Source organism: Beta vulgaris, chromosome 5, assembly GCF_026745355.1.
Source record: "Beta vulgaris subsp. vulgaris cultivar EL10 chromosome 5, EL10.2, whole genome shotgun sequence".
In the NCBI taxonomy this organism is placed as follows: domain Eukaryota; kingdom Viridiplantae; phylum Streptophyta; class Magnoliopsida; order Caryophyllales; family Amaranthaceae; genus Beta; species Beta vulgaris.
In genome coordinates, this window is record NC_079206.1 from 46,636,165 (window position 1) to 46,708,253 (window position 72,089).

Genomic DNA, 72,089 nt, shown 5'->3' on the forward strand with positions numbered 1-72,089 from the left:
CAACGAGCCACCAACATATACCAAGTTTAAGTTGGGCCAAATTAAAAGTTGGGCCATATTTATAAACCCAACAAAACACATTACATTTCTTTCTTTATCCTTGGTTCTCTCAAAGTATGAGTGAAGTTCATAACAAATGAAGTTCAGTAGTTCTGTTTTCTGCTTAATAATGTATTGATTTACATTTCTGACATATGCCATGCATGGAACGTAATAACTTCATCATGTACTCGAATATATAACTTTAAAGCTACTAACTGATTTAATATTGGTATTAGCAGAACCTGTTTATTATTGCTACGCAATACACTACTATTATGAAGTATAGCTGAAAAAAATAACTAAGATATGATATCATGTATAGATCTTGGTAGTAATAAGAAATGGTGATTCTCTTATGTGTATGTAAACCAGTTTATTTTTCTTTTGTTAGTTGCTTAAGATCATACTTCTTGACGAATACCTTTTTTTGGTAATAACTTCAGTCATATCTTTTAGAGTAGGTTCCCTCACCTTATTTTTACTTGTTGTTAGAAAAAATTAAAAAAAAAGTCTAATAAAATTAAGAAAAAGTTAAGAAAAGTTCTTCAAAATAAGAAATGTTCTATAAAAAAAAAAAATAAGAAAAGTTCAGAACGAACAAGAAAAGTTTCAAAAAATTTAGAAATATTCAAAATATATAAGATAAGATAAGCTAATGAAAAATAGGGAGAAGATAGCACACCCTTAATACTTCAATCATATTTATTTGCAACACCAATACATAGTCTCTCTTTTAATTAAAAGAAATCTCACTTTCTTTCTACTTTGATTTAAAAATATCACTAACTCATATCACATCCATGCAATAACGATAGATAAGCTTACAACAACTTATCACGTACCGGCTACAGCTATATTGCATTAGTATCTTTCAACTAATTTGAAATAGAGGGAGCAATACGTCAAATTATTAGCTACACATATAAGAAGATGGAATAAGTTATTTATTCAAGAGATATTCAGATTAATACTCCCTCTGTTCCTATTTATTCTTCTTACTTTGACTTTTTTCTCTCTCAGAAAGATTCCATAAAAAAGAATACATAGGAATGAAGAAAGAAATACTCAATAGTTATAATTAATTGTTGAGCTAAGGACAACACAAATTGATTCTTATTTTTTTTTTTGTTTGGGTAATATCCTCAAAACACTTTTCAACCTCGGAAAAATTCAGACTCTAGTTTGTGAAATCCAACACCCCTTTAAGTTTGCATCTTACCATGAAATTGGATTTTAAAAAAATAAATTGAAAGGCAAATTGAATTTCTAATGTAACCATGCATCTTTTCAAATCTTCCATGGCTATTAGTTAAAATTATAACTAGAAGCAGTACTAAATTGGAATTTCGTTACCCAAATAAAAAGCACCACCTAATAGAGGAGGCGTAGCCCTTTTTATCTTTTCTTTTTTTGTACGACGAGCTAGCACTTTTATAATTAAAGTTCTGACATTAATTTAGCCTCCATGCATGAGTCATGTTAGTCCCTCGTTTTCTGTTCATAACAAAATTTTTGTTTAATCGTTTCTGAGTTAAACTGATCACTTATGAGTATGATGATGACAAAATCCAAGGGAATCAGTAATCTTTATCTCATCCCATAAACATCACTAAGAAAAGAGTACTTCATTATAAAATTTATAGGGATTGGGACCCCAAAAAAGCTTAACACTAACAAAGTAGTACATAGCTCCAATGGTTGAACTTGAACCCTATGATATATAAATGATTTTTAACATTGACCTGCCATCGATAACCTCAAATGGGGCATATTATGGGAAGAGAATGAGATCGTTATGCCAATGTAAAAGCCTCACGTGCCCTCCCAAAGTCCTCCCATGACCTCCTCCATCATCTTTTCCCAGCTCATTTGTAGCAAGTAGTAACCTCTTTCTCTAAAAGTTGCTTTTGTTAGGAGTGCATTAAGGGAGTATCTTGCAGACAAATGCATCCTAACAACTTATTCCTGGGTCCCTATCGTGTTTTCCAGAAATTTACTCTATAACCGTTGTATATTTTACATAGGATGGTTAAATAAAGTCGTAAAAAGTTACATCAACATGTGACATATTTCATATATATATAATTTTTTAGTAGTTAAAAATTGAAATTGGTTTAAATAGTGATTTTTTTTTTTTATCTATTCTAATGAAGTCTAAGGTGAAATTCTTACCCCAGGTAATATTTTTACATTAACAATGAAGAAGTACAAACTTTAATCTTGATCAATATAAGTATGATCTCTTAAAACTATTAAATATATACTATGTTAAACAATCTCAACAAACAACACCATAATAATATGCATCATGTTTCAATTGTTGCGTTCATAAGTAAAAATTTTAATAAATAATAATAAGATAAGACTAGTGATTGATTAGTAGTTTTACTTTGTTATAGTTTTACGGCAAATAAAACCCTTTTACAACCTTAAACCAATATAAATATAAATGGAGCTACAAATATTCACTATGTATTTTTTGCTCTTCCTACTTTTATTGTACGTGTTTGCCAATGTACTACTTTAACCTAAATTATTTTTCATTATGTATTAGTCATTATTATGACGATTGAATATTAATAAAGTACTCATTGAGAAGTACCAAACAAGAATTTAGAAGATTCTCTCTAATCGTGAATAGTGTCAAGATTCCGGGTAGGAAGTACGAAAAAATCCAAAGGGATAAAAAAAAACTAAGAGATAAAGTAATTAATTTTCCTCTCAAAAGGTTTTTTATATAAAATCAAGCATTAAATCATAAAGTATTATAAATAAACTTAATGTAAATTATTCAATGATTTGATAATTTTTGTTTTCAACGATAGTTTTAAACACCACGTTCTTATATTGACAAGAAGTAGTATTATCATTACTTTGTTTTATTTTATAGTTATTGACAAATATGTAAAATTATTGACGCAATGTTCCCTCCATACCTAAACAATATTTTTGTGTGTTTTAATTTCTCGGTTTAAAGTTGGATTTTGGTCTTTTTTTGTCAACGAGTTATTTTCAGGTCGAATACATATTTCGCTTTTAATTATAGAAAATATGGTCAAATTAGTTATTGGTTAAGATCGGATTAATTTTCAATTAGAGATCCGTCAATGATCTAGCAATTGTTTTTTCTATAAAGCTGCATTACCGGTCACAATAAGTTCGAGTCATTTTTAATTTTTGGTCAAAACAATTCTTAAGCAATCTGTATAATATAGCCCTCAAAGGGAACTTTTTATGTCTTTAACAAATCACACCCCCAAAACAAAACCCTAGAACAAACGTCAGCACTCCCCAGGCTTGCTGATGGCCATAAGGTCGCCAACGAGCTTGCAGATGGTCCTTCTGTCTTTTTTTTTCTTCCATCGTGTCCCTTACTTCCCCCCTCTCCCTCCCTGTCGTTGAGTCACATCTTCCCCTCCCTCGCCGTCGCGTCTCCCCCCTCCCCTACAGCCATTTTGTTTATTCTCTCCCACCCCGTCGTCGTTTTCCCTTCCCTTTCCCGGTTCATCGCCGCCCGTCGATATCCTTCGGGAGGTTCCCCGTCTTTCCCCCCTCCTCGTTGCTTCCTTTATATGGTTTTGCGCGTTGGTTAGTCTCCCGGCCCCCTCCATATCGTTGTATGTTCGTGTCGATTTCCATGGTCCCCGTTCCTATCCTCGCGTCGGGTAGGCAAATCCCCTGTTTAGTATTGTGGTTGTTTTGGGCTCCCCCTCCCCCCTAGTTGTTAGGATCTCCAACTAGTTACGTCAGCTATTTTTATTACAATGCGTGTTAAATTTCCGAATAATAGAAGTGCATTGTTTTCGAGTTGTTAAAGATATTATGCATGGTTGGCAGTTGGGTCAAGATTGGTGGTTCAAGGTTCTAACAGTAGAATATGTCAATTTTTGGTAATATGTGCTGAGGGATAAAGTGACTCAAGAAGTTCGTGAGCATGGACGAGGCCATGATATTTTTTCATAGTTGGGATGTATGTTTTTCGGTTTTGCAAACCGCTGGTGTGTTTGAGAGCTCAACTTGTTTGGCTCTTTTTTTTTAGCTTGGCATTGATATTAATGGTCCTTGCCTTGACAACTTCAAATCTGAAGGCGGCATGCCAGTTGTATCTGGGGTTTTCTGCACATCCACTAATATGCGTTTCTCCTACCTCATGGAGAAAGCTGAAATACTCTTGAGAGAGAGTAATGAGTCACAGCAGAATGTGACTCTTAAAAGGATCATCAGCCCAGAATCTCAAGCGATAGCAGATTGTTTTGGGATTGCTCATGCGGCAAGATGCAACGCTCGTTGTTGGTTGTTTGTTGTCCAGATCATGAACATCATTCGCTTCTTGTACCACTTCCATCAGTCATCCGAGGTTTGAATTCACCATCACAAGCACTGACGAGTGACGCCTCCATTCCTAAGCGACTCTTTATCAGTTTTACCTATTTTAATTTTAGATGGAATGTACAAGCTCATAAAGCTCATTTAGGTTGGCTTGGGTTTAATTTAGATTTGATTGTATTAGCATTAGGCTGTATTTGCGCTTTTAATTAATGCATGATTTCTCGTCGTAAAAAAAAAAGTTTCAAATTAAAGCTAGTATCAATTAAGAAAGGTAGAAAAGAATGATGTTTAAGTGACCAAATCTCATGTGCTATAAGGTATTTTCAACTTTGTATCCTGCCTTTTTCATTCATAGAAATGAGAGGAATTACATTTTGTTTGGCCACTCTACATATGATTGGATGAAAATAGAAACAAAGTCATCTTACCAAATGGTGTCTTCTCTCATGTGTAAAGATTGTCAGACTAGCTAATGTGATAAAAAAGACAATAGCAGAAAAGAAGAAACATCGCGATACTGTGATCATGTTTTCCAAACTCTCAAGGTATTTAATGATCAGTCAATACACACTCAAAAAGAAATTTCAGATTAAAAAAGAAGAAAGGTGAAAAAGTTTTTTCGTCTTTGCTGTACATAACACTTTGGAGGTGGACATCATCCAAAAAGAACTATTCCATCATCAACATATCTGCCAAAGACAACTTTAAATGGTACTAAAATTTCTTTCATTAATTAATTTACATTAACAATTATCCAACAATTTCAGTCACAAAAATTTTAAAGTTAAAGAAAAGAAAATCAACGATTCAAAGTCGAAGTTTCTTAAATGGGACCCACTGATGGACGGCCCAAAAGCTTTGATGAAAATGAATAGTTTGATATGGTAGTCATTTTTACATCCCACGTGCTAAGCTGACCCAGAAAGAGGAGGAGATGGCTTTCTGTGTTGAAGGGGCCGGGAGAGTCTTGGCCCACCATAAAGCGAATCAATCCTCTAAAAGGCCCATATACTCCCTACTCACGTGCGAGTTTAATTCTTAGTTATTACACCACTCTTATTAGAATGTGTTTTATTTGCCATTACAAAATAAAATGAATCGTTTTTCAATTGCAAAGAAAAAACACTACTATGTTGTTTAAGTAGTACTTCTATCATTTATAAAGGGCAATACATTATGCAACTAATTGTTGGATTTAGGGTGATGTCTCAACTCTCAAGTAATTTAATAAAACAAAAAGAGTGTTTTGGTTTGGGTTATATTTCAAACTCAAGCATAATTCATAGCTTGATAGTTGTATAATCTCTTATAAACTGAAAGGGCAAGGGTTCAAGTCGTCACGACCATTTTGCAAATATTTTACTTTAATTTATAAGTAATTAATAAAAGACTAATTATGAAATGTCATACTTATGACATAACGTCATGAATCTTTATGATAAAGGCCAACATGGCAACATGTGGAGCAATAAACTTGCCCCACACATTTTGTGTGTGTATATATGTATCTATATATCGATGTGGCAAAATCATTTAGTAGTTGGATTTGAAACTTGTTTACATAAGACGTGATGTAGCTTGATGGTAGATGATGATATTTTAAGTAGATAGTAGTCACAGAGACTTAAGGGTGAAAGTTATTCGGATAAAGACCGAAATTCAATTCAATCCCATCCAAATTAGTTATTCGAGTCGGATACGAATTGTGTTTGGATTTGATACTGATTGAGATTTTTTGAAAAAATGGATTTTCGAATCGGATTGGATTGGGAGTGATTGAGTCCGAAAATCCAGTATAAGCGAATAGTAATGTGCTTTGTGTTATTTATCTGGATTGGGCTTAAGTAATTAAATTATTTGTTTTTTTAAAAAAATCCCAACTCGTAGCCCAGTTACCGTTCAACCCTTCCCCTAAAACTCATATATTATTATGTTGTCGAACTAAATTTGTTGTGTTGTTGTAATGAAGTATGGCATATAGGTTTGTTATTAGTTTATTAATGGATTATGGGGTTTGTAATCAATTTTGAATTTGTAAATCATAAATCTACTAGGCTATTGTTGGCATAATTTATTTCATCGAAAAAACAGAGTTTTAAAAAATTGGATTTTCGGATCGGATCCAATTTATAGTTCGAAAATTCGTATTGGATTAGATCATATCAAAACTCTAATTGGTCTAGATTCGAATTGGATCATATTGGGTTTGGCCCTAATACAAACCGTACACCAAACTTTCACCCATAGAGAGAGTAAAATCATCATGCATACTTTCTATGGGTAATTTATAATAGAAATATCTAGGCTTGCAATTTCAAAGCTTATATTGTGCCATATAAGCTAATTATAGAATGAGACATGTGGTCGGGTGCGATTATCACACACATTTTAAAGATAACTAGTATTTAGGCCCGCGCGATGCCCCGGATTTTCTCTTTGCTACAATTTATTAGTAGTTAAATAAGTATTCTCATACTAATTTAAAAAAGTCATCTTATTCATTATATGTATTTCAAACGTTTTCCATTCATATGTCATCATTAATTTTGATAACAAAATCAATAATGGTATGGTGGAGTAATGGTTGGATTTCTTACTTTCATACTTAAGGTTATGGGTTCAAATCTTTACGTAAACAATTCTTCTTCTTTTTTAACTATATGAGAAAGACGTGGATATAATGTTATTGGATGAGGGAGGGTGACACGTGGCACATATATGTTCTTAGGAACGCCTTTTAATATATTAGTATAGATTAGTATTTTTTTTTTGCCCGGACGATGTCTCGGGTCGGTTAACATAAACAAATATGTTATTATTTTTATATTTCATAATTTTTTTTGCTAATTTTCGTATTTTTTGTTCATAAAGAAATTGAAAAATTCACGTCACCACGTGATAAGTAAAAAAAAAAAATTGAATGGTTTCAGTTTGAAAACAATATCTTAAAAGGAATTGTGGTAAGAGAATATGACATCAATATAATATTCTCTTGTAAGTTATGTAATAAGAGTGTTAGAGATATATATACTTTTTCAAGTCTTTTTAGTTAATTATAATTATTACATGACTTCAACATATTTTATTTGAAACATTAGACAACAAAGTCATAGTGTACTGATGGTTGAGCTCTTACTTTTCCTTTCAAAGGTCATGTGTTGGATACCTTGCACTTAAACATTTTTTTTAAATTGAGGAGTATACATAAACATAAAACATTTGCATTAGAAATTTGAGTAGAGTGTCACATGGCACATATGTTTTTTTTTGCACGCCTTTTAATATATTTGTATAGATTTTCTAGTGATATCCTTAAACACATGTAATCTTGTTAAAGTAAGAGAAATGATATAGGTACTATAAGAGTAGAGAGATGGTAGTAGTATTTATGAAACTAAGAGATTAAGGTGAACTAATAGGGTCTAGATTTACTAAAAAGAGTATGAATGTAGTGATAAAGAATCTATAAACAAAAAGGAATATAATAGAATTATTAAGGAGCAAAGGGAGTACTAAACAAGTACTTCCTCCATTTCATCTTAATTACTACATTTTGATATTTTACACTATTCAAAAATTTCACTTTGACCATCATCTGTGATTTATACGCGAATGAAAATATAGTCATGTGGGATCTTGTTAGATTCATCATAACATGTATTTTATTAATATGTACTTTTTATATTTTTTTACAAATCCAAAACTAAAGATATATGTCCTCAAAATTTTGCATTGGAATGCGCGAAAAGTTTAAGTGTGTAGATTAAAATGAAACGGAGGGAGACAAAGTATATATTAACACTATCACTCTAAGTTTGTATACTTCATTTTTAATTAGTAACGTAAAGAAAGTTAAAATGATACTCTCTTCTCGATAACATAATAAGTGAAATGACCTAACTCTTTCAAAAACATAAAGTTCAGTGAATCACAGTGAAGTTATATTCGCTAGTGGAAAAAAAAGCAAGGACTGCGGTCAAAGCAGTTCCAAGGGCTGCATTTTTGCCCCGCAACTCTTATCGTAGAAGCCATTCGGCAAAACCGAAAGGCTATGATTTTTTACCACAACCCTTCACTACAAAGGGTTGCGGTTTAGGCCCAAAATCGCAATCCTTCCAATATAAAAGGGCTGCGGTTTTTGCTAAAGCCCGCAGCTCTTGTCACCCATTTATTTATTTTTATTTTTTTTGCATTTTATAGTTCTAAATGTATCCAAAAATAGTTACTAAGTATATATATATTATTATTTGAGCATTAACACTAGCACATATTCTAGAAAAAAAAAAACAACATCCACTACAAGTAGGGATGGCAATGGGGCGGGTCCACCTGGACCCATACCTAGACTCGTTTATCTTTCACAGACCTAGACCCGCCCCAGTTTCGTTGGGTTTAGATATTTCAGACCCAGACCCAGACCCAGATTCGCTGGGTCTAGCGGGTCCATGGGTCCTTACTGGGTCATAAATGTGTCCTTCTTAGTTTTAAGTTTTCATCACATTTTTGAATATATGTAATTAAAAATTTGTGCACTAATATATATAGGTTCTTCTATCCATGGTTAAAGCTTTCTCTAAACAAATTGTTAAGAATTAACTCATAAAATATTAAAATGTTACAATTTACAAAGTTACATGTCTTAGTGGAGTTATAACACTAACGAGTTCACAAAATCACAACTCATAAAACTTTAGAGTTTTGGTAAAAATAAATTTTTAATATGTAAATGGGTCCGCGGGGCAGGTCTGGGTCTAGCATGTGTGGACCCGGACCTAGACCCGACCCATGCTCTTCGGGACCCAGACCCGACCCGGACCCATTAGGTCTCAAATTTCTAGACCCAGACCCTTATAAATAGGTCGGGTCCTAGCGGGCCTGGGTCGGGTCCAGGACCCATTGCCATCCCTAACTACAACTAAACGAAATCATAAAGAACAGTATTACAGATTTGGATGAAAAAAATACTACATCAACGAAATCGTAAATTCATGAATTAACAAGAAACCAAAACATCAAATTAATCCCACAAATTAAAATGACAAAATATAAAATATGAAACAAAAACCCAGTCTTAGATCTGGATAAATTATCACAAATAAATTTGAAACAAAATCGGACCGAAAATTCTGGATAAATTATCACAAACAAAATATAAAATACGAAACTAAAGCCCAACAACTAAACCTAAAATATCACAAGTACAAAAAAAAAAAAATTAAAAATGACAAAAACTGACGAACCCCTAGATCTTGATGCGCAGTTGGTGTGGGCGATGAATGAGGGAGGAGAGATGAGAGGAGTATTGGTGTGCTCGTTGGTGGTGCGCTTGTTGCTGGTGTGAAGACAATGAGAGCAGACGACGAGAGGGGTTTTGGTGGGTTGGGGGACGAGAGGTTGGCGTGCGCGACCAGAAGACTGAGAGGAGTGACGAGAGAAGGAGACGAAGAAAAAGGCTTGTTGGTGGTGTGAAGACGACGAGAGGATTACTCGTCGGTTGGTGTGTGCGATGAGTGAGAGAAGATAGAATGAGAGAGAGGAAAGAGAATGAGAATTTGGGTTGAGAATGAGTATGAGAGAGAGGAGAGGAAATCCCTTTTATTTTGTGCGTGCTTCTTTTATTAATTATAAGCCCAGCCCACCAGATTATAAAAATAAAACAAGAAGGGTCGCGAGTAATCCTTCACTTAATAGGTTGCGATCAGTCCAAAAACAGCAGCCCTTCGTATACAAAGGGCTGTTGTTTGTAGACTGACCGCATCTCTTCACTATTAAGGGCTTTGTTTTTTGAAAAATGTAGCCTTTGCACCACAACCCTTGCGTTTTTTTCCACTCGTGATTACAGGTAATGTATTAATTACAATACAAAGGTGACCAAAACATAATAAAGATAAGTTTCGTCGTAGAAGGGATGATCAAGTGATAAAGTGAGAGAGATTGGTACTAGTAATTATTACCCTCATGTAGGATTATCCATCAATAATTTCCTCATCCCTTTTGCATCCTTTTTACTTCAGAACCTCCATTTACCTTCATTCTCTTTTTTCTCCCGGCAATGCATTTGATACCAGATATATAATACAAACAAGAGATGCTTAGAATAACCAGGAAGCAAGAGTTGGCCCAAACAACCTTTGGGCCTCAGATAAGGGACTAAAGTTGGAATATGAGGGAATTCAAGGAAGAGGATCCCCCTACCCGCTATTAACAAACTATCAACTTAATCATTTAGCTATGGACAAATGCTTTCTTTCGGAAACAAACACTTTAGTATGTAATATGAAACCCCTGTTATATACAAATAGGGCTATATTAGGTGCACCATCGTTGACTCTATCGGAAGTATTGGGGCCTATTTTGGGTTGGAGCACCTCTTTAGAGGTTGAATTAATCATGGCTTGCCCTAACTGAATTTTCTGTAATGTTAGTAGTAATGATTATTCTTATATGTGGTTTTGTGTATAGTGCTCCAAAGGTTGAAAACAAGCCTAATGTATGGGAGGAAATCGAGGAATGCCTAATTCCCCATATTGCTTATTAGAGATTTCAATCAAGTCGAATTCTCCCACCAAAAACTGGGGTGGATCTCCAATAATGAGAGGAGTTGTATGCTTCAAGTCGTGGAGGCATACTAATGGTATGTTCCAAATCCCAGCAAAAGGACCATGGTTCACATGGTCAAATAATTGAAGGGATTCGACAATCAAATGTGATTCCCTTGATTCCTATAGAAGACGAAGTGTGGCACAAATGCTTCCTCGATGCCACGGTCCAACGCCCCCCTATGCTTCTTTCAGACCATTTCCCTTTTCTAATTATTGATACGTCTCCCCCTCAAAACAAAAGAAAAGGTCCCTACAGGCTAGTGTCATGGCCATGAGTTTTGCCAAAATGGAGAAAATTATAAGACAAAAATGGAAATGTAGGGGCAAGGGTCTACAATGTTATTTATTCAAAGACGCCTTAAAACTATAATTTTGGCATGTAGAGAATGGTGCCTAATATATATAAAAGAAAAGGATCTAAACCGGCAAAATTCTCTAAAGGAAATTGGTGAGGTACAAAAGGAGGCGACAGATCTGGACCAAATGGGACTTTCTCGGTGACAAGAACACTAGCTTCTTCTTCAAACGTGTCAAGGAAAAGAAAAGACACAACCTATTAATACTATACAAAGAGAAAATGGATCGTGGCTGACAAACATAAAGGAGATTGAAGCTTAATTCTTTAAATCTTTTATGTCCATTATCATCACGTAGCAACAGATTGAGCCATTGAACATCTCACCGCAAATGGTTCTAGATACTCCCAAGCCTAACAGAAGAAGATGGTCATATGGTATACCCAAGAGTAAAGAGAGAAGAAGTTAAGAAGGCTGTCTTCAATATTGAGTCAAACAAATACCATGCACCGAGTGGACTTAGTCCTATTTTTTTTAAAGAGCACTGAGACATAGTATGCAAAGACATCTACATAACAACACTGGTTTTTTTTTTGAAGATGAAACCCTCATCATGAAGAGATGAGCCAAACTTACATTGCTCTTATCCCAAAATTTGACCACCCAGTTAACCTGCGTAATATAAACCCATAAGCCTGTGCAATACCACATACAAAATCATTCCAAATTGATGGTGAACAGGCTCAAATTATCCTCCCATCTCTCATTCGTGAACACCGTTAATGCTTTTGTCGAATGAAGGCCGATATCAGATAGCATCTTGTAGGCAGGATTTTATTTAGCCTACATGGTCTGAGTGCGTATTTGACAAACAATTGTTAAGATTTTATTAAAAACGTTTTGAAGTCGCCAACAAGTCTTTAGAGGAAGACATATAAACCTAATTGGATATTTGGAAAACCATAGGGGCATCTTAAGGACTTATTAAATGTAGATTTCCCCATCATAACTTCATTTGGTCATGAACCAAAAAGTGAGTTCAAGAGTGGAGGTATGGACACGGTCAGGATCCATGTTCACCCATTGCTGGTCTCTACTAAATACCAATCAATATCAAAGTTTATGCAAAAGAATATCCAGAAAATATTTTCAAGCACCTTTACAATATTAGTCTAAGTTGGTCGATTAAACACATCAAAAAGACTATTTTTAAGTGATACATTATTCGGCAATCAGAATTACATGGTTCCTAACAGGTGGTCCAAATTATCTGATTAATATTAGAACAATTCCATAGGTCTTAATTAGCAATAATACATGCGGGTGATGAAAACATAAGCAGAACAATAATAATACACACACACACACAATAATTCCTTTACTAGAAATCTACATCATAAAATTAATAAATAAATAAATAAGATTTTTTTTTTCAAGGACCCTTAAGAACATAACGGTGTGGCTTGTGTCTGAGGGAATAACAACCTTCGGAAGGAGCAAGAAGCCTTTCAACAAAAACTTGTGCAGATCAATCGAAATATGCGTGTGTGTGTGTGTTTGAAAATATGTGTTTTTGTGTTTGAAAGTACGAGATTGTGAGAGTATGAGAATTGCAGGTATTCGGGCGCAAAGAGTACATGAAAGTGTCTTACATCCAAAAATCATAGCCTCTTTATACAAAATATATAAAAAATAAGATAAAAAAAGCCAGCTGCGCGTCATATCTTTGAAAACATTTACTTATATATTTGAAAATAAACTTTATAAGATAAAATATGATTTCAATTTTAAAATAACTTTGAAACATTTTTTTATTTCGGGAAATATTTATACATAAAGTAATTAATTATCATGAATAATTAATTGGGCTTTTTCAAAGGATTGTGATCAAAATATTTTTACGGGCTCAAAATACAATTAATTATTAGGAATAATTAATTGACCTTTACAATAGGACTTGGATCATTATACAAAATATCAATAAGTTTTTATACATTAAAATAGTTTTGGGCACAACTCTTCACTCCTCTTCCCTTGGATCACACTAATTAAGACTATGGTAAGTTTCATTATTGGGCCCTTAAATGGGGAAACTGACGAGGCCTAAGTCGTATCAGCTTTCGCGCAAATTAAATCAATGCTGTCCTACACAAACGTAGTATAAGGTAGCAAGGTTCGATCCACAGAGAAGTAAGGTTTGGTATGGTTAAACGTGTGCTATGGTAACAGGGGGGTTTCAAACAAAAGTGTATCAAAGAAAAACTAAACAAACGGTGAACAAATAATAGACTGTACTTGGCAATCAATCTTAACAACCAATTCAAACTTTGATCATAGAACAACTCAATACCTATAGTTACTTGGATGCCCCATTGCGAATCAAAAGATTCAATCTCCCTTAACTTAGTGGTAAGATTAAGCAAGGCGCTCTAATCCAATCCTTAATGGTTCAATAACCTAGCCCAAGCGTTCTGGATTCAACTAAACAATTAGATAACAACTAAGGAGATGTCAATAGGATAAACTAGCATTCACACAAGCGGTCAAACACAAGTTTATATGATGATTCCTCTTATGCACAACTATCCAAAAGCATGTGATAATTGGGCACAAAACTGCAAACTCTAGATAATCTCAAAGCAGACAATTGTCTAGATAGCAATGATTGTAAAAAGCCACAAGTTAAATGATCAGATTAACTCAAAGCACAAAATAATCTAGCATGAAAACTATGAAGAATCATCAAACATTCAAGCAAACAGAAGGTAAAGGTTAAACTCACAAAGTGGATGAAAAGGTTGCTCCAGTTGATAAACCAAGTTGGGAGATTAGTTCTTCATAATCTAACTAAAAGATTGCAATTTTTTTTGAATTGTTCTTCCCTAAAAAAAGATAAAAACGATGCCCTAAAACAAAAGACGAATAGTTCCTCAAATCAGAAAAAACAGGGGAAAACGAAAAGTCGATTCACGTAACAGGGGGTCCGCGATCGCGGAGGGTAGCACAACACCCGCGGAGGAGGTCCGCGCCCGCGCCCGCGATGAAGTCGCGGAGAAGCTCTCGGCATTTTTTTGATTTGCTCGTCGCGTCCGCGGCGAAATCTCTCGCGACCGCGATAATCACCCGTACGGCTTCTCATCAAAAAGGTTATAATTGAATTGATCTTACCAAAATGTTCAACAAGCACGAATCTCACTTGCTTCACGATCATAACTCTTCAAAAAAGCTTCATCGACTTGCTAAATCCTCAACATGAACTTTCTCCAACACAAATGAGCTCAAATGATTCAAAAGAGCAAATTACAACGTATTTGAGAAAAAGATCAATATCATTACAAAACTTGTGTCAAATCCCATTAGTAAGTAGCGAAAAAGTGTCAAGAATGCCATATAAACATAACATATCAAATTCCCCCATGCTTAGACGTTTACTCGTCCTCGAGTAATATCCTAATCCCATTCTAGCTCCAAGGTCTATCAAGAAAAGCATGGTAAAATTCACAGAGTATCCAAACCTAACACCACTAGCCCAATTAAAAGCAAATGACTGATGAATCGCAACTAGCTAAAGTTTGGGCAGAAGTGATCTCAACGCACCAAAACTCTAACCATCTTATCACTCGACAATCCACAATGGGTCAACTTGGTGCCGAAATGCTCTCAACATAGCCAAGCTAACTGCACAAAAGACCAAAGAGCAAAGGGAGCTAACATGTCCTAAATACCCCCAAGCTCAACTCACACACTACTCCCTTAAAATAAAGCCTTGGTTCAGAATAACACCATCAAACCAAGAGCTTACCTCTTTAGAAAGACCAACGCCCCTTATAACTCCAAGGTAAAGAAAGAGGATTTCTAACCTACCTCCAAACTATAACACCAACCTCCTTATATCACCAAATGAGTGACCTACCCAAAATGACGCTTCCACTCCCTTCTTATGACACCACTTCGGGAGAACAAATGCATCAAAGATCCACTCATTTTGCCTAGGCGCCTTTTCAGGTTTTCACCTAGCCACTCATTTTTTTCTTTTCTTTCTCTTTTTTTTTCTTTTTTTTCTTTTTCTGTTTTTTTTGTTCTTTTTTCTTTTGGATGAAATGAAAAACAAATTACATACTGCACAATATTTACAACATGGATGCAGCATCAATAAATCTCCCCCATGCTTAAAGGACACATTGTCCCCAAAGTGTAAGAAAATCTAAAGAACAAGCAAGAGGGAGAAGCAAACCTCTAGGCATCACCACGAAGTGCCGTACCGCTACCGGAGGCACCGGAGCTGGATGCACCATCAGGAAATTCGCCATTTGGAACATAGCTACCACCATATTGCTGCTAAAAGAAAGCATCCAAATGTCTCATGTAACCTATAGTAGCATTACATTGGAGTACAAGAGCACTCAATTGCTCCTCGATAGATGAAAGTCGACTTCCTTCTCCATGCTCCAACTCCATATCAAAATCCGCATCATCTTCATCATCCTCATCTATCTCATCCAAGATACCACCTCCAACCTCGGGCCTAATAAAGAAATCAGCTACATTCGGGCCAAAAGGAAAATTCTCCCCAGGAAGGAAGATGAAACCATCACCACAACTTAGATGGAAAGGAGGACCACCAGAGCTCTTCAACATGTTCATCTTTAACAAGGTTCGGGCATTAAACAATAGAAATTTATCGGACACCGGATCACAAGCATTAGTAGGAGCATAACCCAAACGTGTAATCAATTGTGTAATCATACCTCCCATGTTAAGGTGGCCACCCAACTTGGTGCGCACATCAATGCAAGACTTAAGCCATAGGTCAGCCCAATCTGGAATACCCAGAATACCCAGAAGCGAGGCACGAAGATAACTCATCTCTACTTGGTTCAACTTTCCCGTCTCACCCTTGCAAAAGATAGTCATGCCAAGAAAGTACGCAGCCATGCGTAGGGCAGGGTGACGGATACTACAGATCTTCTGACCGCCACTGCTAAGAGGTAACCCAGCAATGCGATACCAAAAGGTATCAGCAACCTCAGATGGAACACCCATGGGTACCAAACGGTTGTCGTTTGCTGGAGCCACCCAACCAAAAGCCTCACGAACTTGGCACAAAGAAATATCACGAACCCGATCATGCATCCGAAAACGAATGCGGGTGTCTCCCCTATGTTTCACCAAGGTGAGAGTGGATAGAAATTCATAAACACACCTCTTATAAGTGCGAGGTGCATAATCAAGCATATCCAACAGTCCGGCTCTACCCAACATCTCCCGAAATCCATCTAACAATCCCAACTGAGCCAAGAAGTTAGTATCAAAAAACTTAGTACACTGGACAACTCGTTTTGAGTTACTAAGATTTCTCCAAGTAACCTTTTGCTCCCGGTTTAGTCCATTCAAACCCATGGTGTCAACTATCACTTCACTAGCAACAGGTTCCTCGTGAGCCTCAGGCTCATTGGAACTTTGGGCACGACCACACTTCCTCACCATTGTTATAACAATCACACTCTCACAAGGGCAAACTCAAGTAATTCAAACGCAACTCCACCATCAACTCTCAAAGTAAACTCCCAAAAATTCACCCCAAACTCACAAATTCAATCCTCAACAATGTCTTCACAACCACAAAGAAGTCCCAAACACAACAATCCACCACAATTTCAATAATCAATCAACCACAACGAAAAACTAAGGCAACTTCAAAAAAAAAAAAAAAGAGTGAAGAATTGCAGTTTTACCTTATGGCCTATGGGAGAATCAAAAGAGTGGTTGACCCATTACCCAAGTGAGAACAACACCCCAAGAATGCTCCGTGCTCCTTTAATTGCCCAAGAACTCCAAGAATTGAAAACCCCCAAATTTTAGGGATTTCAATGGATTTTGTAAAAAAAATGAAAAGTGGAGATATTTGATGATGAATGAGTGGGTAAGTGATTTAGGAGAGTGAGAAAAAAAAAAGATTTAATGAGTGAAAGAGAGGAATTTGAGTGAAAGAATTGAAGGGAGATGAAATGGGAATGAGTGTTTGTGTGTATAGAGAGAGAAGGGGCCGAAAAGAATGGGAGCAAGAAGGAAGAGCAAAGGGCGAAAAAACAATACCCGGGGAAAATGCGCGGGTCCGCGCCCGCGGAAGGGCTCCACGATCGCGGGTGGGGTGCATAAATGCTCTCGGCTATTTTTTGTTGCTTTTTGTGCCGCGTCCGCGGGTCCTGGTATCGCGCCCGCGGAAGGCTGGCACTGTCGTGGGTCTCCCGCGGAGTTGCTCTCGGCAAAAATTCCAATATTTTGAATTTCAAAAGGGGTGGTGATGAAATTCACTCCTTCCCACTCTCTTCTTAGTGCCCAAATGTATACCTACAAAAGAAAAAAAAAAACAAACACCAAAAACACACAAAAACAAAACATAACAAATTATCTAAAAACAAAATATACACAAATCACGGGTTGCCTTCCGAGAAGCGCTTAGTGTAAAGTCGAAAGCTCGACATCATGCAATCACAAAGTTCCTAGTCATAGCGAGGAGCATAGAGTTCCACTAACTCTACATCCTCCACTTTCTCAAACTCAAAATAAGGCTTAAGCCTTTGGCCATTCACTTTGAAAACACTATACGTACTCAAACTAAGGATATCAACTGCACCATGAGGGTATACTTTCACAACTACAAAAGGACCATCCTAACGGGATCGAAGCTTACCCGGAAAAATCTCAAGCGGGATTGGTAGAGAAGTACCTTGTCACCCACCTTAAACTCTTTCCGCATAATAATTTTATGATGCCAAACTTTTGTCTTCTCCTTGTAGATGGATGCATTCTCATATGACTCCCAGCTAGAGGTGGGCACGGGCCGTGCCGGGACGGCCCACGTGCCAAGCCCGCGTGCCTCGTGCCACAACGTGCCGTGCCAAATCGGGCCAAGAAATGCTCGTGTCGTGCCGGGCTCGTGCCAAGTTGTAAAATCTAAGGCCCATGCACGACCCGGCCCACGTGCCGTGCCGGGCCGGCTCGTGCCGTGCCATCATATCTTATACAAATTTTAAATATTATGAAATTTTAACCAAAATAGGCGTGCCAACTTGTTGGCCGGCCCGTTGTGCTCGTGCCGGGTTCGTGCCAAACTTTTAGAATGTTGTTCATGCATGGCCCACGACCCACCACTCGTGCCGGCGTGCCGTGCTCATAGCAGGCTCGTGCTGGGCCGGGCTCAAATCGTGTCGTGCCGTGTCGGCCCTCGTGCCGGACCGGCCCATGCCCAGCTCTACTCCCAGCGGATTTCCTCCAACTCTTGCAACTGAAGCTTCCTATGGTCTCCGGCCCCATCAAAGCGCATATTCAGCTGCTTAATTACCCAATAAACTCTATGCTCTAAATCCACACGGGCAACTGACAAGCCTTACCGAAAACCAACCGATATGGAGACATGCCAATAGGGGTCTTGTAGGCAGTCCGATAAGCCCACAATGCGTCATCAAGACGGTAACTCCAATCCTTGCGGCTGGGGTTAACGATCTTTTCCAAAATAGCCTTAACTTCCCTATTAGACACCTCCGCTTGACCATTTGTTTGAGGATGGTAGGGTGTGGAAAACTTGTGAGTAACTCCATAGTTCCTCATCAAAGCCTCAATGGTCCGGTTGCAAAAATGAGTTCCTTGATCACTAATCATAGGACGGGGCACACCAAACTGGGAGAAAATTTGAGACTTCACAAAACCTGCCACAACTTTGGCATCGTTAGTCTTGGTGGCCTTCGCTTCCACCCACTTGAAAACGTAGTCCACCGCAAGGAGAATGTAAAGATTACCTCCCGAGTTGGGAAATGGGCCCATGAAATCAATGCCCCATACATCGAAGATTTCACAATAAAAAAGAGAATTTTGGGGCATTTCATTCCGTTGGGAGATATTCCCAACTCTTTGGCACTTGTCACAAACCTTACAAAAAGCATAGGCATCACGAAAAAGACTTGGCCAAAAGAATCCACAATCAAGTACCTTTCGTGTCGTTCTCTTGGCTCCAAAATGCCCCACATGCATGAGAATGACAAAATTCAAGAATAGAAGCTACCTCACTTTCCGAAATGCATCTCCGGACAATTTGATCGGCACAATGTCTCCAAACGTATGGATCATCCCAAACATAGTATGTTGCATCACTCCGTAGCTTATCCTTTTTCACCTTACTAAATCTGGGAGGAAAGTCATGAGACACAAGAAAATTTTACAATGTTAGCAAACCAAGGGCGGAGATCACGGATATAAAACAAGGTCTCATCCGGAAACTCTCCCAGAATAGCCTCTTGAGAGTGGGGTTTGTCCTCCTCGTGGACAAGACGACTCAAATGATCAGCCACAAAATTTTCAACTCCTTTCTTGTCTTTAATCTCCACCTCAAACTCACTAAGAAGCAAAACCCACCGAATGAGGTGGGGTTTGGCTTCCTTCTTGGCCATCAAGTATCTAATAGCTGCATGGTTAGTGTACACAATGACCTTGGTCCCAAGCAAGTAGGACCTAAGCTTTTCAATCGCAAAAACAACAGCTAACATTTCTTTCTCAGTGGTGGTATAGTTTCTTTGAGCCCCATTCAATGTCATAGATGCATAATGTATTACATGAGACGCTCTACCACTCTTTTGACCCAAAACAGCCCCCACGGCATAATCACTTGCATCGCACATGATCTCAAAGGGGAGAGACCAAATGGGGGCTTTAATGACGGGGGCCAAAGTAAGCTTCTCTTTCAAAGAGTCAAAGACATTCTTACAAGCATCATCAAATACAAAATTAACATCCTTTTGCAACAACTTGCACAAGGGAGAGGACACCTTGGAAAAATCTTTTATAAACCTCCGGTAAAAACCGGCATGACCAAGAAAGGACCTGACTTCACGGACACTAGTGGGGTAGGAAAGGGATTGAATCACATCTATCTTTGCTTTATCCACCTCTATCCCTCTAGATGAAACAACATGACACAACACTATGCCTTTCTCAACCATGAAATGACATTTTTCAGAATTTAGCACAAGATGAGACTCAATACAACGCTTCAAAACAAGGGACAAATGGTACAAGCATTGATCAAAAGAGTCACCGTAAACGGTGAAATCATCCATGAAAACCTCAAGAAACTTCCACACAAAGTCGGAGAAAATGCTTACCATACACCTTTGAAAGGTGGCGGGGGCATTACAAAGTCCAAAAGGCATGCGCTGATACACAAAGGGGCCAAAGAGACATGTAAATGTTGTCTTTTCCTGGTCCCCTGAAGCAATGGGCACTTGAAAATAGCCTGAGTAGCCATCAAGGAAACAATAGATATCCCTCCCTGCAAGTCTCTCAAGCATTTGGTCAATAAAAGGGAGGGGGAAATGATCTTTTCTAGTAACCAAGTTCAAACGGCGATAATCAATACATACCCTCCACCCGGTTTGAGTTTGGGTGGGCACCATCTCGCCATTTGCATTAGGAACCACTGCGACACCACCTTTCTTTGGGACCACTTGCGTGGGACTAACCCATTTACTATCGGAGATGGGGTAAATGATACCCATTTAGCACAACTTGATTACCTCCTTCTTTACCACCTCCATCATGGGTGGGTTCAAACGCCTTTGAGGCTGCCTCACCGGTTTAGCTTCATCTTCCAACAAGATCCTATGCATGCATGTGGATGGACTAATGCCACGGATGTCCGCAATAGACCACCCAATCGCCATCAAATGCTCCTTGAGCACCTCCACCAATTTGCTCTCTTGCTCCAAGGTCAACTTGTTGGAAATGATACCTGGTAAAGTCTCTTTCTCACCTAGGAAGACATACTTCAAATGCTCCGGAGAGTCTTCAGCTCAACTTCGGGGGCCTGCACAACAGAAGGAACCGGTCTTGTGCTAGGCATGGTAAGCGGCATGGGCTTATAGTTTGAGGGATTCAAAGGGAGTTTGGAAAGCTCATTCAATTCAGCAACAACTTCAAGCATATTATTTGGTAAACAAAACTCCAAAGAATCATCAATCAAACTAAAGTCCAAAACATTTTGCAAATCATCGTCACGTAAGACATCAAACACGCCTTGAACACATGGCTCAATCACATCAATGGAACAGAGAGAGTGATCCTCAATGCTAGGGTATCTCATGGCATCATACATATTAAACTCAATGATTTGACCATCAAACTGCATGGTCAAAGAACCGGTGTCACAATCAATCTTAGTCTTAGCCGTTTTCAAGAACGGCCTCCCTAAAAGAATAGGGGCTAAATGCTTATCATGCTCCATATCAATCACGTAAAAATCAGTGGGGAAAGTCAACTTATCAACTACCACAAGAACATCTTCCACTACACCTCTAGGAATGGAAGTTGATCTATCCGCAAGTTGGATAACAAAATTGGTAGGAAGCAAATCACCAAGTTTCAAGGACTCATACAAAGAATAAGGAAGCACATTGATGGAGGCTCCTAAATCTAACATGGCCTTATCAATCTTAGTGTCACCAAGAGTTATAGGAATAGTGAACATGCCCGGATCATCACATTTCTTTGTCATTCTCTTTTGGAAAAACAGCAGACACATGTTCACTAACCTTAACCGTTTATTTCCCCTTAAAACTACTTTTCCTCTTGATTGAACACATCTCCTTTAACCACTTAGAATATAAAGGCACAGTCTTAATCAATTGCAACAAAGGAATATTCACATTACATTGGCTAAATGTTTCATAAATATCCTTAGAAAAATCAAGCTTACGATTGCCCTTAAGTGCATCGGGGAAAGGGGGTGTCGGTTTGTAATCCGGGAAAGATTTTACCTCTTGGTGAGAGCTAAGACTCACCACTTTTTTAGCCTCATTGGATGGACTAAGAACCTCCACCTCCTCATCCTCTATTCTTGTCTTCTCTTCCACAACCTTGCCCTTACCGGGCGCATGATCAACAAGCTCCTTGCCACTCCCAATGTCACGACACTCACATACTTCTTGGGGTTCACCCCAGTTTGAGATGGCAACTTTCCCGAATTTTGGGCCTCAAGCCAATTCATGACACTAGACATTTGGCCCATTTGTGTCTCCAAGTTGTAAATGATTGACATGGTCTCTTGCTGAAATTGCACCAAATTGGACTGCATGCCAGTCACATTTTTAGTCAAGGATTTGATCATATCTTCGGTGGACATTGAGTTAGAGCTAGAGGATTGCCCTTGAGGTTGATATGGTTGCTTGAACGGAGGAGGGCGATTCCCTTGTAGGAAATTTTGATTCCCTTGAAAGTTCTGATTCCCTTGCTTGTAACTGAAAGCCGGATGATCTTTCCAACCGGGATTGTATGAATTGGAAAAAGGATCATACTTTCTCTGTCTTTGATAGCCCACAACATTCACCTCTTGAGTGTCTTCTTGCAAGGTTGGGCAAGCATTAGTAGGATGACCGGTATTGGAGCAAATTCCACAAGCTTTCACTTGTTGAGGATTGTTGCTCATCATGAACTGCCGGAACATATTCTTAAGGTTGGACATCTCCGAATTCAAAGATGATTCAAAACTTGCAGCTTTAACACCCCGAGTGGCATTCCTCTTAGAATAAGTGTGGGAACTCTCAGCAAACTCATTTATGAGCTCCATGGCTTGGAGTGGGGTCTTGTTATCAATGTTTCCACCACAAGCAGCATTCACCATCCTTCTCACATACGGAAGAAGCCCACCAACTAAGTATAACATAAGATCCTTCTCGGAAAAACCTTGGTAGGGACAACAAGCAACGAGCCTCTTAAACCTCTCTAAGTAGTCATAAAGGATCTCATCATATCCTTGCGCAATGTTGCTAATGGCCCTCTTAAGCTCATTCAACTTGCTTGAAGGAAAGAACTTCTCCAAGAAAGCTTGCTTCATCCCCCTCCATGTGTTGATACTATTGAGGCTCAAATGATAGAACCAATCATTAGCCTTATCCTTCAATGAGAAAGGAAAGGCTCGCAGTTTGATTTGGTCCTCCGTAACACCCTTTGGCTGCATACTAGTACAAACAACATGGAATTCCGCAAGATGTTTGATTGGATCCTCCCCATTTAAACCATGGAAGCTTGGCAGTATATGAACAAGATCCGACTTTAACTCAAAAGTAACATTCTCCCCAAACTCCGGGTATTGGATGGCCAATGGTGCCTGGTCCAGATTAGGAGCGGAAAGCTCCTTCAATGTCGGATCAACTCTTGGCGGCATCTCTTCTTCCTCAAGACCAATGCGATAAGGCAACTGACAGAAGTGATCCCGAATTTCCTTCTTCAACCAATAGAGTGTCCTTTCGATCTCTGAATCAAAAAACAAAGCTCCTCCATTAGTAGAAGGGGTGTGAACCATATGGAAGGTTCACACACCAAATCAAAAACAAACACACAAATAAACAACCCAAACACGCTGCCCTCCCCGGCAACGGCGCCAAATTTGGCGAGGCCTAAGTCATATCAGCTTTCGCGCAAATTAAATCAATGCTATTCTACACAAACGTAATATAAGGTAGCAAGGTTCAATCCACAGAGAAGTAGGGTTTGGTATGGTTAAACGTGTGCTATGGTAACAGTGGGGGGGGGGGTTCAAACAAAAGTGTATCAAAGAAAAACTAAAAAAATGGTGAACAAATAATAGACAAGTACTTGGCAATCAATCTTAACAACCAATTCAAACTTTGATCATAGAACAACTCAACACCTATAGTTACTTGGATGCCCCATTGCGAATCAAAAGATTCAATCTCCCCTAACTTAGTGGTAAGATTAAGCAAGCGCTATAATCCAATCCTTAATGGTTCAATAACCTAGCCCAAGTGTTCTAGATTCAACTAAACAATTAGATAACAACTAAGGAGATGTCAATAGGATAAACTAGCATTCACACAAGCGGTCAAACGCAAGTTTATATGATGATTCCTCTTATGCACTACTATCCAAAAACATATGATAATTGGGCACAAAACTACAAACTCTAGATAAATCTCAAAGCAGACAATTATCTAGATAGCAATGACTGTGAAAAGCCACAAGTTAATTTGAAGAATCATCAAACATTCAAGCAAACAAAAGGTAAAGGTTAAACTCACAGAGTGGATGAAAAGGTTTCTCCAATTGATAAACCAAGTTGGGAGATTAGTTCTTCATAATCCAACTAAAAGATTACAATTTTTTTTTCGGTTTTTTCACCAGGTACCCCTGTACTTTAAAAAAATTCATGGGGTACCCCTAATTTTAAATTAATGCACTAGGTACCCCTGACATTTTAATAAAAAGCAATAAATACCCTTACTCAGTGACGGCGTTAAGTTGCCGTTATGGGTTATTACAGTAATGCCCTCATTAAGGCGCTAATCAGGCCATTCCTTCGAAAAAAACCCTCCAACTTCCATTCTTCTTCCCTCTTCCTCTGTTCTTCTTCCTTCAACTTGGTTGGCAAAAAAATTCCAAAAAAATCTGGGAGTGAATTATTCTGGGAAGAAATCAAAATCTGTGCACTTGGAAGTTGACGCGAAAAAGGTAATTGTCCTTGGGTAAGCTAAGGAAGTGCGTTCGCAAATTTTTAGGGTCATCTTTTCAAAATTCCACAAAGGTAAGATTTTGTAACTCTTTTTTTGAAGTTATTGCATTATTTAGTTGTTAAATCTGACTGGGTGTGTTTTTTATGTTCATCCACGCTATATTTCATAGTTTCCTGTTTAGGGTTCTTTGATATCACAAGTTTTTCAGTTTTTAGTATTTTTCCTGTTTTAGCAATTTTTTTGCATGAATTCTGTATAATGTTGAATGGGACTGTTTATTTCTTCATGTATGCTGAAATTCTGTAGTTTTCTGGTTAGGGTTCTCTGCATTCTCAAATTCTTTTTTATTTTGTTTGTTTGATTTCATTCTAGATGGAAGAGATGTGGTTGTTGTGTGATTATAAGGGTAAGCAGTTTGATGTGAGGGTGGAAGATGTTGACTTAACTAGTATTTTGGATTTGTTCAATGAGATACATGATGAGTCTGTCAAGCAAGGTGTGTGGTTGCCTGAAAATTTTAGAGTCTATTACAAGCATCCTAGGACCAAAAAACTAGTGGAGTTGTATGATGATCCACATCTTTCAAATATGTGGGGTGGGTTTGTAGGATTGGATACTGTTGAGGTATTCATAGAGGATACACAGCAACCTCCTAGGTTTGTGATGAAATTGGTGAAGGACTTGAGGGAAGAAAAGAGAAAAGCTGAGGCTGAGAAACTTAGAAAGATTGCTGAAGATCGAAAAGGAAAGAGAGAGGGAGGAAGAAAGAAAAAGACAGGAAGAAGAAGAGGCTTTGAGGGAGTTGGAGGATCAATTGCCCCCTGTGGCAATTGAAATACCAGTTTACAATCCTGATGATATGAGTGTGATGGAGTATTTTAGGGTTTTTTCACAAGAAGTGGTGATGGGAGAGTCACAACCTGAAGCACAGTCACAATCATACTCCCCTGCCCCCCTCCACCACAAACACACTCCCCTGCCCCCCTCCATCCCAAACACACTCCCCTGTCCACCCTTTCCAACCACCCCCATCTGCTCCACAACCCTCTCCTCCCCCATCACCTCCCCAAGGTTTCCCTCCTCCATCCCCACCACCTGAAACACAACCACACACACCATCACCTCCCCAAGCTTCCCCTCCTCCATCCCCACCACCTGAAACACAACCATACACACACTGACCTCCCCAAGCTTCTCCTTCTCCATCCCAACCACCTGAAACACAAACACACACACACTCACCTCCCCAAGCTTCTCCTCCTCCATCCCAACCACCTGAAACACAAACACACTCAGCTCCCCAATCTTCCAAACCTGCTGCTTCAAAGAAAGTAGGTGCTGTAAAGAAAAAGGGAGCAAAGAAGGGGTTTAAAACTGCTAAAACCACTGCCAAGAGGGTTGGTACATATGTACCAAAGACTAGGAGATCAGAGAGAGGGGTTAGAAAGCCTAGAAATCCTCCCCAACAACCTGAGCATCAACTTGAGCATAGGGAACCTGAACTAGCAGAAGAATCTGAAGATGATGATGATGATGATGAAGATGATGATTATGTTGGGGAAGAAGGGAGTTCAGAGGATGAGGGTTATGATTTACAAGTAGAGGATGAAGTTGAGGGTGAAGAACTGGATGTATTGCTAGAGAAAGAATTTGAGGATTACTTGGATGGTGGGTCAGTTTTTGATAAGTTGTACACAAATGGTACATTTGTGGGAGAGATGCTTTTTGGGCAGGTGAAGCTTGATCAGTGGATGATATTTTCAAACAAAGATCACTTCCTTGGAGTGTTCAAGGACTACTGTATTCAAGAGGGGTTTGCAGTGAGGGTTGAGAAGGCTGACAACCTTAGGTTCACTGCTAGGTGTATAATAGAGGACTGTGAGTGGAGAATTCATGCATCCAAACTGATGGATGGCATTAGTTGGGCCACAAAGTCTGTAATAGGTGAGCATAAGTTGTGTGGGAGAATGGAGGAGAACCCAATGGTTACCAGTGTTTCGTTAACAAGACGTTTGGGTGATGTAATTAGTGCAAACCCTGATGTACCTGTGCACTCATTACAGAAAATGTGTTTGGAAAGGTTTAGGATAAATGTCAAGGAAAGGTTGTTATATAAGGTGAAGTGCATGACAAAGGAGCAGATGTATGGGGGCTTTTCTGAATCCTATGGGCTGCTACCAGCATATGCTGAGATGATAAAGAGGACTAACACTGGTAGCTATGCTTTGGTGACTTGGACAACCAACTCTTCAAACAACACACCAAAGTTCAAGGCTTGTTTCTTCTCATTTGCTACTCAGTTCAAGGGGTTTCTAAGACGGTGCAGACCTATTATTGCAGTTGATGGGACACATTTAAGTGGGTTCTATAAAGGAATCTTGTTGACTGTTGTGGGTATTGATGGAAATAATGAAATATTTCAAATTGCTTATGGGATAGTGGACATAGAGAGCAAAGATAGCTGGACCTATTCTTTCAGAAACTTGAAGTTGGTTTTCCAGTCACAAGGTGTTAACAAGGATGACTGGACATTCATAAGTGACAGGATGAGGGTAACATTTATTTCTTTCCATAATTAAATATCTAACTTATCTTTCCTTACATCCTTTTTTCTTCCAAACTAACTGCTAATTTGTTTTCTGTTCCATGTAGGGTGTTGAGGGAGCACTGTTGGAGGTGTTCCCTAAAGCTACTAGGAGAATATGCTGCTAACACCTATATTCCGATTGCAAGAATGCTGGATTCACTGGCCTCGCCTTCCACAAATCTTTTTAGATTGCTGCTAATGCCTACAACCTTTATGTATACAACAAAGCCATGGAGAAGATAACAAAGGTTGATCCTAAAGCTACAGAATATCTGGACAAGGCAGAGGAGCAGTGGTCTAGGCATGTATTTGACCCTGTTGTGTGTTGTGATCACAAGACAACAAATTTTGTTGAGTCTTTCAATGCATGCATAAAACCTTTCAGAGATCTCCCTGTTCTCACTTTGTTGGAAGGTAAGGAAATTGTGTTTGTTATTAGTTCTACTTGTGCTTGTTATTAGTTGCTTATTTGGATGTTCTAAATTTACAGAAATTAGGGGTTGGTGCATGAAAAAAATGGGGGCAAGATTTGACAGAGCTGTTGACATGGAACCCACTGACCTCACTGAGTATGCCACTAAATTGTTGGAGGTCAGGGCTGATGAAAGCAGATTTTTCCATGTTGTGGAAGCTGGTGGAGGGGAGTTTGAGGTGCTGGATGATCATGTGCACTTCCCTATTAGGCTAGAAACTAGGACATGTGGTTGTGGCAAATGGCAGGGCACTGGTATACCCTGCAAACATGGTTTGAGGGTTATTTTTGACCAGAGGCTTAACTCACATGACTATGTCTCTGAATACTACAAGGGGGCTGCATATAAAGAGACCTATGCAAGCCACATACACCCCATGCCTAACTCCTCTCAATGGCCTGAGTTTGAACTCCCTGTAATTCACCCTCCCCCATTCAAAAGATGTGCTGGAAGGCCTGCTAAACAGAGGAGGAGAGGTCCAAATGAGAAGAAAAAAGGGAAGAGGAGCAGCACTATTAAGTGTGGCAAGTGCAAAGAAGTAGGCCACAATTCAAGGACATGCAAGGGAGGGGCTACACAGAAGCAAAGAAAGGAATCTGGTGCATCAACATCCCAACCACAACAATCTGAAGGGAGGAAAAGAAAGGCTGCTGCTAGTCCATCAACTTCCAAGGTGGAACAAAAAAACAAAGAAAGGAAGGCTACAGTTTGAGTAATTAGGGGGTAATCTTTATTTTGGCAACTTTTTTTTTTGGGGTACAAATTAGGATAAACAATATTTTTTGTATGAAATATGGTAAAGTGCAAACAATATACTCATCTTTTTTGTAAAGTTACCTATAAGGTTATTTATTGGGATCGTTTTTGTAAAGCTACTAATATTATTGCATATTGAATTTTATTTGTTACAAGTTTGGTGCTACATTACAATTCTTCCTTCATTTGTTCATTACAAAAATAAGTAACACAAACATAAATACGCCTATTTTTATTGCTCCTTGCATCATTTTTTGTTGTTGTTTGATTCTCTTCTTGAGTAGCTTCATTTCCTTCTTCAAGTTCACATTACTTGCTTCGTCTTCCTCTTCTTGTCTCACATTGGAGTTATGGCCAATAATACCAACACACCACCTAAAAGTGTTGCAATCATCGCACTTGTAGTACAATCTTTGTGATTCGTTGAGGAATCGAGCTCCGGATTGCGAATTTTTTCCTACATTTGCAAGTTCTATTAGGAACTCTAATGTATGAGGATTCTAAGTAACTAGAAGTGTGAGATTGTGAGCTCTGAGTATTATTGGAGTTGGATTGAAAAACTATAATTTGTATGAGGAGGGAGCAAAACACCTGGAGTAGGACTGCTTTTATAGCAATCCCAAGTAGTGCAACGGTCAGAAAAAGTAATTTACTTTAAAAAAACTAGCTGTTATCAAATTTTGAACATATTAATAAAACCTCAGGGGTATTTCGTGCATTAAAAGATTAGGGTTAACGGTCCTCTGACGCCGTTCATCATTAATGGCATTTTGTACATTTTTTGCAATCATCAGGGGTACCTAGTGCATTAGTTTAAAGTTAGGGGTACCCCGTGAATTTCGTTAAACTACAGGGGTACCTGGTGAAAAAACCCTTTTTTTTTTGAATTGTTCTTCCCTAAAAAAAGATAAAAACGATACCCTAAAACAAAAGACGAATAGTTCCTTAAATCTGGAAAAGCAGGGGAAAACAAAAGACGATTCGCGTAACAGGGGCTCCGCGATCGTGGAGGGTAGCACAACGCCCGCGGTGAAGTCGCAGGGAAGCTCTCGGTATTTTTTTTATTTGCTCGTCGCGTCCGCGGCGAAATCTTTCGCGACCGCGATAATCACCCGTACAACTTCTCATCAAAAAGGTTACAACTGACTTGATCTTACCAAAATGTTCAACAAGCACAAATTTCACTTCCTTGCTTCACGATCATAACTCTTCAAAAAGCTTTGTCGACTTGCTAAATCCTCAACTTGAACTTTCTCCAACACAAATGAGCTTAAATGATTCAAAAGAGCAAATTACAACATAGTTGAGAAAAAGATCAATATCATTACAAAACTTGTGTCAAATCCCATTAGTATGTAGTGAAAAAGTGTCAAGAATGCCATATAAACATGGCATATCAGACAATTATGTGTGTGCATATTTTAGTCGGCCAGGAGTTGGTCAACCGGGTAAACAAACAGAAGAAGGGGAAAAACTTTACAGTTGTTATAAAGGTTGATTTTAACAAAGCTTATGATCAGGCCAGATAGGACTTTGTAGAACTTGTTTTTAGAGCTATGAAGTTCCCTGAAAGATGGATTGCATGAATGAGCCAAAGCATATCCAGTGTTTCGTAGGTCATCCTTATAAATGGTGTCCTTGCATTTGTTAAGCCAATCTTTTGAGTTGGAAAAATCAAGCCTCAAGTTCAATGTGTGCAACACGCCATGTGAGTAGTTATCTGATGAATTGGGACAAATTAGAATGAAGAGAGGTCAACTGATGGTTGAGGGCATAAGACAAGGAAGCAGTTACATTTTATGAAGAGGAGTTATTACACGTTCATGGGTAGTAATATCGACGTTATCCTCCATGTTAATTTATATAATACACGTACAAGGCAAAGTATAAGATTAATTCATCCTATGATTATTCACAATAACATACGCCACAATTTATACATTCATCCATTACACTCTTTGTTTAGTTAAAGTTCTCATTTAAAACTTTAATTGTTAGTATTATGCTAAAAATTAGTTAAATAACTAGGGGCCCACCTTGGGGCCTCTAGCCAAAACCTTTTTCAGAGAGTTTGAGTGTTAAAACGGTCAAGAGCCTTGAAGATGTCAAGGGACCATTCTTTTTCAATGCAAGACATCGACCACCGTATCACCCATGCGGTAGATGTCATGAATAAAAAATTAACAATACTACAAGGAAAGAATGATGCATTACGTTCACAAGTTAGAAAACGCAACTCGACATGGGCACCATGTCAACACCCACGATGACGCATAGAAGATATCTCAATGGGCTACAGTTGAGCCTTTCCTTGGAATTGGGGCACGGGAATATTGTTTATGAGACTCGACTTTAAAGAACATCAATGCCATTCACCATGTCATGGATCCCAGCAAGTCAAATGTTTTCTTCACAGCTCTCGATGCTAACAACCTTTCAAACTTAAAGGGAAGCGTCTATTATAGACACATAATCGTGTCTCCCTATTTAAGGATCCGATGATGAAACATACCGTGGTCTTAATTGGATCGACCTAAGGATAGAGCATTCTGAAAAGCCATACAAAACCATTTCGAAAAGTGGTTAAGTCCTATTTTAAAGCCCAACTAATGCTTCATAATAATTAATTGTAATTTGTAATAAAAAAACCCAACTTTGCCATTTTGTGCTGTAACACAAAAACTGCAACAATTTTATTTCTTACTATTTAGGTAAGTTTGTTAGTATGAAATTGCAAAAATGCCCCCATTTATGAAGATCTAAACATCATTAACAACTATACTTAAAAACATTAACATTAATTATTTCATTCTAATTTAACATTATCAACCTTCCTTCACCGCTGACCTCACCAACCACCACATGCCAAGCTGCAACTAACTGCCAACAACCACCCACCGCCTTCCTCACCACCAACCGTCGATCTCACCGCCAACCACCAAATCGACTACCACAAGCACCAAATTAATCGCCACAATCACCAAATCGATCGCCGCAAGCACCAAATTGATCGCCACAAGCACCTACTTTAACTACCACAATCATACCACCAAATCGAACGCGATTTCGTGGTTTAACTTTCGAATTATCTAGGTTTGAATTCGTTCAATTTTGAGTTTCGTAGATTTTATGAATTTGATTTTGTTTGAATTTTCTTGGTTTGATTTCAATCGATCTGGGTTTGTTTTCAATCGATCTGGGTTTGATTTCGTTCGAATTTTCTGGGTTTGATTTGGAGGTCAGTTTGGCGTTCGACTGCGGGCACTCGTAGGAGTCGAAGGTAGTGGGGAAAGGTTCTCTGGTTCGCGCCGACAAAACCACCACAGGTGGTGGGGAAAGTTAACTGGGTGGCGATTTGGAGGTCGATTTGGGTACAAATAAGGTGGTGGTGATGAAGGTGGTGTTGCGGTGGTTGTGGTGGTAGTGGTGGTTGCGGTGGTTGTGGTGATTGGTAAAGGTGGTCCGGTGGTGGCCGTGGTGGTTGGTATGGTCGTTAGTTTTGACCCTTTTTCTCTCTCCTCACAAGCCTAATTATACCACTAATACTCTAATCATATCACTAATACTCTAACCAAACCTCTAATACTCCATTAAGAAAAACTCCCTAGCAGTCCGTGTCGAGAGAAAATGTTGCATTAATATTGTAAGCCCAATTGATTATTTAATAATTATTAATTGTTTATTTTCATAAATAAATATTTTCAAAAGATATTTTTATAGTTAAAATCAGATTTTATCTCATAAAATCAGATTTTCGGAGTTAAAGGATAAAATAAAATCTTTTAAAACGCAATTTTAGAAAAGCTGGCAATGGCAAGCCAGGATTGCGTCAGGTGGAGCTTTATCAACCTGTGCTATGTGCACTAATCTGCACCTGACACGTGGATTTCTGACTCACACAGAGTCATACGTCAAGCGCACCTCTTATCTTTTATAAAATGCGTACCACGTGTATGCTTTTTACTAGGCATGCCGCATTATGCACTTGACACGTTAGCGTGTGACAGGCGCAGCTAGCGCGTGAGGCGCAGTGTCGTTTTCCCTATAGTCCTGATTTTCGTACTGATTGAAGGACAGTTTTGTCACATTAACACACTTCGAAGTTGACGAATATATTTCGAACCTCTCTACGAACTACCAAACCTCCCTACAAAAACTCATACTTTCAAACACAAGTACATTCAATCTAGACATACATATACATTTAGATTTTCAGGCTTCACAATTGATCTTCCCGAAGGTTATGAATCTCGCAGACCTAAGCCACGGTATAATCGTGAGGGTCCTTAAATAAATAAATTATTTTTATATTGAAGTTACTAACTATTTTTTCTTCTTGATGTAGATCTTTAATGTAAAAGCGTTCTACTATATATTCCAACCCTTTATTTCCTTTTTTTATTTTGATGTATTATTATATATTTTCCTGATTATTCTATGCATATTATATGATTGTCCTTATTTAATGATTTTTATCACCAACATCTTGTTTTTGTTAATCAAAGACTTACAGACATGTTCTAACGTTAATCTGATTAATTTGGACAACCTGCTAGGTTCCCTGTAAATTGATTGCATAAGAACTTGCCACTTAAAAAACAAGTCTTTTTATGTGTTTCCTAAAACAATCTAGACTAATTATTTTTAGGGTGCTTAAAGGTTATTCTTTTGCATAATTATTTACATGAATCTGTATTTAGTAGAGGCCAGCAATGGGAAACATGGTTCCTAATTGTGTTGTACCCTCACCCCCGAACTCAATTTTACGTGAATTTTGACCATCTATGGAGTCCATACGGGGAAATCTACATTGGATAAGTCCTTAATTAATTTGTCTCTACGATTTTCCATATTCAATTAGATTTATAATTCTTCCTTTAAATACTTGTTGGCGACTTCAAAACATTTTCAATACAAACCTTTTACAGTGGGATAGGCAAGTCTAATACACGCTCTTCCTACGTACGCGAATATAATAACACACCTACAATTTGGCGACTCCACTGGGTAGGATTTTTAAAAACGTAATTTTTTAAATGAGTGGGTGAAACTAGAAAAATACGATTTTTTTCTTTTTTATGCATTATATTGACATTATAGTTTGCATATGCATGGCTATTGTTTTAGCCACTATAAGGACAATATTCCTTGCCTCATTAGCACATGTTCTATATGTGTGAGGTCACTCCGGGGGGTTTGCACTTTGTCCTTCCAAAAATCTTCATGAGCGATAGTGTTAGATTTTAGTCATAACCGAACCTACCCAACCATGGCATTGTTCTCTTGTTCCTGACTTTAGAACTGGAGTGCGTTTTACACGTGGCCACCTCTTTAAGAAGGCGTACAAATGTGTGATCAATCTCTTAGTCATGGACCCTTTCAGATTGAACCTAAACCTAAACAATAGTTTCAAACATAGAACTGGACTTTAGGTTGGAATGTTTGCATCCATGTTATATGACATTTACTTGTGATTGCAACTCTTGCTTGTTATTATCTTGTTAAACTTTCATTATTATGCATCGTTCCTAAAAAATCGCGTCTAAACAAAATCTTGAAAAAACTTCGCCTAAATTCCCGAAAAACATGTCGGGGGAGTAGTGCGCCAAGCGCATTAAGTTGCATCTTGAGCACCATCCCGCGCTAAATGCACGATTGTGCACCATGCGTAGCTATGCTGCGCGGCATGCAGTCTGTGCATCACATGCTTTTCTTTGATCTATTCGTCATGGTGGTCGATCCTATGTTGGGCCCTATGTTCGGTTTGTCTGCATTGACATTAAAAAAAACTTGGTAAACCTTTTTTTTTCATGCAAGGTCGAGTCTGTCCTAAAAGATGCATCTAAAGTGGTCATTTTAGATTTAGAGTTATCATGCATGTCGACCTCTTCCCACTTTCTCCTTGATGTTCAACTAATCTTCCCTATCAATCCAACCTTACCATATTCAATCAATTTCAAAAACATAAATTTTTGAAAATCAATCTTACACCCTCTTCTATTCTACTATTTTTCAAAAGCATTTACTAAACATCACTATACAAGTCATTGTAAAAAAAAAAAAAAGAATTTCAAAACTAATTCACGATCTTTTCTTAACAAAAGATAAAACAAGAGCTTACTTTCAAAAACGAATTTGGAAATTCTAAGCCAATTATAAACACTGTAATTCGAACCAATCCAGCCAATCCAATTTAGTTGCATCCATTTTAGGCCCATATGCATTAGAGTGCATTTTGCATTCATATTAGGTCCATCTACATCCGAGTCCATGCATTCATATTAGGCCCGCTAGCATTAGAGTCCATCTTAGACCCATATAAGTCTAACCAATGTCAAAATCTTCGCCCATTTGCATCTTTATGTCAACCCTAGTCTATGTCAAGCCCAGTCCAAGTCTAATACAAGTATATTTCAATTCATTTCCAATGTCAAGCCCATGTGGCTTTTCAAGTCTAATTTTGAACCACTATAATTCTAAGTCCAAAATTAGGTCCATATAAGGCCCAACTCATTTCCTAAGCATCCCTTAAGACCGTAACGACACCTTTTGGCTTAGCGAAGCTAGTCACTTTTAAGACCATAACGATACCCATTGACCTAGCGAATCTAGTCACCCTTAAGACCATAACGACACCCGTTCACTTAGCGAAGCTAGTCACTTTTAAGACCATAACGACACCCATTGACCTAGAAAAGGTAGTCACCGTTAAGATCACAACGACACCCTTTAACCTAGCGAAGCTAGTCATCCTTAAGACAATAACGACACCCATTGACCTAGCGAAGCTAGCCACCCTTAAGACCATCACGACACCCTTAGACTTAGTAAAGTTAGTCACCCTTAAGACCATAATGACACCCTTTGAATTAGCGAAGCTAGTCATCCTTAAGACCATAAGGCACCCATTGACTTAGTGAAGCTAGTCACGCATAAGACCATAATGATACCCAATGACTTAGCGAAGCTAGTCACCCATCAGACCATAACAACACCCTTTGACTTAGCGAAGTTGGTCCCCCTTAAGACCATAACGACACCCTTTGACTTAGTTAAGATGGTCACCCTTAAGACCATTATGGCACCCGTTGACTTAGCGAATCTAGTCATCCTTAAGAACATAACGTCACCCTTTGACTTAGCAAAGCTAGTCATCCTTAAGCCCATAACTACACCCTTTGACCTAGCAAATCTAGTCATCCTTAAGACCATAACGACACCCTTTAGACCTAGCGAAACTAGTCACCCCTAAGACCATAAAGGCACCCTTTGAGTTTAGCAAAGCTCCTCCCACCTTACATCTAATGGTAGTCCAATTCTAGCGAAGCTAGTTTACCTTAAGTCCATAATGGCCCAAAACCTTCGATTCTAGTGAAGCTAGTCCATCACGAAGCTAATCATCCATAAGTCCATAAAGGCAATCCACTACGTCTAGTAAAACTAGCATAAAAGCCAAATCGTTTAGTCTAGTCTGCTTGCATAGTCCACTCTAGTCCAGTCCATGTCTGCATTTGCATATAGTTAGGCCTGCATCTCCATCATAGTCAAGCCCATGCTAGTCCAATAACCATATTCATTTCTAATCCTCTCTTTCATCTCTCATTTCCCATTCCCATTTCCACTTTCACCCTCATTTATCACTTCCACTTTCATTTCTCCATCCCTCATTTCCATTTATTATTTCGAAAATTATTTCTTAAAATTTACGAGGTCCATTCGATTCTATTCAGGACAGTTCCTGAGATTATAACTTGGGAATGCCTGACAAAGAGGATACAAGATCGACCTACTCCCAAACTCATCAAGCGCATACTAACCTTTTCAAAAGAATCCTCCGACTCTTCTGAATCGTCATCTGAAATGGGGGACACTAATGAACAACTTAGTGCCATTACGACCAAACTTACACTGATGAACTCTCGTCTTTAGGAGCAAGATAAAGAAACTACGACATTGAGAGAGAAACTAACTAAAGAAGAAGGGTACGATGACACTCCACCACCACCAGCACCTCCTGTCAAGATCGAGATGGATTTGAGGTTCAAAAGTCGAGCAATTAATCCAGTCAATTACTACACTTGAGGCTTAGGCTCATGGCCATGACATCATTGATCCTGAACTGCGGGACAAGCTCCATAAAAAGATAACATTGGGTGACTGAATAAGACCAAGCTGAATGACTGGGAGTCACTAGAGAAGAGTTTCACAAGCAATATATAATATTCAACTTCCTATTGGCTTGCGTGAGTTGGAGTAGTTAACTAAAGAAAAGTCCAACGAAAACTTCATCACCTTCCTTAACAAATCTAGGGAAAAGCTGCAAAAATGACTAATAATCCATCTCAAGAGGATCAGGTCAGACGGGTAATCCGTAACGTCTAGCCTAAGTATAGGGATCATATTAAAATCTAACCCATAGAGTCTTTCACAAAGCTCTATATGGTAGGCTTGCTGATTAAGGAAGAGGTACAAGCCAAAAAGAATAAGGGTTCTAACAACAACAACTCTTTCAAGAAGAACAATAAGAACCCTTCTAAATCTAACATCAATGCCCTAACTACTGAAAAGAGAGGTTATCAAAGACCTTAAAGGACATGCACTCCATTGGACATGACTATAGAAGAAGCCTTTGCTAGGCTTCATGCAAAAAGAGCACTTTAGCCTCTTGGCCCTACTCCAGACCCTGCTCTCAAGAAAAGATCTAGTAAATGAATCCTAATGCCTACTGCAAGTACATTCAACGAAAGGGGCATATGACATCACACTGCTAAACTTTGAAGTATGCTCTAGAGGATATGGTTGAAGACGATATATTGCTGATTCCGCCCGTAGCAAAAGTCACCAATAGCGGCAACCCCTTGGGCAGTGTCTAAATAACGCCAGGGCATGGTCATTGAACACTAGTTTTCTAGATTGAGTCGGAGAGTCCCTCCCAAAGCCCCTTCAATTCCTTTCATGCTGAGTCTATGTCATTTAGATTTTTTATTTCTAATAAACCTTGTTTTTATTTATTTTAAAATAATAAGATAATTTTATTTTCATTGGCCTTCCATTATTTTATTTATGCTTCTACTCTTAATAATGAAACTTAAATCACCTAATGAACTTGACTAATAATAACAAAAAAAGAGATCTGAAAAAAAGAGAGAAAAAAAGAGGACATACTTTGGATCATGAGTTATTCCCGTCTTACCCTCCATTATCCCTAAACCATCATATCCAAGCAAAGCTCCACAAATAACCTTCAAACCTTGCAGTATCCATAATGAATAACTTGTGTGCAAGCCTTACTACATCAAAAAAAGTCAATGCCAGGCAAAAACAAAAAAGGGGAAAAAAAGTCAAAGTGAAAAATGAAGAAGATCAAAATCAAAAGCAAAATGCACTAAAGTGCAAAAAGAAAGAGCCAAAGGCAAAAAGAACTAAAATTTCAAGCTACATGGTTTTGCAGACAAGTTCTACACCTCATTCAAATCCTTTAACCCCATCAAACCTTTACCACATAATCCAAATCCATGATCCTCTATTCGCCAAATCACTTAAACCTTCATTTAAATCTCAAGCCTTAAACCTTTCAACATTTCATAAACCCTAAATCCTTTTTCACGGTATGTCCAAGCCTGCTAAGTCGAAAACATGAAAGGGCGGCCTAGGCAAAAGTTAGGGCACAAAAAATATATAATAAAAAAAATGAGATCTAGAACTACGAATGGTATGATTCTGCAAGGATATGTAGGAATCCTCGTCTCGAGGATGGACCGCTTCAATAAAATCAAATTAATCATGGTCTAATGATTTTGACTTTCTATAATTTAGGAGCATATTCGTTCTAGATCACGCCATAGATTCAAGTCTGAACCTAGCCTCGTTAAAACCTTTTCCGACCTACATTTATTTGAACCTTTTTATTTTTTAATCTAAGCTCTCTTTCTCCCTAAAGGACTCTCAAACAATTCATAATTTCTGGCGATATTTGAATTTGCTTGTGTCACCTACATTACAATATCAAATCAAGTTCATGACAAATTCAGGACAAGCTCACCCAAAGTGGTGGCTGCCAATGTGTAGTGGTTCCTCCAATTCAAATCAAACTCCCAAAGAAATGTAATCCGCGGACCTCGTTTTCAGACCCGATTATTTATTAAAAACGATTTTCGAAAATCATTCTATCTATTTATGAACATCATATCATTCTACACATCTTCTAGCCTTCTTGCATTGTAGGCTTGCAAAACCCTGACCTTGTATTACATACGTTCCGGTCTTGCATAACCTTGACCTTACATGACATGTCAGTACTTAGCTTTGCATAACCTTAATCCTTGCATAACGTCTCATGCATCCTTAGAGAGTTTAAGTTTGCATTCTTGCATTATTATGTGCTTATCTGAGTTGTTTGCACATATCTGCTAACATCTTCTTCTGTAGGTAATTAGATTGCTTTATTTATTGTCATGCATGCTAACTTTATTTTGTATAGACCGGCATATAAAGAACAGTTCTAAACTATAGAGCGTTTAGAATCATTCTCCGCGACGACACTGTATACTTTGACTTTCAGATTCCTGAACCTCGATCAAAGTGGGGGCTTCTGTAGACACATAATCGTGTCTCCCGATTGAAGGATCCAATGATGAAACATACCGTGGTCTTAATTGGTCCGATCCAAGGTCAGAGCAGTCTGAAAAGCCATTTAAAACCATTTCGGAAAGTGTTAAATTCATATTTTAAAGCCCAATTAATTATTCATGATAATTAATTGTATTTTAAGCCCAATCCTTTGAAAATCCCAATTAATTATTTAATTATAATTAATTGCTTTGTATTAATAAAATATATTTAAAAACCTATATTTATAATTAAAATCAGATTTTATCATGTAAAATGATATTTTCGAAATAAGATATAAGAAAATCTTTTAGAACGCTTTTTTAGAAAAGCAGGCAAAGGCATGTCAGGAGTCGGGATGGTGCGCCTGTCGTAGCTTTGTCAACCTATGCCAGGTGCACTAATCTGCACCTGAGACGTGGATTTATGACTCACATAGAGTCTTGCGTAAAGCGTACCTCTCTACGTGAGATGTGGCTTTTCTTTCTTATCTTTTTCAAAATGCGTACCACGTGTACGCTTTCTACTGGGCATGTCGCATCATGCGCTTAACACATCAGCCTGTGCCAGACATTAGCTAGTGCGTGAGGTGTAGTGCCGTTTTCCCTATATAAAGATTTGATTTTTGTACTGATTGAAGGATGGTTTTTCACATTAATACACTTCGAACTCGACGAATATATTACGAATTTCTTTACAAACGACATAATCTCCCCACAAAACTCATACTTTTAAACGCAAATACATTCAATCGACATACATATACATTTAGATTTTTAGGCTTCACGATTGCTCTTCCCGAAGGTTGTTAATCCCTCAGACCGAAGCCACGGTATAATCTTGAGTGTCCTTAAATAAATCAATTATTTGTATACTAAATTTACTAACTATTTTCTTTTCACATGTAGATATCTAATTTAAAATCATTCTACTATATATTCTAACACTTTATTTATGTATTTTTATGTATTCTTTTATATTAGCTTGATTATTCTATGCATATTATATGATTGTCCTGTTTTAATGATTTTTGTCACCTACATGTTACGTTTGTTCATTCAGGACCTAAAGAACTATTTTAACATTAATCAGATTATTTTGGAAAACCTGCTAGGTTCCCTATAAATTGATTGCATAATAACTTAGCACTAAAAAAAAATAGTCTTTTTATGTGTTTCCTAAACCAACATAGACTAATTATTTTTAGGGTGATTAAAACATTATTTGGTTATTCTTTTGCATAAACATTGACATGAATCAGTATTTAGTAGAGGGCAATAATGGTCAATATGGTTCCTGACTGTGCTGTACCCTCACCCTCGCACTTAATCTTTGGTTCATTTTTATCATCTATGGATTAAGGAATGGAAAATAATTATTGGAAGAAATTGATGCTTTGAGAGATTGTTTTTGAATATAAATTTAAATGTAGTAATTTTTATTTACAAGATGAATAAAGCAAGTAGAAATTTTTGTTTAATAATATTGTTGTAGCTTTTTAAATATATTTTATTACAAAAAAGAACGTAGATACAAGGAGCCACAAATACAAGAGTATTTACAAGATAATTATGTTTGCATACTATAACATTCTATTTTTTTTAAAAAAATATGTATTAAACCTAAGAAACCAGTTGTGCTCAATAAGTGGTTTAGAGGGTAAGGTAAGCAGACTGGTTTTGAATGTCAAATGGTCTCTTAACCTCTTTATGCATTATATATAGGCTTCCCTAAGAAACTGGTTTTACTTGTCAACTGGTCTCCCAAACAAACAAAGAAACCAAGCATTATAACCGATCTCTTAACATATGACACATGTGAGATGGAGATGTGTTATAGTCCGGTTTCCAAGGCCAATTTCAACCGGTTTCCTAGGCCTTTTTTTTTGTAGTAGTGCTTATTACCTACCAACTTTAACCGCGGCCCACATTCTCTCTCCTTAAAATAAAATAATATTACTTTTACTAATTACTACTCCCACTGTATTTTTTTATCTTTCCTACTTTGACTTTACACCTTTATCAATGCACTTATTCTACATTAAATATCTTTCATTACATATTAATAAAAATTATAATAATTGAATATTAATAAAGTACTAATTGAGACGAATCAAACAAGACCCCACAGGACTATATTTTTTTCATATATATTAAGAAAAATATAAAAGATTCTCTCTAATTATGAATAGTGTCAAGATTCCAAGTGAGAAAGATAAAAAAAAAATAAGGGGAGTAACTCCTATCACATCTACTTTTCAGTAAAATAACAACTGATAACCAACCAACAACTTATCATCTAAAATTACGTGCCTTGATAATTGTCAAGAGTATTCTGGGACGGAGGGAGTATATGTTAAAAAAAAAATTAAAAGGTAGAAAATTAAAAATTTAAAAACCTACTATTAATTCATTTAGGATTATTGTTATCAAAATTATTAAATTTCAATGTATATAATTTATAAATATATTTAAATAAAATGAAAAAATAATTTTTATTTGGAAAAAAAATTCCGGTCTAAGAGGTCCAGGACCAGACCAGACCGAAAAAACTCTGGTCCGATCCTCTTATTGAACACCTTATATGCTTTACTATGAGAACGATAACCAAGAAAGATTGCCATGTCACTCCTGATGTTGAACTTATCGAGCTGGTTCTTCCCATTATTATGCACAAAACATTTGCATCCAAAGATACGAAAGTGCCCAATATTGAGCTTTCTACATTTTATGAGCTAATATGGGGTCTTATTCAATTTACTTTTAATGAGAGCACGATTCAATATGTAGCATGCAGTGTTCACAAATTATCCCCAAAAACTCTTAGGGAGACCACTTTCAATAAGCATTGCCTCACAATCTCTTCTAGTGTTCTATTCTTTCATTCTACAACACCATGTTATTCAGGTCTTCTAGAGGCGGGAAAGTTATGACTAACTCCATGCTCTCTACAAAAATCAATGAAACTTAAGATATTAAACTTAGAGCCAAGGTCATGTCTTACCGCAACTAACTGCTGACTTAGCTAGTTATGTACTTGTTTTACTAATGCAACAAATTTGGTAAATGTTTCATCTTTTGAATGTAAAAAGGTAACTCGTGTAAATCCTTAAAAAATCATCAAACCTATGACCATTTCAAATTTGTACTTGAATGAGACCACATAAATCAATATGTACAAGTTCGAAAGGTCATGACACTTTTTGGCTTAAAAGAGGATTTTATATGTTTCCCTTGGCACATTATGGACAAACTTTATCAATCTCATACTTAATATTTGAAATACCAATTACTAAGTCACGAGCTTTAAGTTTATTTAAAAGTTTCAAGCTAGCATGTCCAAATCTCTTATGCTAAACCCACTGATTTGACTTGGAAACAATACTCAAACACATGGACTTGTTCTCTAGAATTTTATCTAGTAAAGTGATGCAAATATCATCTTACCTAGTTTCCTCACAAACAAGTTCACCTGTTTGTGAATTAACTATGTCACAAGGGTCAGCTTGAAATTCAACTCGGTTTCCTTTATTACATAATTGATAAATGATCAAAAGATTAAGTTGCAAGCCATCAACATAATACACATGATCAATAGCTTGTGAAAGCGACTTAAAAACTTTACCTATACCAACAATAGAACCTTTACTATTGTCTCTGAAGGTCACGCTTCCATCATTATAGTCTGTGAGTTAGACAAATTGTGTCTTGAGAAACCATAGTCCAAATACTAAAAGGTACCACATCTCAGTATAGCCTGCAAGAAACAATCAAACATTAAACTTAGGAACCCAAACTTTCCTAGGTGCCTTTCCACAGACAGCTGACTTTTGATGGCCCTTTCTTACCCAAACCTGCTTCACATGTTTGTTAATTTTTTCCACACTCTACTTCTTAGCTAGACAATTAAAAATCTTATGTCAATTCCTACCACAATGATAACACACATACATGTCTTTCGCAAAAAAAAACCATTGCGCCTCTTTTCCTTTTGGTAAGTAATAGTATAAAACACCAAAAAGCAATGTACAACCTAAAGCTTTTCCAAGTCAAGAGCAGCCTTACTAGGTTGGCTCCCTAAATCAACAAGGAAAGCTAACCAAGTGGTTTTCCTGGGGTACTAGTTGGTCCTGGTTCTCATTCTATTATAACCAAGACCAGTTGTACCATTATTACCTTCCATGAAGGTAAGCTGGTTTAAGGTATTCCTTGCATATAAGTGTTTTTCTACATGTCATTGACTATTTTGAAACTCTTTCTCATCCTATTTTTCAAGTTGTTTTGGATTTTCTTCAGATCAAACTCAAGTTTTGAAATCATGGAGTCATTTGGCATGTTGACAACCACTCTATGCTTTCCTTTATTCAATTGATTGATTTCAACATATAAATCACTAATGTTTTCCTTCATACCTATCAATCATCTTACGAACTTTAGCACAAAGACCTGCTGGGAAAATAATTAGCTAAGGAGAATTGAGTATGACAAACTCTCTTTGAAATTATTCTGCATCATCAACCAAGAAGTTAAAAGCATGAAATAAAAAAATTAGACTTGCTTAGAGTATTTGCCTTATTCTTAAAGTCCACAAAATGTGGGGGATCATATGAGTTAAATGAATAATGCACAGGGGGAACATCTAGTTTGTTCAATATCACTAGGAGTATCTTCATCCTTTTCTAGCAAAGAAAACTTAGTTGTTTCCAACTTGACTTTGCACTTGACAAGTGTAACTTCAAGGTCACTCACTTGAACATATAACTCAACACACACGTGTTGTAAATGATCACAACTAGCAATAGCAATAGTAATATCACATTCATTTTTCTTTTCCTTTAACTCACGTTTTCCAGTTATGTAAGCCTCACTTAGTTTAAGACTCTCATCTAATAGAGAGCAATACATTCAAGCATATTTTATCTATCATATTGATGCATCTCTTCACGAATTTATTCTATATTTACCTTGTGTTCAATTGGTACGTCCTTCTTTTCCATAAGATAAAAATTTGATGTATTGTTTCCCTTCCTGGTTCCTTTAGCCATGCTATTTTCTCCTTGATCCATAATAGCAGTCATGCAAGTCTCATGATTAGGTGCCTTTTCATCCTCTTCTGATCCAGAATCAGAATCACCCCACATATGGCTGCTACCATAGCCTTCTTGATTGCTCTTGGATAATTTATCCTTCCACTTTCGACAGCCACGAATGATGTGAATGAATTCTCCATACCTAAAGCAACCTACACTTGAAAGATTATTTTTCTTGGAATTCTCACCTTTGAAATTTTTCCTTTGATCTTTGAAATGTCTTTCAAAATGCTTATCCATCATTGCTATGTCATCTTCTTGTTCTTCAATTGTTCCCTTTAAGGAAACACCTCTGACTCGTCCTTTGTCACTCTTAAACTCAACCAACATTTCATGAATCATAAGGGAAGCAATCAGTTGTTCTAGACTCAGCTGTTGATCTAAGTTTTGATGATGACTTAACCACAAAAGATGTACTTGTATTATTTTATATATGATGTTGCTAAGTTATTCATTGAAGAACAAAGAAAATTATGATCGAAGAAAGAAAGAAGAATTAATCAAGATTGAAGTGAAGATGTTCATGAGATGAAGAATCAAGATTGGAGTGAAGATTAGAATACATTAGGATGTAATATATTCTTCATGTTAAGGTCGAGTAAATATAAAATATGATTGGTGTTGAATTCTCAAAAAGAACTTAGGTGTGTTCCTATGACAAGAAAAAACACTGGCACATTTTAGGAACTATGGTTGGGAACTGACTTAGAAACATACTTAGGAGCACCTAAACCTATATTTATTGTTGAGCGCTTAATTTATTTTTGGCAAATAACAGTAAAATATGAATCCTAGTTAAGTTTTGCATAGATCCACTAATTTAGGGAATTAGTTAGGAAAATATTTTAAATAATTTAGGGAATAAGTTTGAAAAAGATTTAGGGAATTAGTTTGGCCATTTCTTTTGACTAAAAAAGATATTATCCTATTTTAAAATCTTATCTTTTTTTATTTTAAATAAATAAAAAGGTTTTATTTTCAAATTAAATCTGATTTTTGGATACATTTAAAATAAATTGAAAATATGCTTTTCCTAAATTACTTTATTTAAAAATGGTTCAATTATTCTCCAAGTAATTACTCACGTAATATTTTACATCTATATGTTTTAGTAGGCTAGTGGGTTAGTTTCTTTGTTCCCAAGCAATTTAATTAGTACAGATCATGGGGTTAGTGGATTAATTAGCGGTAAATTAATTCATGGCTACTTACTCTATAAATAGATTCCTAATACCAAGATAAATTTGTGTCTGACATAGCTTAAAATTCTAAGTTGTCTAAAGTGTCAGTACTTATTCCCAAGAGAATTAATACTTACTATCTTTGGTTTTTACTCTTCCATTGTTATATTTATTTGGTTAAGGGGTTTGAGTGAAGCAAGAGAAAGAAAAAAAGAAAGGAACTTCAAGTGAAGTTTGAGAGGAATAATAGTTAGCGGGAACTGTTGTTGGGAACTTGAGCTTAGGAACTCAGGTTGCCGCCCGAGAGAATTAATAGGTTTGTAACAGAGTTTAATTTGCCTATTATAATGCAAATTTTGAGTTAAAATCCCTTGTGTTTGAGGTTATTTCTTCCTATTGGGCCTAGGAAGTTTTTCCTCGCTAAAATCTCTTGTGTTCCCTAGCTATCTTTTGATTCCGCAAAAAGTTACGCTTATTCTCTCACCATAATTCTCCCCCTTTTTAGTGCTTATGTTATACAACAACTGGTATCAGAGCAGGAATTCTAAAAACACAGAAAACCCTGTTGAGTTTAAGATCTTGGAAAATATGAATACTACAAAGAAACTGGAAGAAGGGTGCTCTACTCAGAGCCCACCGATGTTTAATGACAAATTCTAAACCTACTGGAAGAAGGGGATGGAGATCTTCATCAAAGAGGACAATGATAAGGTATGGAGGGTCATAGAGTTAGGTGATTTTGAAGTCACTACCACTAACGACAAAAATGAGGGTAATTCCTAAATCCATAATTGATTTAGATAAAGAAAATTCGAAACGATGGAAATTAATGCTCTTACTATTAAACTTCTTCATTGTGGTCTTGGACCTCATGAACACAATCGCGTCATGGGATGCAAAAATCGCAAAACAAATTTAGGATCTTCGTAAAGTCACTAATGATGGTACGAGTGAAGTTAAGAGATTAAAAATAGATCTTTTAATGAATCAATATGAACTTTTTCAAATGAAATCTAAGGAATCCATTCAAGAGATATTTACCCGCTTTACTAATATTATTAATGAGCTAACCTCTTTTGGAAAAGAAATTACATCTGAGGAACGGGTACGAAAGGTCCTAAGGAGTCTTCCTAAGGATCGTTGGATGGCTAAGGTTACGGCCTTACAAGAAACTAAGGACTTTAGGAAGTTCAATCTGGAACAACTTGTTGGTCCCCTTATGACTCACGAGCTACACTTGGACATTGAGAATGGTGATATTTCCAAATAGAAGTCGATTTCCTTGAAAGCCGATGAAAGTGATGACTCGAAAACTAACAAAGAAGAATCCGCTCGTGTGGTCCGAAATTCAAGAGAATTTTTAGGAACATGAGGAATGGAGACTATAAAGGTAAAAATAATAAATACACTAAAAAACCAGTTTGTCATAAGTGTGGTAGTTCCGATCACTTTATCAAGGAGTGTCATCAATTGGAACAAGACAAAGGAAAAGGAAGAGAACGAAGCAAAGATATGAACAAGGTCTACAGGAGTTTCCATACCATATTTGATATGAAGAAAGCTATGGTTGCTCATGGGGAGATAATGACTCCAAGGAAGAAGATGATCCTCAACCTTGTGAAGAAACAACAAACTTTTGTCTCTGACAAAGAGATTGAATCTCTTGAGGCAAGTTTAGACACTATTAAATCTCGTCTTAATTCTTTAAGTAAAGAGCAATTATTTGATTTTATTGTTGATGCTGTGAATGATTGCAAAGATGAGTCTACTAAATTGAAGCAAACTGAACATGCTTTAGTAGTTGCAAAGGAACATGTTTCTTAGCTGAAAAGTATTCGAACTGATATTGTGAAAAGATTTTTTGAGTTGTTTGATAAAAATCTAAAGTTGAATGAGAATTTTGAAAATGTCAAAAATGAAAAATATTTGTAAAGCCTTGAGTTATCTCAATTAAAAGAATTTGTTCCTGAGGTGAGTTCCTTTGACATTTAGTCATTCCCTTACAAAGTTTCAGATCTGAAATAAAAGAATTAAGAAATCTTCTTGTTTTTGGAGAATGTAAACGAAGAACTTGAATGGGAACTAAACTTAAGTAGGAACAAAAAAAAATTTCTTCCAATTCCCAATTGGATTAAAAATTCACAAAGAAAACATATTGAAGGTCTTGGTTTTAATCACAAAAAGAAACATGAGAAACCTAAAAAGAGAGTTGATTTGTGAAGTGATAAAGTTTGTATGTTGTGGGAACACTGGTCATTATAGGAACTCATGTCATATAAGACTTGGTCTCTTTTTTTCAACAAGAATTTGGAAGCAAGTAAATTAAATTGGAAAAAGAAACCTATTGTTCTTGAAGGAAAGGAACCCAAAAAAGATTGTGTTCCTAACTCTAACAATTAATTTTCTTGCAGGCTAGGGTGGGGGGGGGGTACAACACATGGTACCTAGACAGTGGTTATTCTAAGCATGTGACTGGAGAGAAATCAAGATTTCTCTCACTCTCTGGCTATGATAGTGGAAGTGTGACATTTGGTGACAACATGAAAGGTAACATAATTTCCATGGGTAAAGTTGGCAAGTCACCGTCACATTCCATAGATAATGTTTTTCTAGTTGATTGTTTAAAGCATAATTTGTTAAGTATTTCCCAATTCTGTGATAAGAGAGATTATGTGAAGGTTAATAGTGATAAATGTTTGATCATTAACAAAAGCACAAGGGATGTTGTTTTGGAAGGAACAAGAAAAGGGAACACATATGTTGTGGATCTTAACTTCGTTCTCAAAAATCATTTGACATGCCTTAGTGTAATTAATGATGATCCTCACTTGTAGCATATGCCTTAGTGTTATTGATGATGATCCTCTCTTGTAGCATATGCGTCTTGCACATGCTAGTTTTTCATTGCTTGACAAACTTCGATCAAAAGATCTAGTCTTGGTTCTACCTTCAATTAAGTTTCATATAGATTGTGTTTGTGATACTTATGCTAAAGGGAAGCATGTTAGATTCTCTTTTAAATCAAAGAATGTTGTGAGCATCACGAGACCATTAGAATTGATTCATATGGACTTGTGTTGACCTATGAGGGTTCAAAGTAGAAATGGTGAGAAGTATGTGCTAGTTATTGTTGATGATTATTACTCTAGATTTACTTGGGTTATTTTTCTTTCTAGCAAGGACAAGACTTATGATGAGTTCCTTATCTTTGCAAAGAGAGTTCAAAATTTGAGTAGTCAAAAACTTTTGCACCTTAGATCTGATCATGGCAAGAAATTAGAAAATTATAACTTTGATGGAACATGACTTGGACCATAATTTTTCCGCCCCTAGGACACCTCAACAAAATGGTGTTGTTGAAAGGAAAAATAGAACCTTAGAAAAAATGGCTAGAACAATGTTGATAGCTAGTGGTCTACCAAGGAACTATTGGGCCAAAGCCTTGAACAGTGCTTGTTATATTATAAATCGTGCCATGTTGAGACCTTTGGTAAATAAAACTCCTTATGAACTATATTTTGGTAAAAAGCCCAATATTACATATTTTAGAACATTTTGAATGTAAATGTTTTATTCATAATAATGGGAAACAAAATCTTGGAAAATTTGATGCTAGGAGTGAGGAAGCTCCATTTCTAGGATACTATTCAAGTAGTAGAGCTTATAGAGTTTATAATAAGGACTATGTGTGTAAAAGAAAGTGTGCATATCATTTTTTACAAAACAGAGAAATTCAATACAAGCACACATGCTGAAGATGACTTCGAGATAGGTTTGGTAAAAGACCAATTTCTCACTGACGAGATTTTGGAAGAAGAAGAAGTCATGGGAACAAAGCCTAAGGAACAACATCCTGTTCCTATTTCCAACGATGAAGAAGAACTAGGTGAGGATACACAAGTGAATGATTCCACTATTATAAAACATAGTTCCCAAGAACAAGGAAGTGAAGATAATCGAGGAATTACTCAAGGAAATCAAGTTCCCATCTAGGAATTCCAACCAAAGCCTTGGAAACATCATCGTTCCCATCCTATAGAACTAATCATTAGTGAAATTAACAAGGAAAAACTCAAACGAGATCTCAAGTTAGAAACTTTTGTCCTCTTCATGCTTTTCTTTCTATGTTGGAACCCATGAACTATGAAGAAGCTCTCATTGATGCTGATTGGATTGTGGCTATGCAAGATGAACTACATCAATTTAAAAGGAACAAGGTTTGGCTTCTTGAGCCTAAACCTAAGCATAATAAGGTTATTGGTTTGAAATGGGTGTTTAGGAATAAATTGGATGAATTTGGAAACATTGTAAGAAACAAGGCTCGTTTGGTTGTGAAAGGATACAATCAACAGGAAGGTATTAATTACGAAGAAACCTTTGCTCATGTTGCCGTTGCCGGAGTTCAACCTGCATTCAGTGAGAAAACGACGAAAAAGCCCTTAGTCATGCGTTCAGATCTGACGAAAAAGACCAACTAATGAAAAAGCCCTTAGCCCTGCGTTTAGGCAGAAAAAGTGAATAGAGAATCAGAAATTGGGGTTTCGCCATTTACAGTATTACAATGGCAGGAATTAGAGCATCAAGCTTTGATCTACAAGTATTTATTTGTAGGACTTCCTATTCAATATTAATAAAACATAAAAGAAGTTGCTCGCCTAAATGGAACCTGATCAATCAAGTGGATTTCAGTTGAATTTGGAGAAAAAAGATCAGATTTTCAATTTTTAAAATTAGTTTACTGCTGTCATACTAATTGATTACAGACAGCAAAAAGAAAAAAGTGGTAAAAAGTAAGGAAGAAAATAAAGAGAGGAAAGTAATAGACCTGAGTTTGCGAAGGCCGGTTTTCTGGCCAGTTTTGGTAAGAACGTTGAGATATTCTCCTTCCGCTTGAACAGGACCAGACATGGCCGCTAATTGATATTCTCCACCAGATGTAGTTCTTCCTATTCAAAATAGCTTCGATTCAAGTATTAATATGTCGTCTTCTAGATTCTTCCATCGACGGATCGACCCTCTTATAAATTGCTCTCAATTTAAGCAAACCCTAATTTTTGTTTGGTGGAGTTTTTGTTGATATTTTTACTGATACAAGAGGGAGGGTGGGAGAGAAGAGAGAGAAGAGGGAGGGTGAGAGAGAAGCATTTAAATTGTGAGGGCCGCGCTTAATTCTTTTTTTTGAAAAAAGCCATAGAAGCGCTGCACTTTTTAAAAAAGCACAGCCCTTCTGTAACAGTAGGACTGCGCTTTTCAAACAAGCACAACCCTTCACAAAACAGGGCTGCGCTTGTCTAAAAAACGTAGCCCTTCTCTTTATAGTAGGGCTGCGTTATTTAGACAAGCGCAACCCTTCTATGTGAAGGGCTGCGCTTTTCTATTAAAATGCAGCCCTACTGTATAGAAGGGCTGCGTAATGAAGAAAGCGCAGCCCTTCCTTTTTTTCCCCTAGTGTGAAAATGAGTTTAAGAGAGGAAAACGTGATAGAACCTAGATTTTAAAATCTAACGAGAAATATTTGTTAGTATTTCAAATATATGTTGATGATATTATATTTGGTGCCACTAATGAATCTTTGTGCAAGGATTTTGCTAATCTCATGAGTAAAGAATCCGAAATCAGTATGATGGGTGAGCTCAATTTCTTCTTGGGCTACAAAACAAACAGACACAAGAAGGAATCTACATCCATCAACAAAAATATATTAAGGAACTGCTAAAAAAGTATGGTTTGAAGGCTTCTAAAGTAAACCATACACCTATTGAAACTACAACTAGATTGGATGAAGATACTATAGGAACAAGTGTGGACAAAACCAAGTATCGAGCAATGAAGAGAATCCTAAGGTACCTCAAAGGAACATATGATTTGAGCTTGTTCTACTTAAGAAGTGATACCTTCGAACTGAATGGATATGCAGATGCTAACTATGCAAGAGATTTGGTCAATAGAAAGAGTACATCAGGGATGGTTCAGTTCCTTAGACATAGTTTGGTTTCTTGGAGTACCAAGAAGCAAAATACAATTGCTTTATCTACAGCTGAGGCTAGATATGTTGCAGCAACTGCATGTTGTTCCCAAATGCTTTGGATAAAACAACAACTTCATGACTATGGAATTTACTTTGATTTATGTTCCTATCTATTGTGATAATGCTAGTGATATTAGTCTTTCTAAAGATCTAGTGCATCATTCTAAAATTAAGCACATTCATATTAGGCATCACTTTCTTAAAGATAACGTTGTAAAGGGTCTTATTAAAATGGAATTATGTGAAATTGAAAGTCAGATTGCTCATATTCTAACTAAGCCCTTAAGTAGAGATAGATATGAGAAACTGAGACTGGAACATGGTTTGATTAAATTGAAATAACTTATTTCTCCCTGTTGGTTTGACTCTTTGGCATTCTTTCTTTGTGAATAAACTTGATTGATTTCATTTATTGAAATTCATCACAACTCTTATATGTTTATTACATATTGTTTGGGCCCATTAAACCCAGCTAAGAGTCCCGCGTCAGCTGGCACCGCCATGCAAGCATTGTGGGTCCCATCAATCATGACGTGGCCAACAGTCTCTTGGACTCCCAAGGGGCCCACAAGAATCATTTCCAGAAAAAGCAAGGCTAGCAATCCCTAGGAGGCCTATCCTATCATAAAGGTCCCATCAAAGAAAGGTATTGAATTCTTACCTAACTAACCATAACCTCTCACTCTAGACTCTCTCTCTACCTCAATCATCAAATGACTTGAGCGTCGGAGGGGCGATCCCAGAACAACCCCCGGGGTAGTCTAACGTGTTTTGTAGGATTCCGGTTAACAGATAACCAGCTCAGGAATCACATTCTTGGATTAGGGAGCTGCTCAACATAGATCATTAACCTTAATTTTTAGAGAGAAACAGTTTGGCGCCGTCTGTGGGGATAGTACAAAAAGTTACTTCGCCACCACTCAGCAAAGTACTTGTTACTCAGCAAAATCTAACCTCATTCTTGCTCAACAATGGCACCAACAAAAAACACTCGTAACAAGCAGCCCTCTACCCAGGCCTTGAGGTCTGAATGGGAACCGTCATCCTCGCACCAGAGGAGGTCAGGCCGCACGCTCTATGCTGCCCGTCGGTCTCCCACGGTTCAAACAATCGACCCTGATCAGGAGTTGTCCTAGGGGAATCAGTTGTCCCCCCCCTCGGCAGATACAACATGTTGACCCTCAATCCCTCTTCACAATCGACATAACACTAATAGCAGCTCAGTTGCATCAGACCTTGCAACACAGTTTCATGGACATGCTGATCACCCTTCAGCAAGGACAGATCCAAATTCACCTCGGCAATGTTCCGGAGCCTCGAGATCACGCCTTGGGACGCTTCCAGAGGGAAGAGCACGACCCTCGGTCTGCTTGTGGCCAGCTTAGCTGGCAAAGGTCTGAAACCAAGGAGCCCATTCGGTCCCGGAAGGAACAATCTAAGCGGGATAAGCGCCCCCCACCTAGGGAGAGGCTAGCTCGTCGTGAGTCAACCCTCCGAAGAGAAGAAACCCATATCTCTAAGTCGCCAAGAGGGGACCCCAGGCGCAAACCGGAAGATGCCAGACACTTCCTCAATCAGAAGCGTCGTAACAAGGGATATGATGGTCGACAACTCCTGGACCAGAAAGCAGCTCAGCGAGAGGGGCAAGGTGACTCGGCACATTCCAAGCCCCTGCGGTTGCGCAATGGCGGTCTGAAGTTCATGACCCCGTTCAGCCGAGAAATCCTAAAGACCCCCACTCCAGGCAAGATCAAAACACCCCAGATCGAGGAATTTGCGGGCCTAACCGACCCGGATGATCACATGGCCACTTAGAAGACCCAAATGAGTGTGCAGACCAGCAGCGAGGCCACATGGTGTCGGTTCTTCCCCACCACATTGAAGGGCCTCGCCCTGAACTGGTTCCAAGAGCTACCGGCTAAAATCATCACCAATTTCGCGGTTCTTGAAGATATGTTTACCCATCAGTTCGTAGCAGGCAAAAGACAAAGGAAAACGAGCCTTCATCTCATGGGGGTCAATCAAGAGAAGAACGAGAGTCTCGCCGACTACTTCAAAAGATTCAATGAGGAATCTCTGAAAGTATCCGACCTACAGGATGCAATAGCTTTTGTCGCCCTAATGTTTGGGCTTCAACGTGGTCGGCTCAAATGGTCCCTGGCCGAGAATGAAGTCAAAACTTTCTCCGAAGCCAGGACCAAGGCCCAAAGGTTCATCCAGGCGACAGACATATGCCGCCATTCAGATGGCAGAGGCAAAAAGAGGAAAGATGAAGGAAACCTTAGGGATCAACCCAAGTAACAGAAGACGGGGGGCCGGTCGGACCGTTTCAACGACCACGAGAAAGACCTCCGATTCAACAAGAATCGACGAGAAATCTATCTAGACATCAAAAACAAGTCCATGCTCCCCCACCTCCACCCCATCCGAACGTCAGCTTATCGGCGAGATAAAAATTAGTGGTGTGAATACCACCGAGAATGTGGCCACACCACTAAGGATTGTAGAGATCGGAAGAAGGGGTTAGATAACCTGGCCGACTAGCGTAAGCTGAATCGCTACCTAAAGCACACCAACGAAGAAAAAGGCAAGCAGAAGGCTGGTCAATCCAATAGTGGGGACATTGAGGGGTTCATTGGAGTTATTGCGGGCGGCGTTGCCTCGGGAGGCCTGACCGGCCGAGCCCGAAAAGCTCATTTCCGGAACTTCAAACACCAAGTGCTAGAAGTCCAACTAAACCAGTCGGACTGCCCCATCATGACCTTCAGGGAGTCCAGTCGGTGTGTAAGCACACCCCACGATGACCCCTGGTCATCAAGCTCAAAGTGGCGACCACCAAGGTGAAGCGTGACTTCCTGGTGGTCGACATCCCCTTATCATACAACATAATAATGGGGCGACCTACCTTAAACAGAACAAAGGCTGCTATCTCCACCTACCAGCTTCTAATGCAGTTTGAAATAGACGATGGAAAGGTTGGGAAGATACAAGGGGATCAGCAAGCAGGAAGAGAATGCTATGTGAATAGCATAAAGAATAAAGCTAACATCGACATCCAAAAGGACTCGAAGAAAAGAAAAAGAGAAGATGGCCCGATAAAAGGCCTTGGGGTATACATCTTAGAAAACCCCAAACAATACGAACGACCTCAGCTAGCTGAGGAAGATGAAGAGGTCGTGATCGATGGGGAACCCGGTCAGATCGTGAGGCTAGGCAAAGCCATGGGCCCTCAAACGAAGCACAATTTACGTCTACAGAGAACAATAATTGTTAACCCTAAAGGCTACAGAGAAGGGTTTTCTCTCCATGGTGAAAAAGCGATAGTGTAGGGTTTAAGCTAGCTACTGCCGATCACCGATGGGACACCGGAAAAAACCCTAACTTTCACCACAATCTGAGCAAAGTATGGAGCCACAATCACATCCAAATAATGAGAAAAATAAGAATCTGCATAATGTACAAGGCAATGGAACAGTAACTAAAGAGCTTACTGTCCATTCGTCACATGCGATCCAAGCTGCGATTGACGCCATTAATGAGGCTTTTAAAGCTCATAAAAATACTCCAGTAACTGTAGTAAAGTCGAAGATTCCAGGAGCTCTTGAAGTAGATGTTGTTAGCAATACTAAAGAGGTGGTTACTAGTCCAAATGCAAGGTCAATGCCTCTAGTTGATGGAGATGAAATGCAGGAGAATGTTTATTATGAGATTATGGAGAACACAGCTGAGAAGACTAAAGTTGATAAGCTTTCAGAAGCTTGGTCTACTGCTGTTATTCTATATGTTGTGGGTCAGACTCCCTCTATTGGGACTCTTATTAGGTTTATTGATCAGCACTGGAATCATGTAGGCAAACCTAGGATATTTCTTCATGATAAAGGGTACTTTATCATTAAGTTTGCTTCAATTGATGGTAGAAATGAGATTATGTATGTTGGACCTCACGTAATTAATAGTAGACCCATGATAATTAAGGCATGGGCCCCTGATTTTGATTTTCAAGCTGAAGTATTAAGGGTTGGGCCTCTCTGGATTACGCTATATAACCTTCCTCTTAACTACTAGGGGACAGAGTCCCTAAGTCGAATTGGTAGGATGATTGGAGTTCCTCTATTTGCTGATGAATGTACAACTCACCAGCAGAGGATCTCCTTTGCAAGGCTGCTAGTAGAAGTGGATGTTACTGAAGAGCTGCCAAAAAGTATGAGTATAGACGATGGTTCTGGGAGAGTTATTGATCAAGTAGTCCGTTTTGAGTGGGCTCCTTCTTATTGTTTGAAGTGTGATACTATTGGGCATGATTGTTCTAAGAAGAAATTTGCACAAGGAAAAGAAGGGCCTAATCCTATTCAGAGATGGGTCCCTGAGGCTGGTCAGCCTACTATTTCTAGAACTCCTCTGAGTAGCAAGGAGAGTCCAAGGGAAGTAGTTGATGCTACTCTGCAGTTAGGGAAAGGGAAGGATGCTGCTGTAACTGAGGAGATTGGTGGGGTTGCCACAGATGATGCAGTTTAGACTAGTGTTCCTGCAGTAATGAACACTGCGGCAGGGAGGGAAGTTGGTGAGGTCTCAAGGAGTGAAACATAGGCTCTAGTATGGGATATTGCTATCAGAAGACAGAAGGGAAAAGATGTTCTAGAGTCTGCAAGGCCTGGTGTGGTTATTCACAATGTGGGTGAAGATGGGAGTAGCTCGTTCACCCTTACCCCAGGTTAATGATAGTTTTTACTTGTAATGTAAGGGGGTTGGTTAGCCCTCTTAAGCTAGGAGAAATAAAAAAGTTCATGAGGCAACATCATGTGTTTTTTGTGGGTTTCCTCGAAACTCGAGTTAAAGCTCATAATAAAGATAGAATTATGAAGAAGTTTGGCAATAGTTGGAGATGGGAGCATAACTATGAAGCTTCAAGTAGAGGAAGAATCTGGATTGCCTGGAATCCTTCCACTGTTTCCGTTCAAGTTCTAATTAAAACTGCAAAAATGGTGCATTGTAGGGTAGGGGATAAACAAGTTGGGGATCAGTGGTTTCTTACAGTGGTGTATGGCGGAAGAGTCTTTGGGTGGATCTTGGCAACCTTGATAGGAGTATTCAGGAACCCTGGTGCATTATGGGGACTTTAATGTTGTTCTATCCACTGGGGATAGAGATAATGGTGCCCCAGTTTCTAATTATGAAACTCAGGATTTTAATCAGCTTCTTACTCTCTCTGATCTTAGTAAAATGAAGTCGTGTGGTTATTTTTTCTCTTGGTCCAATAAAGGGACTAGTGATACTAGAATAAGTAGCAGAATTGATAGGGGATTAATCAATTCTCTCTGGATAACTAAATACCCTCATGTGGTTGTGGAGTATATGAATCCTGGTCTCTCAGATCACTCTCCTTTACTGTTTCAATGTGCACAAAAGGACCAGAGTAAAGGTAGACCTTTTAAAATTTTCAATCATATGGCTGACCATGCAGAGTTCCTTCAGGTGGTTAGTGAGCAATGGCATATCCCTGGCAGAGAGGGGAGCAGGATGAATTCGGTGTGGTCAAAGCTTAAAAATGTTAAAGTTAAGCTTAAAATGCTGCGTAAAGCTGAGTTTGCTAATATGAGTGCTAGAATTGCTAATGCAAGGGAGGAGTTACAGAGAGTTCAAAAACAGATACAGAGCTCTCCATCATGCCCTGAGCTTACTCAGCTTCAAAAGGAGTGCACTTTGAAGCTGCAGAAGTTATTGACTGTGGAAGAGGCTACTTTAAGACAAAAATCCAGAATTGATTGGCTGAAGCAGGGTGATTCTAACTCTCAATTCTTCTTTAATGCCATTAAAGAGAGATTTATGCACAACAGCATTGAAGTTCTCATTAATGCTGCTAGGGACAAACTTACAACTGTTGTTGATATTGAAACTGAGGTGCTCAACTTTTATCACAGTCTACTAGGCACTGCAACTGCTAATCTCCCTTCAGTAGACATTTCCTTGTTGAGGTCTGGTCCTCAAGTTCAAGCTAGTGATGCTGTTATGCTCACCCAACCTATTATAGTCCAAGAAATAGAAGCAGCTCTATGGGCAATTGATGATGATAAAGCTCCAGGTTTTGATGGGTTTGATAGCCACTTTTTTAAAAAAAGCCTGGTCTATTGTTAAACCTGATATATGTGCTGTTGTGATCCACTTCTTTGAGTCGGGAGTTCTGATGCCTGATATCAATTGTACTCTTGTTACTCTCATTCCTAAGGTCCCTAACCCATCACTTGTTAAGGATTTTAGGTCTATAGCCTGTTGTACAATTTTGTACAAGATTATTGCTAAAATCTTGACCAACAGGATGTAGAGTATGATTGGTAGTGTTGTTGACTTGGCCCAAGCTGGGTTTATGCCTGGAAGGAACATTTCAAATAATATTCTACTTGCTACAGAGCTTATCAAAAGCTATAACACTAAGCATATATCTCCTAGATGCATGCTGAAGGTTGACTTGAAGAAAGCTTATGACTCTATTGAGTGGTCATTTCTGGAAGTTGTCTTGAGTGAGATTGGTTTTCCTTCTCAATTTCTGAAATGGATCATGGCATGTGTCACTTCTGTTTCTTTCTCTATTCTCATCAATGACAGTCCTTGCAAGCCATTCCTTGCCAGTAAAGGTTTGAGACAAGGAGACCCTATGTCTCCCTTTCTCTTTGCCTTAGGGATGGAATATTTGTCTAGATGCCTGGGGCAACTGAAGTTCGATCCCAGATTCAAGTTCCATTCTAGATGCAAAAAGATAAAAATCACTCACTTGATGTTTGCTGATGATTTACTGATGTTTTCTAAAGCAGATCAGGCTTCTTTGCAGCTTGTCTCTGATGCTTTTTCCAAATTCTCCCAAGCTTCTGGTCTAGAAGCAAATTTGGATAAAAGTCATCTTTACATTGGAGGGGTTGAGGAGAATCAAAGAGATATTCTGCAAACTATTGTGCATATGCCCCTTGGCTACTTCCCATTTAAGTACCTTGGTGTACCCCTCACCACTAGAAAACTCTTCTATAATGAGTGTAAGCCATTGATTGAAAAGACCATGGCTAGAGTTAGAGCTTCGTCTGTCAAAAAGCTCTCCTATGCTGCAAGAATTCAACTTATTAAGGCTATCCTTCATGGCTTTCAACTTTACTGGTGTCAAATATTTGTGCTACCTAAGAAGGTGTTCAAAGAAATCCAAAGCATTTGTAGAATCTTCTTATGAACTGGCCAGGAGTCTTATTCCAGGAAAGCTCCTATAGCTTGGGACTCACTTTGCTTACTTAAGAGTTGCGGAGGCTTGAACATTAAAAACCTTGCTCTATGGAACAAAGATGCAGTTGCCAAACACTTCTGGGTTGTTTGTCAAAAGTAAGACAGGTTATGGATCAAATGGTTGCATGAATGTTATATTAAATAGCAAAACATTTTCCTCATGGAAACACTTAATAGGTTGTCATGGTCCATAAAGAAGGTGTTGGAGAGTATAGTGATTTTTCATGACCTGCAGGCTGCACACATGCTTCAGGCTAATGTGTTTTCAATCAAGAAACTCTATTTGTTAATGTAGGTTGAGCATGATCATGTGAGATGGAAGAGAATTATCTGCAAAAATAAAGCTAGTCCTAAAGCTTTATTTGTTACTTGGCTTATTCTCCATGGTAGATTGGCTACCAAAGATAGGTTATTCTCTTGGGGGATTACAGATGATGATTTCTGCCCCTTATGCACTGTTGCTAGTGATAGTATACCCCACTTATTCTTTGACTGACCCTTCTCTCAGAATATTTGGATTGTATGCTAGCAACATCTGAAAGTTGTGGTGGCCAGAAGGAATTTGGCTGAAGAAGTTCAAGTTGTAGCCTTGAAGAGTAAGAGGAAAGTAGCAAAAGCCCAGCTCTACTGTATGATGTTTGCTGAAGCTATGTACTAGATATGGCTCCGAAGAAATGCAAAGGTTTATGGGGTTCTTATGCTGGATACTGAAGCTAACTTTAGGCAGATTTGTTTTCGTGTTGCTACTAGGTGTAATGACTGTACTAGACAACTTCTTCTTTGGTATTTATTTGTGTGTTTATGTATCTCTGCTAGGTAGTGGAGTTAGCAGGGCTAAGATTTTGGTTTGATGCTCCCAGGCCCTTCCTAGAAGGTAAGGGGAGCTCATTCCTTTGTTCTTGTCCCTGGTGTTGATAGGTTGTACCACTATTTCCTCTTTTTTTTTGTTATCAATAACAATTTTGAAATGCAAAAAAAAAAAAGCACAAGTTGTTGAGGTGCTCAGAGAGTTTCAATATGTATTCGCCTATGAAGCTTCAGAAATGCCCGGCCTTGACGCCAAAATCATGTGCCATAAGCTGAACATCAAAGAGGGTTTCCGGTCAAGTAAAAGCTAAGGCATCAAGGTCCCGAAAGATGCAAAGCTGCAGCAATTGAAGTTAAGAAGCTACTTGAAGCAGGGTTCATAGAGGAATGCCAATACTCATAATGGTTGGCCAATGTTGTGTTGGTCAAGAAACCGAGTGGAGCGTGGCGCATGAGTGTGGATTTTACAGACCTGAACAAGGCCTGCCCAAAAGATAACCACCCTCTGCCCAAAATCGATAGGCTGGTCGATTCTACAGCTGGGCACGCCCTCTTAAGCTTCATGGACGCCAACACCGAGTATCATCAAATACCTATGGCCGAACATGACCGAATACATACCACTTTCACCACCCCTTAAGGGGTTTATTGTTACAAAATGATGTCATTTGGCTTAAAAAATCTTTAGTGATCAGTTGGGTCGGAACATCGAGGTGTATGTCGACGACATGATAGCCAAAAGCAAGGCCCAAGCTGATCACCCGTCTGACCTTAAGGAGACGTTGAACACGCTGAGAAAGTACCGCATGATGTTGAACCCAAAGAAATGTGTATTCGGGGTAAAAAGGGGAAAGTGCCTCGGCTTTATGGTAGATGAAAGGAGCATCAAGGCAAATCCTGACAAAGTCAAAGCCGTGCTTGAAATGAAATCCCCGCGGAATGTTCGAGAAGTACAACGCCTGACCACCTGGCTAGCTGCACTCGGACGCTTCCTGTCGCGGTCAGCAGATAAGAGCTTATCCTTCTTCAAAGCTCTCAAAAGAAAAGAGTTCACATGGGACGAAGAAGCCGAACAAGCCTTCGCCTCCCTCAAACAACATCTCTCCGCTCTCCTGAAACTCATGTCCCCCTTGCCGGGGGAAACGCTGTTTATGTATATGGGCGTCTCGGACTATGCGCTCAGCGCAGTGGTGGTGGCCGAGAGAGAAGGAAAGTAGCACCAATCTACTTCGTTAGCCGTGCTTTTCGAGGGGCAGAAGCAAAGTACAACGAAGTGGAGAAAATAGTCTTCGTTCTCGTCATGGCTAGTCGGAAACTCAAGCCCTATTTCCAGGCACATTAGATTAAAGTCCTCACCGGACAACCACTCAAAAAGGTGATAGAGAGTAGAATCCACTCCAGTCGGATGACAGACTGGGCCGACCAACTTGCTGATTTTGGTTTGGAGTATGAACCCAGAAGGGGAATAAAAGCTCAAGCCTTAGCAGATTTCATAAGTGAATGCACAACTCGTCCCCCGGTCGGCCAAAAGGAGGAGTGAGAATTGTTTGTGGATGATTCCTCCACCAAATCAGGGTACGGAGTCGGGCTAGTGCTCTAACCCTCGGCCGGAGATAAGATGGAGTATGCCATCAAATTTGAGTTCCTGGGGTCTAACAACGAAGCTGAGTACGACACTAGTAGAATAAACGCTATTTGCTGCGGTGATATTGCTGCGGTTTTACCTATACGCAGCAATATAACACGCAAAAAGAAAAGAAAAAATAGAAATTGACAATATTGTTGCGGTTCCCGCCCCAAAACCGCAGCAATATGGTATCAACAGGATTTTTTTTGAAAAAATTGACTTTTGACCCAGATATATTGCTGCGGTTTTCGTAAAAAACCGCAGCAATATATTAAAATAATATTAAAAAAATAATATATTAATATATTGCTGCGGTTCTTGAAAGAACCGCAGCAATATCCTTAAAAAATAGTTAAAAAAAAGAGTATAAATGCATGAAATAACCACTAGGGTTTGTTATTTTCCTTCAAATTCTCAAATCCTCTCTCACAGGCGTTTTCTCTTCAGTCCTCAGACTCCTCACCCTTTCACCCTCTCTCCTGTTGGATCCTTCACCCGTCACCCTCCCTCCTCCCGTCATTCACCCTCCTCTCACACACCGTCGATCATGGTGAAACGAGAAACACCATCTTCGCGCTCCATCGACTGACTCCATTGACTGACTCCATCGACCATGGCTGAGACGCCATCTTCGCATATTCGAGAAGCTTCTACTGCTACTACCTTAGATGTTCTTGTTGTTCGACCTCTTTCACTTTAGATCTGTGGAAACGAAAGAACAAGCACCGTTCGTCGGTCGCTCGCCAGATTCAACAACAAAGGCGGCCGCAAGCCCTACCCTATTACTCGTCGGAAACTACACGACCTTTCTCTTTTTTTCGCTGGAAATACACGGCCTTTGTCCTCTTTCTTCGCCAGAAATAAACAGCACCGCTCAACTCGCCGCTCTACTCGTCGCTTGACTCCACCAATCTGCTACACTGCTCGACTCGGCGCTCGAGTCCACCAATCGGCTGCGCCACTCTTCACCATCGTCGTGTGTCTCACTCAACGTCGTCTTTCACTCATCGTTATGTCTCACTCGCTGCTTGAATTTATTCGTTTATTTTTTTGTAATTTTTTCTACTATCCAAGAACTGAGATCTAAAAGTGAATTTATTAGTTTTTTTTGTGATTTTTTTCGGAACTTTTTATTATTTTAATGAATTTGATGTTAGTTCATTCTTTTGATTTTCTTTTTTGCTGTGTATATGGTGAATTAATATGTTGAATTAATATGTTTATTTTGTTGTCTTTACAGTTTTAGAATGAAATTGGTTTAATTTTATATTTGTTGTTTTTTATATTATATTTTTATGTTTTTGAATTTTGTATAATAATTTTTTGTCATTAGTATCAATCAATAATGTTTTATTTTCTTTTAACTTTTTTGTCTTTCAAATTTGATGGCAAAATACAAAAAAAAAAATTTTTTTTTTTACGTGTACAGACCCTATTGCTGCGGTTTTCCAAAAAGAACCACAGCAATATGTCTATTTTTTATTATTAAATATAGCATATTGCTGCGGATGTCTTCACAAACCGCAGCAATATGCTTTCTAAATCTGATATAAAATAAATATATTGCTGCGGTTTTGCCTAAAAACCGCAGCAATATTTTTCGATATTGCTGCGGTTTAAAACCGCAACAATATAAATAATACCTATTGCTTCCCCCCTAATTGTTGTGCGCCCAAAACCGCAGCAATAGGGCACTTTTTAACCGCAGCAAATAGCATTTATTCTACTAGTGCGAGGCCCTCATCTTAGGGCTTCAGCTCTGCATTTTGGCTGGGGCGACAGTAGTTGAGGCTAGATCTGACTCATAACTCATAGTAGGACAGGTCACAGACAAGTATGAAGCCAAAGAAGACAATATGCGGATGTATCTGGCCAAAACATATGAATTCCTCAAGAAGCTATCTCACTTCCACATCATCCATATACCACGGTCGAAAAATCAAAAAGCTGACGCCCTAGCCCGCAGGGCCAGCTCAGCAGAGGGGTCTGCCCCTCGGACAATAATGTGGGAGGTGCTCCACCAGCCGAGCATAAACACCAAGGAACAGTTGTTCCTGAGTAGGACGTCCACCTGGATGGAAAAGGTGGTCAGATATCTGAGGCATGGAGTACTTCCACAGGATCCCAAGGAAGCCGAGAAAGTCAAACACCGATCAGGATGGTACCTATGGCATGATGAGCATATATACAAGAAATCATACACTCATCCACTCCTGAAGGGAAATTACATTATGAGGGAGATACACCAGGGAGCATGTGGTAGGCACCAAGGCGGAAGAACCATAGCTAGAAAAGCCTTAAGGGCGGGATATTACTGGCCTACCTCAAAGCAGATGCTCAGGAGTTGGTGAAGAGATGTCCTTCCTGTCAGATCCATTCGGACATCTCAAGATCACCGGCCACTCCCCTCACTTTAATACAAGCAGTCCTTCCATTTGATAAGTGGGGCATGGACCTACTCGGTCCTTTCCACAGCCTCCGATTAGCGCAAATTCTTGATAGTGGCCATAGATTATTTCACCAAGTGGATAGAAGCCGAGCCACTCGCCACCATCACTTACAAGCAGGTTCAGACATTCATATGGAAGATTATCATCACCAGATTTGGGTGCCAAGAGCCTTAGTGTCAGATAATGGCAGACAATTCAACAGCAGACCTTATCGGGAATACTGCGCGTGCTTCGGCATACAAACTAGGTTCTCGCCAGTGTCCCGACCGCAAACCAATGGCCAGGCCGAGTCCGCCAACAAAATAGTGTTCAAAGGGATCAAGAAATCCTTAGTTGCAACAAAAGGAGCTTGGGTGGATGATTTTCCTAGGGTGCTCTGGTCGGCACGGACAACCACTTAGGAAGCCACTGGTAGTTCCCCATTCGATCTAGTGTATGGCAGTGAAGCAGTCCTCTCAGTAGAACTCGGCATCCCCTCACCTCGGATAACCTTCTATGACTTCGAGAAAAATGAGAAAGAAAAGCCCATCAACTTAGACCTGCTACCAGGATCGAGAGGCAACGCCTTGTCACGATTAATTCGTTACAAGCAAAGAGTAACTCGGTAATTCAATCGCCGAGTAAAAGTTAGGCCCATCCAGCTCTGTGACTGGGTAGTGAGGAAGGTCGAGGCGACATGACTCTCGCATCTCAAAGGAAAGTTGGGAGCAAATTGGGACGACCTTTACAAAGTCATTAAAGTCATCAAGCCTGGCACGTTCCGGCTAGAGAACTCTGAAGGAATTCCACTTGCTCGGCCATGGAACGTAGACAACCACAAAAGATTCTATGTCTAATGTTAGTCAATTGCAATTGGGGCATATATGTACAATGTATGACTAGCCAAACATATGGCATGTAATTGCTCAGACCAATTTAAGATCATATGTATGAATGACTTTACCAGTCAGCCAAGACTTAACCAGTCAATTTGTTGTGTATATCTAAAGCAAACATGATTTAACCAGTCCAGCAATACAAAACAAAAACTTAGCGAATGAACAAGTTCAAACAACTCAGAGTTGGTTGGACAACATGAGAGATTGCAAATGACAAACAAAGAAGTTAATCAAAAAGTTCACATTTCATTTATTAAAAGGTCAATTACAAAATAAGGCCTGGTATTACCAAAAGCCAACTAAAAAAAACTAAGTAGAAGGAAATAAGAATCTAGGCAACAGGGGGATCGACCGACTTATTGGTGCTTCCAGTGAGCTCCTCGGATCTAGCCACCTCGGTCTGAGGATCTTCTTCTTCAGCCTCGCTCGACTCATCATCAGAAAGGCCAATGTTCAGCTCAGCCGATCCTCAGCGTCGGCCAAAGTCTTATAGCTAGCCATTGCCTCATCCTAAGAGAAGGAAGGATGTGACCCGGCCATCGCCTTCTTCATCCTGCCCAGGGCATCATCCTCCCCCATCTTTTGGGCAGTCGCGTCGACCTGATTCGTAAAAGTCTCACAGGCCCTGGAATCCCTCCAGGAGTTGAACCACTCCTCCTCGGTGCAGACGAGCTTCTCAATTTTAGCCAGCCATGCCATCAGTTCAGTAACTTGTCGCTGAGCCTCGGTTGTCTTCACCTCGGCCGCGAGCTTTGCCGTCACCACATCCTCCTTGGCAGCAATAAGGCTAGCCTTCTCAACTGCCCAAGTATCTCGCTCGACCTGGAAATCCTCCTGGTCCCGCTTGATGCATCGTTCGATGTTGGCCAAATTGGCCTCGGCCACCCTTTGGCCCTCCTTGGCCGTATGAAGCTCTTTTTCCCCTTGGCATTCAGGTCCTCCACCTTCTCGGCCAGATGGACCCTGTTCTTGGCACATTGGCCAACCGAGCAGAACACTGAAAAGAGCAAAAAGGTTGAACGAATGAGTTGAACAAAAAGTTGAGCAAAAACATAAGTTTAGGAAAGCAGTTGCGAGTCACCTCGACCCAGCAATGGAATAGGTTGTCGGTCTCCTGACCCCCGCTCGAGTTATTAATATACTCTTGATCGGCGAGGCCATAAAGATAGTGTTAGTCCAACGGGTATCCAATCCGTGAGAATCCAGCTCAGTAAAGGGCTTCACCAAAGCCAGGCTTATCGCCTCTGGGTCGTCAGTCGACTTGCGAGGAGGGGAAGCTGGAGTTTACAGAGGAATATCAAACGGCCGGAAGTCACTAGAGTGGAGTGATATAGCGACCTCCTCGGATTGTTTGACATGCCCCTCGGCCCGTGGGTTGTTCACCTCCACGGACTTAGTCTTTTTCGCCCGTTCAGCTTGGGCCTTGGCGACCGCCTTCTCGGTCTGAGTAAAATTTATCTGCATCCCTCTCCTTCCTTTTCTTGGAAGCCTTGGGCTTCGAAGGGTCCGAAAGTTTTGCCAAAATGGTTAGTCGGACATTAAAATCGCTATGCAGAATGACCAAGTGAAATAAACTAACCTTGGTGGAGGGGGAACACCAAGAGACTTGTCCTTTTAGCTCGGCCCTCAACTGCGCGACCCTCATAGCAGCGTTGCTTCATTTATTAGCCATCTCCAGATTTGAGTCAAGTAGAAACGCTAAGAAGGAGTTGTAATGAAAACAAGCGTTAGTCTGGCAAAAAATAACAAGCAAATATAAAGCAAATAACCCCCTCGACCGATTACCCTTGGGAAATGTCCAACTTAGTCCAACTGCCGACAACAGATGCTCGTTCTTAAACAAGCGGCAGCACGGCAGCCAGTTGCTTGCGACATAAATCTCCCCTCCCTAGAAGAGCTTGGATTTAGTCCGCATATAGCAAGCAGCTACCGCCTCTTCCTCGGATAGCTCTGAAACCCTGAAGTTTAACTCGAAATTGGGCTCTACCTACGGTCGGACGGTAGGGATCCCCCAGTCACCTCCAAAAAATACGAAGGCAAACTCCCACCTAAACCCTTTCTGCGACGAGGGCAGGTCGAGCACAACCTTGTACCCTTGTCGGATCTGAAAATACCACCACCCTGGACCGTTTTCTCCCGCCATTATTTCAACAAGTTTGAACATATGTCTCCAAAGGGTAAGTGTCGGTCGGACACTCAGTATTTGCTATGATGCCTCCCCAGGAGTTCGGAGAGATATGGCTTATAGTTAAATTGTAGGTATTCAACAGGTCCATCTCCATCGACTTGCAGTAAACTGCGGTGCTGCCCGGAGGAGGAGTCAGTACCGTATGAAATGCCTCCAATCGGACCAACATATAGGGATCCCTTATTTGGAAGCGGGTCACTTGCCCCCTCGGATCATCATGAAAGGCCTTCATCAATGAAGGCAAAGGAAACTTGGAACCTGGACCCCCCCCTTCGGATCCAGGTCTGGATACTCCGGTCGGCCAGAAGTCGATGTCTCTTCTCCATCTTCCGACATGGTTGCCCTCACTACACCATCAACAAGATACTTGTCTAAATAACTCTTAGAGAAAGTAAAGGCAAGGGACACTTCCCAAGGGAAGGCAATATCGCCCTCGGCCTCCTCCTCCACTGACGATGAGGGGCTCGGAAGCAGAACTGCGTCGGGAACGACCGAGGGGTCCGGGCAGCTTATTAAGGTGAACACCAGAGTTATTCCCATCCCTCTCACCTCCTCGGACAATTTGTAGGGAGGCAAGGTCGGAGGTGTGACCGACTCGGAAAAATCTCCCATTATTTATGGACAAGGGAGTCGGTCGAGGTTATTAAAAAAAAAAGGAAAAACTTAAAAGAAGAGCAAGAACGTACCTGGTCGGACGATTGAAACCGAAAAAAGGTTGCCGAAAATGTAGAGAGAAGTTGGAGCTTTCTAGAGAGAGAAAGATTAAAGGTTTGTACTTATACGAACTGTTACTATATGAAGAAGAAGCTGCTCAGATACCAATTAAAGGTTTGTAATGTACTCAAGACGGGGGGTGAATTGAGTACTTATACGAACTGGTACCAAATTCAATTTCTTTCAAATTAATAAGGAGCTTGTTGAGCGGGTTTCTAATACCGGAAATAATAGAACTTGAAAGCAGTAAAGAACACACCAAATTTAACAAGTTTTAGCCAAGCAAAGGTCTACGTCATCCAACGCTAGTTTTCTTATTAATCAATTAAAACAAGAATACTTTTGCACTCTTTTGTTTTCCCTTACTCTAGGGAAACATCATACCCACACTAACTATATTGTGCTACTTCGCACTTGAACCCACAAACACTCGCGAATGAACTCACAAACGCTACCCTATCTCTAACCTCTATGTTAGAGATTAAATACAATCAGTTTCTCTTAAAACACGCTTTCTTACAAAGCAAATAAAGAGTAATGTAAAGCTCTATGAGATGCGTATTCTATTTTAAGAAATTGTTCAGTTGTTCTCCTTGTGAAAGCTCTTAATATTTCTCAAAAAACCTTGAGAGCATCAAGGGTAATGAAGAAAAAAGATTTCTTATATATAGACCTAGGTCTAACATGTGAGCGTGCCCTTAAATTAAGATATTAAAGATATGAGTTAGGAAAGTGTAGCTTGAGCAATATCTTTCTTAAAGAAAAGATATTATCCAAGATATACACACTCCTTATGGCAAGCAAATACTCAACTATGATTCTAAAGGCTAGCAACCTTTTTTTTTGGAAGATGTTTAGCAAAACATTTTTTTCAAGAATCGTTTCTAAAACTGCCAGGTCAATTACCCAACAAAGTAGCTGGTACCCACGTTACTCTGCTTAGTAGTATTTTGAATATATAACCAACTGATTCCCATATTGAAAACCCTATTGTTTGACATTTTTAAGAACAACATAAACAATTCCACTAAGAATATCATACGTGAATATTACATGAAGACCTAAGATGAACCAAATGAAAGATCCTAAACTATCTTCATATAGTTCAATCCTTTAAGCTTCCATTGAATCAATAGTGCTATACTATCTTTTCCTCAAACATCTTCGGGAAGCGCCTCCTAGTTTCAATTCTTGGAAAGATCTGTTTGCTACACAAGAAACAACATATCATAGCAAATATTCTTTGATTATTTCAATATACAGTCAGGAACAGTTAGTTTCTCAACTGTTTCCTAACATTTTATAAACTCATGTAATATCAACTGTTCCTTGCAGCAATTTGTCATCATTCAAATCCCAAGAAACTCAACAACTAACAACAAAACTGCACCTTGAAATTATTTTCGAATCTAATGATGGAAGACAGATCATGGGATCGCCAAAAGATCTTTACCATCTTTGACAAAGATAATGCTAGACGTATATTGGCCACTCATATTAGTAGGTGTCATGAAGAAGATATATTCTTCTAGGTGAGCATGAAAGTAGGAGAATACTCGACGAAAATCGGTTATTGGTGGCAAATAAACAAAATTAGGCCACACGTACACTGGTTGAGGTAGTCGAGTCTATTGTCATCAAAATTGATGGTGCATCGAAGAAGAATAAAGATCCGAAAACATTGAAGCGGGAACATGATGGGTTCTAAGCATTGACAATTGCATCAGAACCCACACTAAACAAACACTTGTAAACTCTCCACTCAAACTATATTACAAGCAATTTGGAGTGTCATAGAGGAGGCCAAAACTACAACAGGGCTATTGCAAATTCTTCTAATAGCACCCAAGCAGTCAGCCGCCTTGCCATTTAATCGAGTGCGTAGAAGTGTATAAGAGCTACAAAAAAATATATAATGGACATAACCCACGCTATGCCATCATGCTACTGCAGGAAAGTTAGGTCAATGATTTAGCATGCGCACCAACTTGCTGTTGATGGGCAAAGTCGTAGGAACATCTCTAGTCATCTGGTTTATTATAGTTTATATCGTTGCCAAAAAAAATACTAAATTAATAATAATTCGATTATTTTTTAGACTTAAAAATTTTAAAGAAATTAATATATAAAAGATTGATATTTAGTTGCATTTTTGTTAATCTATGATATTGTGATTAATTTTTCATATATTAATTTCTTTAAAATTTTGAAGTCTCAAAAATAGTTTTTTTTTCTAGATCACCCATTTTCCCACCTACCCCACCTACGGTTGATGGATGGAGCAGATATGGGTGAAATCTTGGCGGATGATGGATGGTGTGGATGGAGATTTGAATCGCGGGTGATGGGGCGGATATAGGTCTACCCGACCCATTTTCCATGAAGAGAGAGATGGAGAGAATTCAATGCCAAAAGTAGTAGTGTTGCAAATAATTTATGATTGCCATAAGGGAAAAGTGTTGCAAAAGTACTAAATGGAATATCATAAATGTATATAAGAATTACGGTTTTCCACCATATACTCTCGACAAATCACGATATTCACCATATACCCTGTCACGGGATTTTTTTCGAGCTACCACTTTTCCACGACAAGAGGTTCCCGTGATGGCGTCTAGACCCCGTCTAGACCAGCCCTTTTTCGCTCACGCACTTTGTATACTATGATTACGTAAATCAGAATGCACACTAACACATGAGACTACAAGAGAGAGAGAGACGACACTTTTATTTCTCGAGAGCAAACTCAATACAAGGCTAAGTATTTTCGGGAATCTTCTATGTCCAAATGACTACAACAAGTTCTCTATTTATAATACAATAGAATGGCTACAGCTCAGCCACATAAGCAAGTAACCACCCACTAACAAGGATAACTACCCACTACTTTGTCTCTGATGCTGTGCCTCTTCCAACGTGGGGTAACTTCCCATTACTTGCCGACTGACCTTTTTATTTCAAGGAGAGTGGTGAGGGACGTGGGTGGTTACTCAACCGCCCACTCTCCTCACCCACTAAATAACCGTCGCGGGTAACTGCTCTCTTAGTGACGTACAAGTGTCCGTCACACTCGTCGCCAATGCCCCAAGCCACGATCATAACCGCCCACGGGTAACCGCTCGCCAAGTCGAGAGTAACCGTCCATGACAATCGACGCAACCGCTCATCGTCCGACGAAACTACTCGCCATGTCAGCGTAACCACTTCTCTGGAGTGGGAGTGTGCTCTCTCACACTCCTTATAACCGCTTCCCCTTTTCAAGGAGATATGGGGCAACGTGGGTGGTTATTATAACCACCCACTACACGGGGTAACTTCCCTTAACCGCTCCTTAGAATAAGGAACTACTTGTCAGCACTAAGCATGACTGTCGTCAAGTCACTACGCCACACCCTTTAATAACTGACGGGCGGTTACCATCGTATGATAACCGCTCCATACGATCCCCGCGCTAGCCGTAGCTTTGGTAACCGCCACCAAGTCAACAAGCTACATAGTTAATCACAGTTGGGCGGTTACCAACGTCTAGTAACCGTCTCCCATAATTCCACAACGTGGATATTTGTGTGACCGCCATGCCAAGGATCCCTTGACGCTGGTTTAACGAGTGAAACCATCAACACCGTGCGTCGCGCTACCACGCGAGACTTAACGGAACCATCATCAGGTTTACTCGCACGTTTCGCTCCGTGCGCCCATCTTGGACCTTGTTCCTTCTCGTAGAGTACTCAACTTGGACAGGCAAGGGTCAAGTATAACTCTCTAGTCGGTTACCACACTCAAGATTTATATATCTTAACCGCCATGGCCTCGTCCGACGTCTAGCATTGCGCCTAGACGTAGTCGACTCTTAAACAAGTGCCGACAAAAGTGACGGTTACAAACCCTTAATGTTTCAAATTTTCGTCATATACACATGAATTTCCGAAAACGTTCACCAAATGCCTTATTCTAACGGACGTTACAAGCTGTTTGCGTTATTTACAATTTTATCATTATTAACCGCTAAAACATAACCCTAATCCTAACTCCTAACTCCTAACCCTAACCCACCACCCCTCCCCCTTGCCGGCCCCCCAACCCCTAACTCCCTCCCCTCCAGTCCTGCAGCCCCTCACCCCTTCCCTTGCTAGCCCCCCAGCCCAACCCTCCCCTCCCTCGTAGCCCTCCTTCCCATAGCCCGACAATTCCCCTTCTCGGTAGCCCTGCTGCCCCCCTCCCCCGTAAATACCAAGAAAATACCCCAAACATTTCAAAAATCAAAGCCAAAAAATTGTTTTAAAATTCGAAAATCTGGGATCAGATTTGACCGTACCCCAAAAACTCAAAAACAGAGGAGAATCGTGTATTTGGTGAAAAAACTGTATTCTAGTTATATATATAAACTTAATTTATATTTCATGCATATTAAAATAAGTGCAACATGTGGAGGCACAAGAACAAAAGAGAGCTAGAGAGAAACAAAATGAGGGACTCACGTGATAAGTAAAAAGATAGAGAGAACTCAATGCCATATCTATATACTTCTTCCACTCTAGAATAAATGAAATATTTCTCTCTTTTATGCAAGAGATTTTTGAGAGAAGTGGTTCACTTATTTCAAAACGGTGGAAGTATACATAAAAAAATATTGAAATTTATTTGTTTTGAAATT

At 38.9% G+C, this 72,089-nt stretch overlaps 3 protein-coding genes across 3 annotated transcripts; 2 read left to right on the forward strand and 1 right to left on the reverse strand.

Moving 5' to 3' along the window:
• Positions 1–22,151: 22,151 nt before the first annotated feature.
• LOC104908036 (uncharacterized) lies at positions 22,152–23,621 on the reverse strand. Its single transcript, XM_010697088.1, has one exon. The coding sequence runs from the start codon at positions 23,619–23,621 to the stop codon at positions 22,152–22,154; it is 1,470 nt and encodes a 489-aa protein (XP_010695390.1).
• Positions 23,622–25,161: 1,540 nt separating this feature from the next.
• Positions 25,162–28,561, forward strand: LOC104908037 (uncharacterized). Its single transcript, XM_010697089.2, has 5 exons — positions 25,162–25,413; positions 26,118–27,341; positions 27,442–27,465; positions 27,565–27,790; positions 27,867–28,561. Exons 1-5 carry the CDS (start codon positions 25,162–25,164, stop codon positions 28,559–28,561), a joined length of 2,421 nt encoding a protein of 806 aa, XP_010695391.2.
• A 24,774-nt stretch (positions 28,562–53,335) lies between these two features.
• Positions 53,336–53,812, forward strand: LOC104908038 (uncharacterized). The gene has a single exon (XM_010697090.1). It carries the CDS (start codon positions 53,336–53,338, stop codon positions 53,810–53,812), a length of 477 nt encoding a protein of 158 aa, XP_010695392.1.
• Positions 53,813–72,089: the final 18,277 nt, after the last annotated feature.

Bases quoted from the DNA above. Each gene is read 5' to 3' on its own strand.
- LOC104908036 (XM_010697088.1), bottom strand. From the start codon at position 23,621: ATGGTTCACACCCCTTCTACTAATGGAGGAGCTTTGTTTTTTGATTCA.
- LOC104908037 (XM_010697089.2), top strand. From the start codon at position 25,162: ATGGAAGAGATGTGGTTGTTGTGTGATTATAAGGGTAAGCAGTTTGAT. The intron at 27,342-27,441 runs GTAACATTTATT...TGTTCCATGTAG, and splicing joins TCATAAGTGACAGGATGAGG to GGTGTTGAGGGAGCACTGTT. The intron at 27,791-27,866 runs GTAAGGAAATTG...CTAAATTTACAG, and splicing joins TGTTCTCACTTTGTTGGAAG to AAATTAGGGGTTGGTGCATG.
- LOC104908038 (XM_010697090.1), top strand. From the start codon at position 53,336: ATGAGTGTGCAGACCAGCAGCGAGGCCACATGGTGTCGGTTCTTCCCC.